The sequence below is a fragment of the Urocampus carinirostris genome, chromosome 6 (assembly GCF_059441175.1).
Source record: "Urocampus carinirostris isolate Australia breed hairy pipefish chromosome 6, RoL_Ucar_1.0, whole genome shotgun sequence".
In the NCBI taxonomy this organism is placed as follows: Eukaryota; Metazoa; Chordata; class Actinopteri; order Syngnathiformes; family Syngnathidae; genus Urocampus; species Urocampus carinirostris.
This window is the reverse complement of record NC_142354.1, coordinates 38,303,438-38,375,526: the sequence shown is the minus strand read 5'-3', so window position 1 is coordinate 38,375,526 and position 72,089 is coordinate 38,303,438. Positions and strand designations below refer to the sequence as shown.

Here is a 72,089-nt window from a genome sequence, read left to right as displayed (position 1 = left end):
TGATTGAAAATGCCCAATTAACTGGTTATGGCCAAACTATAGAAATTATGAAAAATGAAATGAAATGAAATGATCTGCATTTTTTACAGCGCTTTTCAAGTCAATGACTTCCCAAAGCGTTTTACAATGTGCTCCACATTTCCCAATAGCAGCCTTGCAGCCATGTAAGGCGCTAACCTGCTTATTAGGGGTTCAGTGTCTTACCCAAGGACACTTCGACATGTAACACGGACGAGCCGGGATTCGAACTGGGATCCCTTGATCCCAAGACGAGCGCTGTACCTCCTGAGCTACTGCCGCCCCCTGAAATGTTTAGTTGTTCTACTGTGAGAGATATTCAAGATATAAACTCTCTGTTGGCTTATTGACTTGACACATAAACAGGAAATGAAGTCACACATAAGTGCGACTTCACAATAAAATGAAATAAAATTGATAAAAACGTATTTACAATTAATGGAATTAGACTGATCTTTGAAACGTGACCATGTGTATGTGTGTGATGATTGTTTTTATATTCCTAAATATAAAAACAGGTTAATTTCATAGCATGGAAGTCTGAGAAATACACAAACCAAAAACAGCCAACTTTACATCTACCAAAATGGTCATTTATAACCTTTTCTGGTTTTATACCAGCCCATTAAATTATCAATTTAGCCTAGCTTGAATTACACGTGCACCCTGTTTATTCTTGAAAACTGATGTGACAACTTGATGTGAAACCTCAACTCAGTGAACACACAGATTTTAAATCACGGTTTTCTTTTCTTCGACTTGTTTTGTGACGGCACTACAGAACCAAACAAGAATCAACAAGTGATCATTAAAATGGTTCCTAATCTGATTTGTTTCTTAACGCTGACTTGACTGAATGAAATCTCTTCTGATGACCCGAAATTTTGTACAGTCCAAAACTCTTCTGGAGGCCTGAAAACGAGTTTTTTTCAAATCATTGTCGTTATACATACCGTATTTTCCGCACTATAAGGCGCACCTAAAGGTCTTAATTTTTTTTCAAAAGCTGACCGTGCGCCTTATAATACAGTGCGCCTTATATATGGCTCAATATTAAGTCACAACGGAGAGAAAAAGAGCAGAAAAAAATCCCCCAAAAAAAGCCAGAAGAAAAGAAAAGGAAAAAAGATAATAGAGAACAAAAAACAAGAAAAAAGTAACGGTTAGAAAAAAATAAACTTATTACTGACACTGAAGTATCTTGGGGTCTTGTTCACGAGTGAGGGTAGGATGGAACGGGAGATCGACAGACGGGTCGGTGCAGCGTCTGCCGTCATTCGGACACTGTACCGGTCCGTCGTGGTGAAGAGGGAGCTGAGTCGAAAGGCAAAGCTCTCGATCTACCGGTGGATCTACGTTCCTACCCTCACCTATGGTCATGAACTTTGGGTTATGACCGAAAGAACACGATCCCCCTGTCTGGGTTTTCCCTTAGAGATAAGGTGAGAAGCTCAGTCATCCGAGAGGGACTCTGTGTGGAGCCACTGCTCCTCCGCATTGAAAGGAGCCATTCGAGGTGGCTCGGGCATCTGATAAGGATGCCTCCTGGACGCCTCCCTTAGGAGGTGTTCCGGGAATGTCCCACCGGCAGGAGGCCCCGGGGGCGACCCAGGACACGCTGGAGAGACAATGTCTCTCGGCTGGCTTGGGAACGCCTGGGGATCCCGTCTGATGAGCTGGAGGAGGTGGCTGGGGATAGGGACGTCTGCGCTTACCTTATAAGGCTGCTGCCCCCGGATAAGCAGAAGATAATGGATGGATGGATGGTAAACTTGGTATTTCTGTACGACATGACCTTCTGAACAACAATTGCAGTTACGGTATATCAGGGTCTCAAATTTACTTGGGGGCTGCCGGAGCTAAGTCCTGGGTGAGGTTGGACCAAAAATTCTGATAACAAATTCTGTTTTTTTTTAAATTTCTCACACAAAATAACATCTAAAAATGAAAAAAAAAACCATTAAGGATAATATGAAAATAAAGCAATTAATCATTATTAAAGTAATCCATAATTAGATAGGGCTACGATTAATGGGACAGTGTGTATTATTCAGCGTCTCCTTGTGGTAAGAAAAATAACGTTTCATTAAAAACAAAAAAGCATTGATTTAAAGGTGCTGTCTATAATTTTAAACTTTGTTAATTACTGCCAACATCTCCTTCATTAAAATCATGATTGTAGCCTCAGTCAGCTCATTCCTCAAGAATCTTAGACATGCTTAAATAAAATATATATATTTGGGGGGTTTGGGTTGGCGTTTGGACTGTATTCAAGGAGACTTTTCCTATTTTTACTATTTTCATGCTACACTCACAAAATCCTGTTATTAAGGGCATAAATTCACTCTCCACCCAACACCCCACCCTTTTTGCCTACCAGCATGAACAGCTTTACTAAAAGTTAGATAAAAGCACATACTGTAGGTGAAAAAAAATAAAAGGGCTCTTTGAACTAAGTTGGGCATTGTTGATATATTCCATTTTTCAAGGAAACCTCAAATGACGCACCCCACTTTTAGATAAATAGCAAGAGTACATTAATCATCGTATAAATTTGCATTTTAAAAATTGTCGTTAGTAGAAATATTTCTTTTCATTTTCTATTGCAAGAGTCTCTCCTAGAGCGAAATGACATAATTGTCCACCATTTCGCTGCTACAGGTATCCGAAAAATCAAAAGCTTCATGAAAGGCTGGGCAAAAAAATATAGAAAAAAAAATTGTGCTCTATGGTCATTTTGATCTCTGTAGTTTTTATTCTTAATTGTAATTTTACCGTTCGTTTCCAATGAGAAGCAGGATGTAGAACAAGATCTATTGGTCAAATAATACCCCTGTTTTTACTGGTATTTTCAATTGGTCTTTGAGTTCAGCTCCTGTACCCCCGTGTTGGAAGCGTGCTACAATTGTACCGGTCCTGAAGAAGTATCGTGCTAATAGAAGTGTAGATGATGCCATTTCAATTTGTATTCACGAGATTCGAAGTCATCTTGAGCGTAGGAATTCATACGTTAGGGTTTTATTCATAGATTTTAGTTCAGCTTTTAACACTGTCGTTCCTTCTAAATTGCATTTTCAACTTTTTCATGACCTCAATTTTCCCGTTTTATTATCAGATTGGATTTTAGATTTCCTTCTCAATAGAGAACAGTCCGTTTGCATTGGTGAGAAATATTCATGTTCTATTGTCCTCAACACTGGTACGCCTCAGGGCTGTCCATTGTCTCCAACTTTGTTTTCCCTATTCACTCATGATAGTCAACCCAATTCTGACCATTCACGATTCGCTAAATATGCAGACGACACCACGGTTACTGGCTTTATTTCTAATGGAGACGAAACTGAATACGAGCAGAGATTGATTCACTTTCCACCTGGTGTCATGAGAGTAATCTGTTATTGAATGTAGGTAAAACTAAGGAGATGATAAAAGATGTCCGTACTAAGCCTCCGCATGTGCTACTGTCAATTAATGGTAGCGAGGTCGAACTAATCAATTCATTCAAGTTTCTGGGTACTTACTTGTCAGCTGACATCACATGGACTGTCAATGCTATTAATATTCTAAAGTCAGCCAGACAAAGGCTCTACTTCCTTCGTCAACTCAAATCATTTAGAGTCCGTCGATCCATTCTGGTCAATTTTTATCGTGCTATCATTGAATCCGTTTTAACTAAGTCAATCAGTTTGGTTTGGTCGCGTCAATCAGAAAGAATTGTCAAAGATGGAATCAGTAGTAAGGACGGCAGAGGAAATAATAGGTACTGGCCTCCCGTCCCTGCCAAGTATCTACATCCATCGAACTAGAAAACGGACACTAAAAATTATAGACGATCCCAGTCACCTTCCTCGCAGGTACTTTGATTACCCGCAGTCAGGTTGCCGTCTTCGCTCCATTGTGAGCAAGACTTCACGTCTTAAAGAGAGTTTTTACCCTTCCGCTATTTGTATGTTCAACGGGAATTGATTTAGGTTATTATGTATAGTATTATTATGCCAACGGCCTTCCTCCTACCTATTCTACTCGAGTCTTGTTATTTACATAAATTATTCTATATAATTACCTTGTATTATACACTACAATATCTTTTTTACTCTATTATTTTTATTCTTTTAAATCTATTATATTATCATTATTGAGAGTTCGAGTGTCAAATGATTTCTTGTATATATCATGTTTATGGTTTATACTGGCTGAACAATTAAATACAATGCAATACAAAACTGTTCCTTTAAGTTTAAGGCGGGGAGCTCCAAACTATCACCCTGAGGGCCGTAATTGGCCCCTGGAACACGGGTTTTGAAACCTCCGAGTTATATGAAGAAAATTGTGTGGGTGAGACGCAGGTGACACACGATGCATGTGGGGTTGTTTTTGGAGAGTAACATTTGCTGTTTTCTTTATGTAGCTGGCCCCGACATTCAAGTTCCCGGACACCAAGCTGTGAGTTGGTGAACGAGTGGGCCTGTTTCAGTTAAAGCGAAGGGAGAGGTAGAACGCGCAAACTGACTCTTGACATTTAGATATTGCTGCGCACGCCTACCGCAGCCCCCTTACCCCTTTGCCGAAGCTACCTATACACGCAGACGAAAGGTAAACCTGTCCGACATGGGCGGATAAACAGGACTTTGAGCGCTACTCTCGTCTTGATAAAAGGTCAGCTACAAAGGTTGCGTTTGTTTCCTGGCCAGTCTTCTACTCCCCTTGTTATGTACGTATCACGATGGATTCGGAGCGCTGTGTAGACGGGTATGTCTATCGGCAATCGATAGGGTTCTGTCAGAGATGCTTAGGAAATGTCGAGAAAACATTGAAAAGGAAAAAGAAACTGTACCACCAATCCAAGCTTTGCCCATATTTATGGCCGAGTTTAGGTTTGACACTGAAAATGTGATGCTGTTTGAAAAGCAATGTAACATTCACGATAATAAATGATGCAATGAAACATCTTCCACTACTCATCTCTGCCCTGAACTTTCACTGCTCATTGAATAAAGGCACAGTCATTAAAAAACTACAGCATTAAACTCAATGAATGTAACTTGTATTCAATCATATGAAATCCTTTATAGTCAAATGTATAAAATCCTTCAATGTATGTGATGCCTTTTTTGTTTTATGAAAATGCATCAGCGAAGATTGTCAATCGTTTTCGGCTAAATTATTTGAAATCCGTTTGAGTTGCTTTGAAGGGAATACAGCTGTTGTTGGGAATTAAGTATCAAAATGTACCGTTTACCAAATTGTTCGAATAAGTTATCTGACTCCATCAACAAAACACAACCTACATTCACCCAAACAATTTATGCGCGCTCGTTTCTTGATGAAAAAGATGAACTGGAAAGCCGGCTTAGCCACACAGGGGCAGGTTTAATTTCATTAACAATTTAACTAAGTGTACTCCATCGAAAACGGCAGAATTAGTGTCGTTGGAGTCTCTGGGAAGCCCTCTTCTGAAATTCTCCAGCTCTCTCCCATTCACCATCTTTTCCCCGCACAATGGCGCGCCGACTCCTTCCATGGGCCTGCCAAGGAAGCCCCACCCCCTGGGCGCCGCGACGTCCAGAACAGTCAAAACAACACCGAGTGCCTCCACATCATCAGGGCCTTGTTCTCAAAACAACGTCTGCCATCCTCCGTCTAGTTGTGCTAATTATCTTATCAGCAGGACGTCCCAATCTGTAAACAACATCTTCCACTACTCATCTCTGCCCTGAACTTTCACTGCTCATTGAATAAAGGCACAGTCATTAAAAAACTACAGCATTAAACTCAATGAATGCAACTTGTATTCAATCATATAAAATCCTTTATAGTCAAATGTATAAAATCCTTTAATGTATATGCAGGTAATAATCCAATTGGAAACAAAAAATTGGATTTCTGGAGCAATTCGAACGATTCGTTAACATGTCTGGAAATAAACAGATCAGTATCCATGCATTTGGGCACAATCTAATTGGAATGGAGCATAGCAACAGCAACATCATTAAGCAAATTTATGTAATTTTTGCATTCAGCTATTGACATTAAATACAGGGGTTTCATGTCACTCACTCCGTTTTTGATACATTTGTCGCGTTTTAACATAAAATGGAAAGATTCCGGAGAAATACAAATAAGGGTTTTTTTTAGCAGGTGAACCAGAGTTAGCATGTATCATTCAGTCCCGCAGTTCTATGTGGGCACAGAAATATCCTGGGTGAGGGAAACTGCACATGTGCACAAGGAACCTGGTAACTCAAATTTGTATACAAAAACATCCACAGGCAGTCAGGGAATTACTAATTGACTAAATAACCCAACCATTGCAATCGAAAAGCTCGTTGTCGGAGTAAAACCATATTTGGATTATTGTGCTTATTCACGCGGCTTTAAATACCGTAAATTCCGGACAATAAGCCGCTACTTTTTTCCCAAACCTTCAACCCTGTGGCTTATTCAGTGATGCGGCCAATTTATGTCATTTTTCTAACGGCCGCCAGTGGCGCTCGAGTACAAAAGGCCGGTGGAATATATGCGCCGAGGAAGACTGCAACTTCTTGGTTTGTGCATAAATGAAATTAGCGTAAACATACCCTCATCGTGCAAAATGCAAAAAGAAAGGCAAATGATGCAGCTTTCAAGCTAAAAGCAATCGAGCAGTCCGATAAAGAAGGAAACAAAGCACAGAATCAGGAGTGGATGAGAGTTCCAGCGACAGTGACAGAGCGAGTGAGGCTGCGGGAGCGTGGGACGACGTCTATATGACAAAGTTTCTTTCCGACACTGAGGAAGACAACTTTGATGGCTTCAGTTCTAAGGAGGAAGGTAAGGACGGTTTACCGTGATTTTTACAAGTACGGTATGTTTTCTTAACACACCCGTTTACTGTGTTGCGAGTGTGTTGCTAGCGTGTTGCTACCATTAACTGCCCTGTCACAGGCACCGTTTGGGATGAAAGTTATATTATTATTATTAAAGCTTTGAAAACTCTCTCGGTGTACCGTCTTTCTTTGTAAATATGTGTAACCATGTATAATATGTATTTGCAACTGTATATTTTTGTTTTGTATTTATTTTAGACACTTATTCTGATATGTTTTGCACGGGCGAATAAAAAAGAAGGGGCGTAACAAACGCGGGATGACGGGAAGTAGGGTAAAGGTAAGACTTGTTTGTTGACGTGGCGGATAGTAGTGGATATATATTTTTCCCACCCTTACCTTTTGGAAATATACACTTTTTCCTTGGATTACTTTCAACGAGACCTGGACTCTGCAGGTCTGCATCAAACCTTAAGTACGGGTATCATTTTCTGTTCATTTTGCTGGCTGTGATTTTTGGACTGTGTACTTTAATGAAGGAGTTTCAATTGCGGGACTTAAAGTCGGGTTTGGGTTAATTTTGCGTTTGTGATACATTCTATTAATGTGGGCGCATGCGGCTTATATACAGGTGCGGCTTGTGTAAGTACAAAATCGGTTTTCCTCTTAAAATGTGGTGGGTGCGGCTTATAATTAGGTGTGCTCTATAGTCCAAAATTGACGGTAATAGGAATACAGACAATATACCATTTCCAATAGGATTATAGCCTGCATTTAAAAACAGGATGGGGTTTGTTTGTTTTTTTATTATTTTTTTGGAGAATTTGCACAGCATGCACGCTGTTCGGCGCTTATCTGTGCCAAAGTGTGTGCTTCATCACCGAAGTGCAGCTTCGGGTTTACTTCGGCCTCAGTTCCCCAAATCATTTCAGCCGGTCGGGCTCGGGCTGGTTCGTGCTTTATATTCGCGGGTTGGGTCGGTTTGGTGTTGGATTTATTTTTAGGCCCGACCCTACACCTAGATGGCGTGGATGTTTCCCCACCAATATTGGGCAATCATTGTTTTGTCCTCACCAATATTTTGTTATCATTCCAAAAAATGTGCTATGTCCCAAACAATGGCCAGACCAGACTTTTACCCTTGATATAAACATATGCACAGAAACAGGACAGGCCACTTTATCAATGTTTTGTCCAGCTTTGCTTTATATCTTCTTACTTTATAGATCCTAACCCCTCTTTATACGTCAACAAGTAAAACGACTGGATTACGGACAGGGTTGGGTAGGGTTACTTTAACTGGATTACTTTCAATTACTTTTGGATTACTCCAATACCAAATATGCTAATACAAGACAAAAGAAACTAACTATGAATAAAAGGACTAAATTTTGTGCAGGTTTGGGGAGTAACGGAATACATGGAACGGCAAAAATGATGTTGGCAAGCTGTTTGGATTTATTTTCATTTTGTTTCTGTCGCATTTTATGTTAGTTTTGCCGGAGATGAAAGAGATCAAAGCCAGGAGAGAAAGCTTACCACGTGTTGTGAGTCATCATTTTATTCATATTTAGTTTCTTTTGTCTTTTATTAGCATATTTGGTATTGGAGTAATCCAAAAGTAATTGAAAGTAATCCAGTTAAAGTAACCCTACCCAACCCAGGACTTAAATCATAAAAAGTAAATGACCCCAGCCTCCTGATCGCAGTCCAGTCCACGCGATACAACAGCGCCCTCGTGAGGTTTGTTCTGGCCCATGTAACACCTTTTATGTTAGGAGAGGGAAGAAAAGCTACGGGACTATTTTCATGTGTTGGCTTGGTAAAATATTGTTTTAACATGAGTTGTAGAAGATTTGTGTTAATAATTTAGTGCTGTTAAAATATTTTACATATGTAACAGGTGTAATAATAACTTTTGTTTCGTTGAAATTCCTGCTGAAATATGTTGTATAGTTTTTGTGTAAGTGTCCTGCAATGATGAGTCCCACAGTGCCACCTGCTGGTATGGGGTAAGGTTTGGTTTGGCTTTAGACATGTGACCGGAAGGCGGGTTTGTTGGCAGTCTAACAGCGTGTTGTCAACGGTAAGACACGATCTTTTGGTGCTCCGCAAAAAAGTTAATTTTAAACATTAAAACCACAGCTCACAAATCTCTCAACATGCACAGGAATGTGATTGATGTTGTCAAGCTGTTTGGATTCATTTTCGTTTTGTTTCTGTCGCCTTTTATGTTAGTTTTGCCGGACGTTGCATGTTGTGCTAAAAGGCTAATTCCCCTTATAGTGTTGAAAGCCAGCAGAGGAGCTAACCACGTGTTGTGTGTGACTGATTCATTTGCGGGTAAATTGTACCCGTTTTTATACTCATTATTGTTATTATTTCTATTTTCTCATGTATATAAAAAGGATGATGTTGGTTAAAATTCAGTTTAAAGAAAAATATGTTGAATTCATTGTAGACGTTAAAAAAACACTATACGATCTCTTGTTAAAAATATCTTGTTAAAATGGATGTAAAAATGTATTGTGATGGTTGATATTCTAAAATGTATTTTATGTCAACTGAAAAGAAAGCCTTTTGATATGTTGTTGGCAGTCTAACAGCGTGCTGCCAACGAGATCAAAGCCAGCAGAGAAGCTTACCACGTGTTGTGATTCATTCATTTGCAGCAACTGTAATAAAAAAACCTCATCATCCAGCCCAGCGTGAATGTGGATCTTTGGTGGGACAGGTACGCCGCGGTTACACATAGACAACAAATAAATTCATACTAACCTTATCAATCTAAAACTTTCACTCACAGTCTGACACTGACAGTGAAAGCACACCTCCCAGTGACACTTGTCACTATCTGCCCAACACTATCATCCACTATCTGATTTTGCAGGCTCTGCTTAAAAAAATGTGATTACCAAACCGGTCTTTTTTTTTTTTTTTTTACAATTTTGTTGGATTCCGGTGTTTTACTTCGTGATTAATAATTGATTAAACCACAATCAAACTTGAAAGATTTTATACATTGGACTATAAAGGATCTTATACAATTGAATAAAAATTACATTTAATGCAAAAGATATTCACTGACGGGCAGCACGGCAGCGCAGTGATTAGCGCGTGTGCAGGCACAGTTTTAAGGTCTTGGGAACCTCCTGTGCGGAGTTTGTATGTTCTCCCCGTGCTTGCGTGGGTTTCCTGCGGGCACTCCGGTTTCCTCCCACATTCCAAAGACATGCATTTCAGGTGGATTGGCCGGTCCAAATTGTCCCTAGGTGTGAATGGGCGAAATGAGTTGTCTGTCCCTGTGTGCCCTGCGATTGGCTGGCAACCAGTTCAGGGTGTCCCCTGCCCACTGCCTGATGATTGCTGGGATGGGCTCCAGCACCCCTGCGACCCTACTGAGGAGAAGCGGTGCAGCTAATGAGATGAGATGAGATATTCACTGACTGGGCTGTGGTGCGAGGTCAGGGCACTCTGGTAGAAAATGTTGTTTACAGGAACGGCGGGAACGGGACGTAACGCTGATAAGATAATCAGCACATCCAGATGCAGAAAGGCCCTGATGACGTAGAAAACGCTCGGTGTTGCTCTTCGACGAGATGGTGAAGCCCAGGGGGGGCTTCCTTGGTACACCCATGGGAGGAGTCGGCACTCCATTATGCAGGGAGTAGATGGCCAATGGGAGAGAGCTAAGAGGACTTCAAAAGAAGGCTTCACACAGACTCCAACGTCACTAATCCGTCCGTTTTCGATGGAGTACACTTAGTTAGATTGTTAATGAAATTAAATCTGCCCCCGTGTGGAAATGTCGGCTTTCCTGTTCATCTTTTCCCTCAAGAAACGAGCGTGCATAAATTGCTGGGTGTATGTAGGAAGTGTTTGGTTAATGGAGTCAGATAACTAATCCGAACAATTTGGTAAACGGTACATTTTGATATTTAATTCCCAACAAATTCAAAACTTTTTTTAATACGCCAACTTGTTTTTGTATTAAAAGCGGTCGAGTGAGACTCGTATCTGAATAGGCCAGTGTGCCGGAGCAGTCGCATCCAATAGGCCAGTGCGCCGTATAGCTGACAAAAAAATATTTTTTAACCAAGCGATGCATGAGCTTCATCTCGTTTCTTCTTTTTCTTTTTCTTTTCTCCGCTACAGACTCTAGTTGCCATTTCGAGGACATGTTCGCACAGGTGTTCACCAAATCGCGAATGAGGCGTAATCGAACATACCACTAAGTTGCGTGTATGCGCAATTGCGCACTGCCCAGAGCTTTTCCACGCGCAAGAAAATCTAGCCAGCTCACAGAAATCAGGGCTCGAAATTGCTAATTAAGAAGCAAATTAGGTCAAAGTTACTGTGCATGAAGGTAAAAATACACGGGTTCCCCTGACGCTGTGCTCTAAATGCGGTATTTGGAACTCAATGTGGAAGTAGAACGAAGTTGAGTAAAGTCAGTAGAGTTTTTCGAGAATCGGCTTCTTTGGCTTGGCTCACTAAAAAGAACCGTCTCTTTCGGGTCCCAAACGGCTCTTCAGGTTGTTTTTGCTTCTTTAATCCCAACGTGACCAAATATTATGTAAAATTATGCACAAAATTACTTAAAAGAGGGGGGAAAATAGAGCAAAAAAGAAAAAAAAATACCAAAATGAAAAAGTAGTGAAAAGCTGAGAAAAAAAGGAGGGAAAAAGAGAAAAAAAGAGCAGGAAAATTTTAGGAAAAAAGCCAGAGGAAAGAAACAAATAAAAAGGAAAAAAGAAAATAAAGAACAAAAAAGCGATAAAAGAAAGTAACAGCTAGGAAAAAAATAAACACAATGAGATTTTTTTTTTTTTTTAAATCTAAAAAAAGGACAAAAAAACAGGGAAAAAGAAGAAAAAGTTGCAATCAAATAATTTTCCAATCATAATTTTTGCTTCTTTCATCCCTATATGACCAAATATTATGTAAAATTATGCACAAAATGACTTAAAGGAAGGGGGAATAGAACAAAAAAGAAAAAAATACCAAAATGAAAAAGCAGTGAAAAGCTCAGAAAAAAAGAAACAAAAGGAAGAGAAAAAAGAAGGAAAAATTCGGAAAAAAAGCCAGAAAAAACATAAAAAAAGAAACAAAGGAAAAAAAGTAAATAGATAACAAAAAAAGTAACAGCTCGGAAAAAATAAACACAATGAGATTTTTTTTAAAGGAATAAAAAAATTGAAAAAAACAGGGAAAAAGAAGAAAAAGTTTGTATTGCGTTCAAATAATTTCCAATTATACCAAGTCAATCTTGTTGCCAACATTGTACTTCCACTAAAAAATGTGATTAAATACAGTTGTGTATCGTGCAACCGACTCAATAAGCCCCCAAAATTATTGATATGACAAAATATATCAGGAAATAAAAAGAAATGGAAATCTTCTGAAAGAATTGTTGCAAAAACAAACGACGTTTGTAGGTTGTACAACCTTTGCAATAGTACATGAGTCAATTCATTCAAAAGTGAAAAATAATTTTGCATTGCCGGAAACTCAGCAAAATGTAACTTGATGTCAAGTTTTGGACATGTTTGATAATGACTTAGTTGCCACACTTGGGATTGCTGTTGCTCACTGTTGTTTCAAGTTTCACCGACTTTGTGTGAACGCTCAGACCCGTGGAAAATTACAGGGAACATTGCCCGCACCCCTACTGAGGATAAGCGGTGCAGATAATGGATGGATGGATGGACACACCATCAACAGGTGGTCAAAACATAGAAAAGGAGATTTGTTTTCCAGTTACAAGCAATGTCTTGCTAAGAATTGCTATTGCTAATCTCAGGTCATGTCTGTCGGCTGACATGCGTGTTCTGCCTGCAGCAGGCAATAACAAAAGATGTGCTATCGGCTGGACAGCACGGCGGCACAGTGGTTAGTGCGTGTGCGGCACAGTTCTGAGGTCATGGGTTCAAATCCAGCTACCGGACTTCCTGTGCGGAGTTTGTATGTTCTCCCCGTGCTTGCGTGGGTTTCCTCCGGGCACTGAAAACATGTATTTCAGGTGAATTGGCCCTAGTTGTGAATGAGCGAGTGAGTTGTCTGTCCCCTGTGATTGACTGGCAACCAGTTCAGGGTGTCCCCCTGCCCACTGCCCAAAGATGGCTGGGATGGGCTCCAGCATACCCGCGACCCTACCGAGGATAAGCGGTACAGATAATGGATGGTGCTATCGGCTCTTGATATGTCTTTTTTCCTCTTTTTTTTCCCACATACCTTTATTGAAATGTAATAAAACGTTATCGTTCATTTATTAAAACAAATTTATTTCATTTGATAATTTAGCTATTTGTAACTTGCTTTTTTGTTACACCTATTTTCACTTAGACCGGAAAGTCTGCTGCTAAGGAATGTGTCGCCCGACGTCGAAACAACAAAAAAGGGCTCGATTGAAGTTCAAATTGTTTATACCTCAAAAAGACTTTGTACCAAACGGTGCCATAAAACACAAGCAATAACAAAACCATGGCCCAAAAATCGTCCTCAAACAAAATTTAAAAAAAGACATCAACAAAAATTACATAATTTACAAAAACACAATCAAAAACAACAAGTTTTATATACATTTGCATATGCCAAAAAATAGTTAACATTTTTTTTGTATTCAAAGAGCAAAAAGATAAGTGAACTGTATTGTTTCAGTCAGTCAGGCTGTTATATACTCTAAACTCCAATTTGTTGGATAAAATACACATACAAAGACATTAAGTGCCATGTTAGTAAAGCAAATGGTCATTACCGTATAAAAACACTTGGCAGCAACATTCCTGATGATCATCAATACGACGTTTTGATCCCCCAAAGCTGCTTGTTTTGTCATTTCCTAACATAACAAAACTTCAAAAAAACACACATCAAGACAAAAAAAAGAAAAAAAAATCTACTTACTGATGGTTGTAAATTTACTTTCTCAACCCTCAGTGTTACTCGGTCGTAAACTAAATCTTCAAGGGGCAATTCAATAAATATTTATTACGGAGAAACTTGTTGTTCAGTAGTTAAAGATAAAAAAATACGGACTGAAAAGTTCAATGACTTAAAGGTTTTGCAATTTTTCAAATCATTAAAAATGTAACCATAACTTCCAAATAAAGTAGGAATTGGCAAATCTGAAAATGTTTTTAATCAAACATCTCTTCAGAGTTGGGTAGGGTTACTTTAACTGGATTACCGTATTTTCTGCACTATAAGGCGCACCTAAAAGCCTTTATTTTTTTCAAAAGCTGACCATGCGCCTTATAATACAGTGCGCCTTATTTATGGATCAACATTAAGTTTTCCAACTAACTTGCAGCCGCCGACTAGATTTTCCCCCAAACGCCAAGTAGTACGCGGTGTATGCTGGGATTTATTTACCGGCGTTTCATTGGCTAACCAATGTGTCAATCCTCATTTGAATCGATCACTACTGGCCAAAGTTATTCGGAGGTCAAGGGGCGGATCCTTTTTATCATTTATAGGCTGGCATTGGCTTAAACGGCAAAACAAAGCCTGCAATTGGCCGAAAAAGATGAATGCGTATAGCACGTGGCTGACGGCATAGAGAAAGCATTTTTTTCTATTCTGTATTCGTAAATATTTTATTCTCCTGTATTTACTGCACTCACGGATATAAGAGGACATTGGCTGCACATTATTATGAACACAACGACTTCGGTGAGCTACTCCGGGTTTTATATTGTCCCTGTTTCTTGTTTCAGACTGAACTCGATGTTTCTGTGATAAGCGGTGCAGATAATGGATGGAATGGAGTGTCTATTTTTAAATTCAACTCAATTCCAAGTGTTTATTGTCATATGCACGGTAAAGTTGCGAGCGAAAAAGAAAATAGAAACTAAGGAATGTGTGGCATTTCTTGAATCCCAAGACTTTAACCTTCCGAATGATGGAACGAAGCATTTGAGTGACATCGTACGGACACCGCATCCGCACGTGTTCTCGACACGTATTTGCGTCTTTGCAAGCTTTGGGAATGTTAAGGGGGTAATAAGTTGGACTGAACTATCTGACTGTTTTGTCGACGTTCCCATTGTAGCGCCTTATAATCCGGTGCGTCTTATGTATGTCAAAAATAGGACCAAAAACGATTTTTTCGGGGTGCGCCCTATAACCCGGTGCGCCTTATAGTGCGGAAAATACGATACTTTCAATTATTTTTGGATAACTCCAATATTAAATATGCTAATAAAAGACAAAAGAAACTAAATATGAATAAATTGATGACTCACAACACGTGGTAAGCTTTCTCTCCTGGCTTTGATCTCCGGCAAAACTAACATCAAATGCGACAGAAACAAAATGAAAAGAAATCCAAACAGCTTGCCAACATCATTTTTGCCGTTCCATGTATTCCGTTACTCCGCAAGCCTGCACAAAATTGAGTCATTTTATTTATATTTAGTTTCTTTTGTCTTTGATTAGCATATTTGGTATTGGAGTAATCCAAAAGTAATTGAAAGTAATCCAGTTAAAGTAACCCTACCCAACCCTGCATCTCTTGCAAATCATTCGAATCAATGGAGGTCAACTTGTATACTAGAACCATAATATTTTAATCTTGGAACACTACTAATCTCAGTGGCTTCTCCCTACAACTACGGTCACTATGCCAACAAAATGGTAAGTTCGGCAGTGTGTAAAAATGAGATGGTGAGGTCCGAGTATGATCAAAAACACGCACCCATGCTAGGAGTCTTTGAGCATGTTGATGCGTGCAAAAATCTTCAGCGCCGGCCCAAGTTTAATGTTCATGGTGCTCATTAGGTGATCCTCCTTCAGCAGAAGCAAAGCTTGGCCGTCAATCTCTTGGGACCGGAACTCATCGGCGATTTCCTGACAGCCTGAGTGGGAAAAAATTAAATAGAAATACATTAAAAAAACGTCTTCTATGTATCACAGTCAAAAGACGCTCAACCACAGCACACCTAGGGTACACTCAAAAAGCCCAGTTATAAAATTCTATCTATCTATCTACCTACCTTGGTCATATCCCTCAAGAGGGGTGACTGACAGCAAGACAAACACATACAATAACAAAGAAAATAAAAGGGAAAAAATAGCAAAAAAAAAACTTTTACTGGTTTACCCCTGCTGCATCAAACGGGTGCCCAGCCCATCCTTAAGAACGCGTCCACAATCCCACTATCCTTTCACAACACCTCTCCACTCCTTTCTATCACCAAAAAGGGCTCTAGATAGATAGATAGATAGATAGATAGATAGATAGATAGATAGATAGATAGATAGATAGATACTTTATTCATCCCCGAAGGGAAATTCACTTTTCCAGCAGCATCCCTGAGCTGAGAACAATCAAAAATAACACGGGAGCTGCTGGAGTGGCTGCCATTCGTGACGGCGCCGGAGAAACGATTCAATTTGAATCATGTACAAACAAACAAACAATTGAATCATATACAAGAAACGATTCAATTTGAATCATGTACAAACAAACAAACAATTGAATCATGTACAAACAAACAAACAAAATAGCTTCCAGTTATAAAATACAGAGAGATACAGAGAGAAAAAAAATGTAGTAAAGCCAGTAAAAAGAAACCCTTTTCCAAGTGAAATTGACTTATTCCACAAGCAGATTATTTCTTATTTTGAAATGACCCTACTACCCTATGGGCCTTACCATAGGAAAAAATAGAAATGCCAATTGGTATATTATCATCTTTGTGCAATTATTGATCAGTCGATATTATGCAACTTTGGGTAAACGATACATAACGGTAGTGACGGGAATCAAACTTGGATGGCGATGGTAAGAGCACCAACCCGAACCACTGGGCCGCAAGGGGTATAGATGACCAATTAAAGGCATAAAGTCGTATCTCATTATCACACTATTTTTTGTCACGGTACTCGTTACAAATGTTAGGGAAATGAAAAACAGAAAGAGGTTCAAATCGGTATGAAATTTTGTATCACTTTATCTTAGCTCGAAATAAGCATTGTAAGTGCTGAATACATGTGGCCATATCTTTTAGGACGAACAATTACTTCCCACAATGCCTTTCTCTTCATTCAGTTTAGAATTTCATGCGCTACTTTAATAGTTTACGTGTTGGCAATACAATTCAGTGTTTCAGTGATTCCCAACCTTTTCTGTACCACAGACTGTTGAATGTCTGACAGTATTTTTAATAATTTCATCAACAACTTCGTACTGCGACTGTGATGATTCAAAAACCTAATGCATTTTATTGTGTTATTTGTCTCCTTAGTGATCTAGTGGATGGAATCTGGGGCTCTCTCCACCACACTCAGCGTTCAGTTCCCCTGGTAACCAATAAATGCATTTGTGATCGGCGCAATATTTCGACCAATCAATCAATGCAAGAATACGGTACCAATTTATATAAGGTGCAACTTACTGTAGACTTTAATATATTACCCTCATAATCCGGTGGACCATACATTTATATATATATATGAGCAAAATACAGTGGAACCTCGGTTTTCGAACGCCTCTCAGTTCGAACAAATCAGAGTCCCACCCAAAATTTCGAAAAATTCTTGCTTCGCTGTTCGGTCAAAAAAAATCGGAGTTTGAACGCCGGTAATGCGCGAGTGCGTACGCTAGGGTGCCATGCTGAGCGGCGTACGGGTGTAGATGGCTCTTTTCGTGACCAACTGTTGTCGCGTGCGGACGTGCTTCGTTTTGCTTTCGCTTTTAATATAGGTGTACGAAGTTTTTTAGCCCCTAATTATGCCTCCGAAGAAAGTCAGTGCAAGCAGAAAAGTTGCTACAGGTGAAAAAAAGAAAAGTAGTGCGTGCAACTATTGCATTTAAGAAAGAAATAATAGCAAAATATGAAGGAGGTGTGCGAGTGTCTGATCTTGCTAGGGAATACAGCATGGCTAAATCTACGATCAGGTAAGAAATCCTATTCACAATTCTTTTCTTTATCCTTTTTATTTTTATTTTTACACGTTCATGTTAGCGTAATCTTTCGTACGGAAGATTAGGATAACGCGAACGTACGATTAGCCTGGGTTAGCTTCGTGTTTACGTTAAACATTCTTGGTAAACAGTCAGGGTGTTGGAACGGACACCAACATTCAGGGTGTTGGAACGCAGCCCCCTTTCCAATGAACCGCTCACCACTTGTTGTGGAGACCCGGGTGCTATATGACTTGTAAACGACCTGATTTTTTTATTTTTACACGTTCATGTTAGCGTAATCTTTCGTATGGAAGATTACGATATCGCTGACGTACGATTAGCCTGGGTTAGCTTTATGTTACATTAAACATTCAAGGTAAACATTCAGGGTGTTGGAACGGATTAAAACGATTTACATTATTTTTAATGATAAAAATGATTTCGGTGATCGAACAAATCGGTTTTCGAACAGGGTTCTGGAACGGATTATGGTCAAGAACCGAGGTTCCACTGTATAACAAATTACTATTGTTTGGGTGGTGCGCCTTACTGTGCTTTAAGTACGGTGATCTTAAGAATTCTAAAGTTTGATTGATAAATTACAACCTAATTGAAAATATCTACAATTTGTTTAAATGCTAAAAGACATTTTTTTCATCACTATGTTGAGAGAGTATATTTAGCAGAGCTTGGGACAATATTGAAGAATTTATTTTTAGCCCTCCTCCATAATTTGCCATAGTTGTTTTTAAATGGACCAATTCCAAGCCAGAAGTCTTGACCAATATAGTTTTTACAGTGCCGATAGCAATCATTGGTCAACGGGGCAAGCAAATAATATTTTAAGCCAGTATTCAAGTGCAGTAAAGTTTAGAAAAAAAAGGTTTGGTCTATTATACCGATAAGAGAATATATTTCTGCTTATTTTTATGAACATTCCATTTTAAGATAAATTTAAACCAGCAGTAGCAATGGCAGCCTGTGACTCTCATCTAATATTTCCTAATTTCACCGCTAGCTACAGAAGAAAATTAAATTAAATTAAACACACCAAAAATACAAGTCAATCCCTTGGTCTTTGTTTGCGATTTATCTCTGTTGCACTCGATTAAAAAGTTTATCCTTACCTGGTAATGAACAGATAAACTCATACACTTCCTCTACATTCCACTTGGTGGGGTCGTTTGCAGAAAGAGACTGACACAAAGCGGCCGTGCCGCTGGGTGCCTCCTGTTCAGAGGATGCCCTGCTTGGTTGCCGCGGGGCTGGGGTTGGAGGCGCTAGGGGTCCCGAACTGGCCGCTGACAGGGGCGAAGGCGGTTCTTCGAAGCTGGACATCTCTGAACATGGGCTGGACTCCTCCTGGCTGAGCTGGGAGGGATGCGGCGAGGACACGGAGCCGCCTTGATTCTGCTGTGGTGACGGCGACATCTTCTGAAAGGGTTGAACAATAAACAAATAAATTGAACGAATGGAATTAACATTATTCAGCTCCACCTAATATAGGGAACCCCTTACCATGAAGAGTAAGTAATGGACAAAAAACAAATAGAGGCAACCATAAATACAAGCAACTCTAGTTATTAGTTAACTTGAAACAAGATGTCTTTCTAGCAAAAATATTGCCTGAGGTAGGAAATTATCTGCATTTTATATAGCGCTTTTCAAGTCAATGACTTCCCAAAGCGCTTTACAATGTGCTCCACATTTCCCAATAGCAGCCTTGCAGCCATGTAAGGCGCTAACCTGCTTATTGGAGGTTCAGTGTCTTACCCAAGGACACTTCGACATGTAACACGGACGAGCCAGGATTTGAACTGGGATCCCTTGATCCCAAGACGAGCGCTCTACCTCCTGAGCTACTGCCGCCCCAGGAGGAGAGAAAATCCAAGCTACAAATTTTACTAGACCCTTCCATTAGAGACCCAGCCAGAGGCAAGATCTGGCCTAAAAAATACAGCTCGACCTGACCCAGGCTCACGAGTATTAAAGCCGAAATAACCCAAGCCCGACCAATATCTTGATTTGCAGGACAAAGCGAAATTTCATATCATATTTGTGAGCACCTGAAGGAGGAGAAGTGATTTGTAATAAAGAAATATAGCCTGTTTTTTGTAAAAAAATAAAAATAAAGACACGTGCAACTTTGGCACCGCATGTATCAATGCAAAAAAGTAAATGCGAATGTTCCATTTTATCTGCGAGCCAGATGTACGTATGAAAAGAACCATGGGTTCCCGGCGTAGATAAAAATGAAATTAAATGAAATGATCTGCATTTATATAGCGCTTTTCAAGTCAATGACTTCCCAAAGTGCTTTACAATGTGCTCCACATTTCCCAATAGCGGCCTTGCAGCCATGTAAGGCGCTAACCTGCTTATTGAGGGTATTAGGGGTTCAGTGTCTTACCTAAAGACACTTCGACATGTAACACGGACAAGCGGGGATTCGAACTGGGATCCCTTGATCCCAAGACGAGCGCTCTACTTCCTGAGCTACTGCCGCCCCATGAAAAAACGGATCCATCAATGGAAATAGAACCTGACGCCAAAAGTGAGAACAGGAGATCAAAACATTGCCCAGACCCAAAAATGATGAAGGAAATATTTCAGTAATTTGAAGCCCGGAGAGGAAACAGATATGTAGTGCCCCGGCTAAAGGTCCGTTTGCAAGCTGTAAAGATTGCACAAGCCAAGAAATATGAAACGTTAACTGGTTCCTGTAAGGTATATTAAATCTAGTTATTTGTAATTTTCTCTATTATCTCTATTATTCACGTCACAAATGGCTCTGATGGAATATACTTGAGTTCATACTATTTTTATTACTTATTCTCTATTTTTCTACTCTTTTATATGATTCTGTTTAAAATATATGCACACTTTCAGTCTTTATTTTGAAGGATACAGGAAAGTCATCTTGGTATGTTTTTACAACTGCTTGACTTCTTCCAAATAAAAACATTCAGGTCACTGGGCCACGGTGAGAGAAAGGGAGTCATTCAATGGAGTGGGTCCGTTTTTCTCCCCGCGGTTACTGGAGGCCTCCTGTTGATATCAAACCTGCATCTTCCTTGACTCTCATATCAGCCAAAGATTAATATCCCAAATTAATCTGTCATTTTGGTGCCGATACGACCCGGAACGTGCCCCAGCAGTCGTCTGACTGAGGAGAAAGAACTTTTCAACATTTTTTTTTTTCAAACAAAGGACCACCTGACTGGTTCTTCTTTTTCTCTCTCCCATCGAGTTTCAGTCAACGACCTGGGAAAACCGTTCTTCGAACAAGGGGAGGCTGATCTGATCAATCAGGTGGGATGCATTTTTGATATTAAGATTAAAAATAATTAAGGAAAGCCATAAAATGAAATAAGAGGTTGACAATTGGGGATTCATTAGCGAATTATTAAATTGGTTCGAGGGTTGTGCCTCACCGAGTCAAATATGATTGTGTATGTCCATATATATGTATGATATATATATATATATATATGTGTGTGTGTGTGATTCATATATTGACGAGCCGATTACCGTGATTCGAGGATTCGCCTCATCGCTAACGGTGTCGATAGCCTGTACGATTGATTACTAGTCTCAATCGAATGAAACTAGAGGAATAGGCCTCGTTTCAGTTGCTGTTAACGGAAAGTTAGACGGCACTTTTATGATATTACTAGAGGAATTTGCCTCGTAAATCAGAGAGAGAAGACAGGCATAAAGTGGTTCGCTTTTGAGATTATATAATCTCTGCAGTCGGCAGAGTCCTCGGTTTGAAATCGTTTTAAAATGAGCAGGCCAAAATAAAATAACCCAGAATAAATACGTGGCTTAAAGAGGGAATTCGGGGAGTATTGTAGGAGTCTGTCTGTGGGCCCCATGTCTGTCTGTGTACGTGATTTATGTATCTGAGCTGTTAGTTACTTTTTGCATGTCCCTAACCCCTCCCGCATTCCTCTGGTGTCCTTTGTCTTATGTGTTGTGTACTGCGCATGCGCTCGCCGGCCCACGGAATTATTCCTGCGTTTTGGAGGGGGGGAGAAAGAGAGGCAGAACAAAGGATTCCTTTACACTCTCCTCTCCTTTTTAAATTGGAAATTGATAATTTAAGAAAGAAGAAGTTAGGTAAAATACAATTTGGTAATTTTACACGGATAAATTAAAAGCAATACCAGGAAATAAAATTAATTAATAGAAAAAAAAAAAAAAAAGGCCATTTTTTTGTTTAAAATTAGCAAGTCAAAGTTTAATAAGATCAGGAATAAGCTATTGAGAGATACTTTTCTTTGTGGTTGACATTTGTTAAAAAAAAAATGGGTCAGGCCCAAAGAAAGATGCTAGCAGAGGACCCAGATGTGAAATTTATGAATAGAATACACCCTGATAGTTCAAAATATTTGGAGAAATGGCTAAAGAAAGGTTTTAATCAAAAACTGAAGGAAATAGAGACAAAGCTCGAATTGAAAACTGAGTTAATTCACAGGAGAAAGGAAAGGGCTAGGAAGGGAAGAGACACAAGTGAGATAGACTCACAGATAGGAATATTACATCTGTGGATTGATCAGAGTAAGAAAAGAAGGATGGATATTGCTAGCAAGGAAGAGAGAAAAATGTTACGCATGAAGATTGAAGCAGAAGAAGAAACTGGGGTGAATGGAGAGATAGTCAGGAACAGAGTGAGGAGAGAACAGGAGCAGAACGAAGCGAGGGTTAGAGAAGAGGAGTATCAACATACTGCTGTCAGCGACAGGCATAAGAGGGATGAGCGAGCAAAAGAAGGAAAAGTTGGGGGTGAAGAAAGAGAAATTGAAAAGCACCACTCTCCAATGGGAGGCCGCACCAGAGGCAAGACTTTTCAAGCAAAGAATGAAGAGATGAGTACATCCGCTCCAAAACAAACGGCGAGGATCAACATAACCACCACAAAACCAGCCAACTTGTACCCCCAACTGCCTGATTCGTCCATACCAACAAATCCTATATATCCAATGATAGCTGTTGCAAATCCAGCTTTTGGAGTTTTGGGCCAAGAAAGACAAATTCACGTTTATCGCCCTTGGACCCAAACTGAGATGAAGGAAGCCTGTGCCTCCATCCCTCCTTTAGAGCAGAACGTGGGAAGATGGACTGAAGCAGTCAGGGAGCTTGTCAACAGCTACAGATTAAATGGCCCAGAAATTTTGACGGTCCTCAGATACCTTTTAGGATACAGGGTAGGACGGGTTATGGGGAACTTCAACCCCCTCGATGCCAACCAAGTCGCACGTCCATATGGAGATGATTTGACTGCGGATTTCACCCAAATTATGGACCGAACAAGAGAAGCTTTCACCAAGCCACCTGATTTTAGCGCTGTCACCCAATGCCGCCAGGAAGCAGGAGAATCAGTCAGGCAATATGTCGAAAGGCTGACAGAGAAAATGAGAAACTGCAGTGGAGTCCAAGAAGCTGAAGCCCCGGATACACCTTTCCAAATCATGCTAAGGTCGGCTTTCCTAGATGGTCTGGAAGACAGCATCGTCAATAATATAAGAAAACATCTGATCACCTGGAGAACAGCCACAATGAGTGATCTAGTGACACACGCCATCCACGCTGAAGATCTGAAGAGGAAGAAGCAAAGCCAGACAGCTGTTTTCACCATAACAACACTACTTGAAGGTCTTTCCGCCGCTGGAAACACCCCATCTGCGCCGATGTATTATGAAGAAGGAAGAAGAGGTCGTGGAAGAGAGAACGGCCGTTTGACCGGAAGATGGAAAAGACGTCCAAAGAAAAACGACAACTGCTACAATTGTGGAAAATATGGACACTTCGCAGATGAGTGCAATTCCAAGCTGAAACCAAGGCATTATCATAAAAATAATAATCCTCAATCATCCGAAGATTGACTAACCGACAGAGAGATAGACAAGGAGGAAGATGAGGAGAACTTTGGTGAGACTAAAGATCTGCTACCAACTCCCATTCTGGATCTCAGTGTATTATTTGGAAATATCTCATCGGTCAATCCTCCTAAAAGACAAGTACAGGTAGGACCAAGAGAAGAACCAGTTGATTTTATAGTAGATTCGGGAGCCCAATCATCTGTGGTTAGAAACCTTCCACCAGGAGTATTATTGGCCAAGTCATCAGTGTTAGTAATTGGAGTAGGAGGAAGACCCGCCAAGAGATATTTCACTAAACCAACGACAGTTGTTGATGAAGATGGAACTGAACACAGAGAAATTCGTTTCGTCTATGTTCCTGAATGTCCAGAAAATCTGTTGGGAAGAGACTTGATAAAAACGCTAGGTTTGACACTAACGGTTAAAGGGGATCACATGGTGGTAAAAAAAGAAGACGAATTCCAGATGCTGATCCTGGAAGGAAGTGGAGCCCCAACAATATTTTACAACCTCAATCCGGTAGTTGCAGGTCCAGCTTCAATTACAACAGATTTAAGATCGCTTCCACTACAGCTGTTTAAGAAAACTACATCGTGGAAACCCCAAACAAAATACCCTTTGCATTGTACAATCAAATGTGCTATAGAGCAACCAAAGCAAGACTTCTTGGAACGTTGGAATAAACTTCAACCAAAAAAGATGACTACAGACAAAGTCTATTGGAGTGACGAATCTGGGTGGATGTTTATCACAGTTCAGCATCCAAGAAACATTGAGCCTCTGAAAAACCACGACTTTCCAGGAGAATTACTTCACATACTGCTGGCAAAACCACATGACATGGAATGGAACCAGCTGAAAAGGATAATCCTCCGAATTCTCATCCTAAGAAACGAACCATGGCAACCACAAGCGGACGGCTCATTTACATGTGACATTCCTGATTTAGGACCAGTCTCTTATACATCACTTAGGTGGACAACAATTTTCATTCCAGACATCCATTTAAGTGAATGACTACAAGAAGTTTTGGAAGGCTACTATCAATCTAGTGACTTCCCGGACATTCCAGAAGCATTGTGGTCAAATTCAAAGACTGATGTGGGGCTGATGACCACAGCAACCGAGGTCACCATTGAGCCAAAAGGAAATCACCGCCCACAAATTAGACAGTATCCTTTGAAACCTGACGCCAAAGAAGGCATACGGCCAGTTATTCAAGACATGATAACAGCAGGCATCCTAATTGAAGCACCTGCTGCCAGTTGCAACACACCAATCTTTCCAGTTAGGAAAGCAGATTCTAAATCGTGGAGAATGGTGCATGATCTCAGGGCGGTTAACTCAGCAGTAAAACAAAGATCGCCGTGCGTCCCCGACCCGCACTCAATTTTGAACGAATTACAAAATTCACACAAATTCTTCACAGTAATTGATTTAAGCAATGCATTTTTCTCAATACCACTGCATCCCTCAGCCAGGCATTGGTTTGGTTTCACTTTTAACAACAAAAAATATACCTATACGAGATTACCTCAGGGGTATGCAGAAAGCCCAACTATCTTTTCACAAGAAATTAACAATTGTATCAGTCAACACCAACACAAGGAGTCCACTCAAATTCTGATCTATGTGGATGACATTTTGATAGCCAGTCCCACAAAAGAAGAAAACACTTCAGAATCGATTGAATTATGCAAACACCTAGCAAGAACTGGAAACAAAGCTTCATTGGAGAAACTTCAATGGGTTCAAAAGGAAGTAGTTTTCTTGGGACATCTGGTCTCAGCTGAAGGCCGAAAACTAACGTCTGACAGGAAGATGGCTGTCCTCCAAGCCCCAAAACCATGTACCAAAAGACAAATGATGGCATTTTTGGGCCTGGTGAATTTCTGCAGACAATGGATCATAGATTATGCGGAAACCACCCAACCACTTCTGGATTTAATCTACACCGAAGATCTACCACTAAATGCCCCTATAAAATGGACAGGGGAAGCCGAAGAAGCTTTTATCCAAACAAAACAGAAGATAACTTCATCAGCAGCCATCGGTTTCCCTAATTATGAGAAACCTTTTACTCAAACAGTGGATTGCAAAAATGGATTCATGACATCTGTGTTGTTACAGCAATATGGCGGACAACTCCGCCCGGTAGCCTACTACTCAAAGAGATTGGACACAGTAGCCCAAGCCTTGCCACATTGTGTCCAATCAGTTTGTGCAGCAGCAATGGCTATACGTTTATCAGCAGAAATAGTACTATTTCATCCACTAACTTTATGGGTTAGCCATTCGGTGGACATACTACTCACGCAAACAAAGATGTCATTCTTGTCCCCAGCAAGACACATAGCAATGACGGCTGTCTTATTATCCCAACCTCACCTAACCATCAAAAGGTGTAACACCCTCAACCCAGCAACCCTCTTACCTACAGAAGAAGATGGACAACCGCATAACTGTACAGAAAAGACTGAAGAGGTTTACAAACCTCGCCCAGATCTCAAAGACTCACCACTCGACGAAGGAGACACCATTTTTGTGGATGGATCATCAGGCAAAGACCAGTTTGGACAGAACAACCCAGGCTATGCAGTGGTCAGCCAGACGAAGACTTTAAAATCTGAACCACTGCCCAGCAACTACTCAGCTCAAGCTGCAGAGATAATTGCCCTGACAGAAGCCTGTAAACTGTTCAAAGACAAACCTGTCACTATCTATACAGATAGCCAGTATGCCTTTTCAACCATCCACACCTTTGCTACCATATGGGCAAGACGAGGAATGAAGACCTCATCCGGCAAACCAGTCCAACATGCAAAACTGCTAACAGAACTGTTGAGAGCAGTACTACTGCCCTCTAAATTAGCAGTGTGCAAATGCAAAGCACATACAACAAACAAAGACCCTGTTTCACTTGGAAATGCAAAAGCTGATGCAGCTGCGAAAAAAGCTGCACTTCGACAATCAGATACTTTCACCCAAACGAATCAAGAAAATTCGTCTCATATTCCAACAGAAATTTTAATAGACATGCAAGACAATGCACCTGACAAAGAAAAGCAACAATGGATGGACATGGGAGTCACAAGAACTCTTGAAGGACTTTTTCAAAAAGACAACAAACCCGTCATTCCCCGCAGTCTGTATCACGCGGTCGCTATTTTGAGTCATGGTAAAAGCCACGTCTCAACACCGGGGATGTGTTCCGTGGTACGACAAGCATTTATAGTACCGTTAGGATTACAGACCTATTTTAAAAATTTTTGTAGATCTTGTTTGGTTTGTTGCCGACACAACATCCAAGGTAACATTAGGCCAAAACGAGGGAAGACCCCAGCTGGGACTTACCCTTTTGAAATCGTACATATGGATTACATTGAACTGTCTAAAAGTGGTCCATATAAATACTGTCTTGTGCTTGTTGATTCGTTTTCAAAGTGGGTAGAAATTGTACCGTCAAAATATAACAATGCACTTTCAGTTGCCAAAGCCATTTGTAAACACATCATCCCAGAGCATGGCATTCCAAGAGTGCTCTGGAGTGATAATGGCAGCCATTTTGTCAATGACATTATTGACAACATGGCTACCCATCTGGGTATAACACTCAGATACCACTGTTCCTATCATCCACAGAGTGCAGGGCTTGTTGAAAGAACTAACGGGACAGTTAAACTAAGACTCAAAAAGACAATGGAAGAAACAGGCAAACCATGGCCTGAATGTCTAAGTCTAGTTAAAACATATATGAGAATTACACCAATAAACACAGGCATCACACCATTTGAGGCTGTGCATGGCAGACCTTTCCACCTTCCAATGTGGGAAGGTCAGCCATTCTCAGAAGAAAAAAACCAAGCAGATCCAATGACAGAGTGGTTATGTAAACTATTTAGAGAGAAACAAGTTGTGTCTGCAAATGATCTGCCGCCTGGTTCTATTCCTTTGTTTCAGGAGACAGTGACTCCTGGTGACCTGGTGCTCGTAAAAGTGGTGAAAAGAAAGAGCTGGTCCAGTCCACGTTGGGACGGGCCATATACAGTCCTGCTCACCACGCCGACAGCTATAAAGATAGCTGAAAGAGACACCTGGATTCACCAGAGTCACTGCAAAAAAATCACCGAACTCAAATAAACATGCTTGTCACCATCCTAGGGTGGGGATTCATCCTCACCCTGCTCCTCTTGCCAGCCCAATCGATGCAAGCCAACATCCGCACGAAAATTTGGGGTCCAGAAAGCCAACAAACGACATGTCCTGTCATAAAGCCAATAGAAGTGGAATACACCTGGTCAAGGTGGTGTATGTGCACTGATAGGAGAACACTTCTGCACCTACATCCCGGATGAAAACACATTGACTCAGGAGAAGGACGTTCAGCCGAGATGGCTCGATTGGCTGTACTCTGGCAGCTGGTCCCAGATTCTGGTGAAGATCCTGGTACCATTTGTCGGAATCCTAGTGATCTTTATTCTCCTGTGTGGCGTATGTTCTTGCTGCATCGTGCCCATGACAAAGAAGATGGTGTCAAGAATGTTTATTGCTCATATGTACCATTACAAATTGATTTCTGTCCCACAATACTCTGATGATGATGATACTGACCCAGACAGCGTTGTCTAATGGACTTATCCCTACCAACTAAAAGGGAAAACCCCCTCACTGTATACACCACTGACACACGAAGATCCGAGTGGGTAAGGCCGGTCGGGCCCCTGCTTACACCGTCGTCGGCAGGCGACCTACGATGTCACACAGGCTCGGGTTAGGCCCTGTGGGGACCAACGCGCAGGCAGGATTTCGTTTTTTTTTTGTTTTTTGTGTGTTTTGGTTTTTGTTTGTTTTAGCTATGATTCTTATAGTTAACCATCACTTATTACTACTATGTTTTCTATGTTTTATAAGAAACACTCTCGACCTCATAAAAACGAGGTGGGAGGAGGGGAATTTTTTCCTTTACGAAGGTTTTTCGCCCCTCCACAAAGCTACCTACCTGTTGGATTTCTTAATGATGTGTAAACTTGAAACCTCTGGTATTGTTTTCACGGATGTTCTTCGAAATTTACAACAGGGGGGAAATGTAAGGTATATTAAATCTAGTTATTTGTAATTTTCTCTATTATCTCTATTATTCACGTCACAAATGGCTCTGATGGAATATACTTGAGTTCATACTATTTTTATTACTTATTCTCTATTTTTCTACTCTTTTATATGATTCTGTTTAAAATATATGCACACTTTCAGTCTTTATTTTGAAGGATACAGGAAAGTCATCTTGGTATGTTTTTACAACTGCTTGACTTCTTCCAAATAAAAACATTCAGGTCACTGGGCCACGGTGAGAGAAAGGGAGTCATTCAATGGAGTGGGTCCGTTTTTCTCCCCGCGGTTACTGGAGGCCTCCTGTTGATATCAAACCTGCATCTTCCTTGACTCTCATATCAGCCAAAGATTAATATCCCAAATTAATCTGTCAGTTCCACAGGTAGGTATACTCGTTTATTTCCATTTATTTTACTATGTGGCTATTTTGAAGCAGTTTTAAGGGGTCAGCTTATACCCAAGTTAAGTTCATATGAAGTATATATGGTGATATTTTTTCCAGAGGATAAAGAATAATGCTCGTTACAGTTGTTTGTTGCTTCAGTGTTTTGGCATACTGGTCAAATACCACATTCCCAAAGGAAAGTCCTCCAACAAAGTAAAAAAGTAGCGTGTTCTGCATTGTTAACATGTTGCATACCCGTTTTTTTGCGTCGATGCTTGGCCGGCCTATACTTCTCCGCTGCCAGCGACTCGCCGGTTTGTTCTTCTCGTTTCGGAACATTCGCATGCGCTTTGAGCAGCCCACATTGTACCTGCAAGTTTGGGGGGAAACAAATTTCGATTATTCTAAGAGAAGAAAACAGAGCTGCATAAAATACTTTTAGAAGGATCTCTGAGGAGCATTTCTGAAATGGAAAATAGGATTGAGTCCAGTGTTGCCTCTAAGCTGCGCGCGTGCGCAATTGCGCACTGCTCACACATTCACAGCGCACAAGAAAATCTAGCCAGCGCACAAAAATGAGGGCACAAAATTACTAATTAAGAAGCGACTTAAGTCAAAATTTCAGTGCATGAAGGTAAAAATACACGGGTTCCCCTAATGTTGTGTCCTAAATGCGGTATTTTGAAGTCGAGTCGAAGTAGGAAGAAGTTGAGTAAAGTTAGTAGAGAACCGGCTTCTTCGGCTCGGCTTACTAAAAAGAACCGGCTCTTTTGGGTCCTAAACGGCTCTTCAGGTTGTTTTTGCTTTTTTAATCCCAACATGACCAAATATTATTACATTATATTATTAATATTATTATCAAAATGATAAAGTAGTGAAAAGCTGAGAAAAAAAGAAACAAAATGAAGAGAAAAAAAGAAGGAAACATTTAGAAAAAAAGCCAGAAAAAAAATGAAAAGAAGGAAATGTAGGAAAAAAGTAAATAGAGAACAAAAAGAAAAAAGTAACAAAAAAGTAGAAAACACAGAAAAAAGAAGAAAATGTTTGTGTTGCATTGAAATAATTTCCAATTATATCAAGTGAATCTTGTTGCCAACATTGTACTTCTACTAAAAAATGTGATTAAGTACAGGTCTTACTTACACCCGACTAAATAAGCCCCCCAAAAATGTTAATATTATGCGACAAAATATATCAGGAAATAAAAAGAAATGAATATCTTGTGAAAGAATTGTAAGAACAAACGACGTTTGTAGGCCGTACAACCTTTGCAATAGTAGATGAGTCAATTCATTCAAAAGAGAAAAATAATTTTGCATTGCCGGAAACTCAGCAAATTGTCAAGTTTTGGACATGTTTGATAATGACATAGTTGCCACACTTGGGATTGCTCTTGCTCACTGTTGTTTCAAGCGTTGCTCACCGACTTTGTGTGAACGCTCTGACCCGTGGAAAATTAGAGGGAACATTGCTTGTGTCTAAAATTTTGTTTTGCGAATGTGATTAAAAACTTAAAGGTTGACTTGCCTCTTAGCACAAACCATGGAGCAGAAGCGCTTAGAACCCTTAAACGTGTAGGCAAAGTCCACCCAGCCGCAATATTCACAGGTCAGTTTGGGTTCTTGATCCTTGTCTGTTGAGACGCATGAAAAATCATTATTCAGGTTCTTTGTGGTAATCAAACGTTGGTCAACATGAAACGTGCGAAACACTGATGAGAGGCATTCCATGTACCATGTACAACATACAGTATATTATTGTATTGCATAGCGTTTTTCAGCAAAAAGTTTGTTGTTAATTAGTGGTTGATGTTGGTTATTTTGTGCTGTAATAAAAAGCCATAAAGCAAAAATGAATAGTGTGTCCATTGGGAATACACACAATTTTTGTTTGAGATAACAAATTGAAATTCCTTGTTGAGACAGGGGTTTTTGGGGTGGGCGCGGTCATCAGATATAACCTTTTATCCGGACTGTAAGTCTCACTTTTTTTCATAGTTTGGCTGAGGGTATGATTTATACTCGTATATGTTTTTTTCCTTGACTATTTTTTTGCACTATGATGACCATTTTTGCACCAAATGCATATTGCACAAACCCTTACGATACCAAACTGTATGTAACATCCTACATGCCGACATTTCTTGTGTAAATTTTGTGTAAATTATAACTATAACCTTATCTTCTTTGTTTTATAACCTTATCTTCTCTGTTCCTTTATCTTCTTGGGTTTTTTACCTCACTGTGAATGTGTGAAACTGGAGTGTCATGCCCAATTTCGTTGTCACAATGTTAACCCATTTTGTAACAATGACAATAAAGGTATATTCTATTCTATTTTGTTCTTAATTATGCATTTTTTGGCTTGTGCGAATTATAGTCCGAAAAATACGGTATTAAAACTGTCAGAGTTAAATTCTCTTTCAAGGAGAGTATATGTACACAGTCCCGGTAAAAAAACGGTTCGATTGAGGGAAAAAAAGTGCGCTTCACCTGTCTGATTTAAGTCTTCGGGCTCGGAATCAGAGTTTGCCGCATTGCTGACAGGAGTTTTGTCGGGGTCAGAGGAGAGCTGACTGTCCGTTTTTTTGGGGCTATTGATGAGAATGGGGAGACGCTCAACCTGTTGATGCAAAAGTATTCGAATTATTACAACAAGAATAAATTACAATAACTTCTTAAGATGAGCACAATTTTTGATGAATGTGATATATAAAAGAATACTTCATTAAATTGAACTGCATTGAATACCCAGTCACACCCTTTCTACACATTTTCAGCCAAGCCACCAGTAGTACTTGTTTGGTTTTACAAAAATGCAAATCAACCTTTGGATGCTCACACAGCTTAAGACATGTTGTCGAAACATGTCCAATGGACAGATCATATTTTGCATTCTCGAAATACTGACAAGACTTTGACACAACAGATGTTTCATTCCACAAGAAAATTATATTTGCTTAATAAAATACTCTATGCGCATCACAAATAATTTTCTTTTCAGAAGTGAAACAAAACAGGAGGAATGCCTGTTTCCTGTTTGCTGGTTGTAAGCTTACCTTAAAGGGACAGTGTGTGTAATTTGGCCACGAGATGTTCCTGTTTCGTGTAGTGCTACTAAAAATTAGTGTTAAAAAACACAAGGAAGACAAAGAGTCGGAGACTCAGAGTGACTAGACCACACCATTTTTTCCCACACTATTTTGCGCAGCCCTGCTTGAAGTTTTTGGAGTACACGTAGCAGCAAGATGGTAGACAATGACATCAGCTCCCCCTAGGCAAGGCTCAATCTATATAAAATAAATGCAACTTCTTGACCTATGGGTATTTAAAAAAAATGCATGTATATATATTATTTGCTCATTGCTTAAATCTATATTGTTTTTTTAATTAATGACGGATTTTACCAGTAGGAGACGCAAACGGATCATACTGTCCCTTTAAGGCACGAGTGTCCAACTCATTTTCACTAGGGCCACATATGTAAATAAGTGGTAACTACTCTTGTAAAATAACTCTGAATGTATTACTTATTGAACATTACAGTAGCAATAGAAAAATATCCCTAAGATGTCATCGGAGGAACACCAATATAATTATATGTTATAAATTAAATATAAGAAAATAAGAAAATCTTATTGAACATTTTGGGGATAATTTATGCCTCAACTTTACTCATCGGAATTGATAAGGAAACACTGCCGTATACTGGCGCTGAGCAGTCACTTCATGGTGGTCATAGTGGCACACATTGTGGGAAATGTAGTCCTTTTACATATATATTTTTTAGGCGCTCAGAACTTTTAAGCTCTCACGTGCCACATAAAATGATACGTAAGGCCATGAGATTGACAAAAGAACAAGAACAATCTCAACAACTCTGGGCTGGTCTACTCCAATCTGGCTGGACATGTTTGATAATGACGTAGTTGCCACACTTGGGATTGGGATTGGGATTGGGATTGGGATTGAGTTTCCACTTACACACACTGGGAAAGGCTCAGCGCCTTCCTGGATGACAAATCCCTCGATAACATGCGTGAGGACCTGTGGCTTGACAATGGCCTGCGGTGGCTTGCTCTCCCCGTTAAGCGCTGTAACCGCAGTCACATGGGGCGTCTGGTTTTCGTTCCCTGAAGTAACAGGTGAAGGTAGGCCCTCAGTTGCAGGTGCAGGCCTCTTGGCTGCTGTGATGGAAAATAAATCCAAAGTCATGTGTGAATGGATAATATATTTCTTTTACGGGAGCTCCTTGGAGCACTCCTAAAGGTATTCCCTAATTCTTAAACATGCAAAAAGTGAGGAAATCCAAAATACCTTTATATATTTAATTAGTATGTTCCAATTATTTCCTGAGATGATGCAGTTTGAAGACAACATGTCTTGTTTTTCTTATCCTGATCTGTGACGTCATTGGAGGAACACCAGCACCCTTGCAAATCACTCACCATATTGTTTTACGAGTTATTTAGTCAAAAAGGTTATGAGTATTTTAAGAGTTTTTGGTAGTTTTTGTGGAGATACAGAGGTTTTCTTGCAATGGATACAATAATGGTTCAACAAAGAGCAAGCTGCCAAAAGGAGCAGCCTCGGCGGAAGAACAAGAGGCTGGCCGAAAAATAAACACCCAGAGAGCAGCCAGGCGAAGCGGCAATAGCTACGGCGATAAACGCAAAGCCGGCCGGGAATAAACCAAGGGACACGGTAAAACTGGCGCTAACGCCAGGCAAGTTTGCAAAACAACACACAGTGGGCAGCCAACGAGAGCCAACCAAGAGCGAACAAAAAAGGAAAGGTAACGGCAGCCCTGAGCCCAGCGGGGAGATAGCTGGACAAAAATTATCCCAACCGCATCACGGGGGAAAAAAAACACAAAAGAAAAGCCACAATCGCTTACCCCTAAGCCGAAATGAGTTGTATGCAATTGTTGTTTACGACATTTGCCGTTTCAGAGGCCGCCTCACATGTTGTGCTAATGAGATGTCCTTTAAAAATTCGTTTTGATCCTTCAAACACATCACAGGTCTTTAGAAAACAAGTCGAATGGGTGAACCGGAGCGTGGAATATTTTGCAACATTTTTGCATAATAGAGAGCAGGAACACTATAAATTCTGTGCCCAATTGAAACCAAAAACAGTTCTGTGCGAGAATACATTTCTAAATCCTGTGAATTGGTATCTTTCAATGAAGATGACAATTCATGTGGATAAAAAATAGCCAACAAAAATTAAAGTAAACGTTTCATCTCAGAGCGGGAGTTGGTTACTTTATCTGCTAAGATTTGAGGTATTCATTTTTTTCAATTCATTTCTTGGAAAAACATTGTCAGATTTATAAATTTCCTTTTACCGAGTAGTTGATTTTGGGGCACTGGGTCAGCTTTAGGTTGATCTGCAGGCTTTCTAGGCTGTGATGGTGTACTTTGCTGCTGTGGTGGTCGGGGAGTTGGTGCTGGCAGGGGCGGCGGCTTTTGTTGCTGGTGCTGTGGGGTAGAGGCTGCACTCGTCTCTCTCACCACTAGTGATGTTGGCTTGTCTTTACACTCCTGAACCAGTGTTCGGGCAGCCTGCAAAACCAAAAGAAACAACGGTCCTAGGTGATAGATTTTTTTTACTCAGTAGAAGGGCCTTTCTTGTTTCTCTATTTCGTTCTTTGTGGCTACACCAACCTAACTGATAAGGGAGCTATGGCAGTGTTCTCGTTTGCCCGCGTCCTAGACGCATCATTTTTGCTGGGGACGCATAGTCTCAAATCAACGTGCGTCCCCGGGACGCAACTTTTTTGACACAAAATTGTCATTATTACCCGATTACATTTTTTTTTAAAACAAAGATTTACCGCACTCCAAACTTTTTGTCAGGCAGATCCGGCAGATGTTGTTTTGGTCTCACGGTTCGAGTTTTCGTCTGCACGCCGATCTCGAGTTGTGTGGTGAAAAGTCCGTCTCTTTTTAGAGAACCGGCTTTTTCCGCTCATCTCATTTAAGAGAGCCTGCTCTCAAACGGCTCACTTGCTTTGATGCATTATATTCCGAATAATTATGTTGTATAAAGAAGTTAAGAAAAAAAGGAAGTATATTACCAACAATAATTTGATGCAGAAAATGAATGAATAATTTGATGATTAAAACTGAATGAATATATAGATTTTTATTATATATTTGTCACCAATTTACAATTTCAACCTCGATAACACAAAATTTTGGGGACCCATAGATCTCTGTTGGGACCCATAGATTTTTGATCATGCGAGCCCCCGGGACTCATCACTTTTCAAAGGTAAAATGAACACTGCTATGGTACCATGATTAGCTGATTTGCCAGATCAAACTGTTTTTCAACCAAAAGTTTGTAAGACTATGTCATTGTGCATCAATGTATTTTTTCAGTTACGTTTTCAATGTTTGGTCCTTCATTATAATTATGGTTTTCAAATAAGCCTTACTTACTAATCACTAAAGTACAGTGGAACCTCGGTTTTCGAACGCCTCTCAGTTCGAACAAATCGAAGTCCGACCAAAAATTTTGAGAAATTCTTGCTTCGCTGTTCGGTCAAAAAAATCGGAGTTCAAACGCCGGTAATGCGTGAGTGCGTACGCCAGGGTGCGATGCTGAGCGGCGTACGGGTGTTTTAGCCACCTATTATGCCTCCGAAGAAAGTCAGTGCAAGCCGCAAAGTTGCTACAGGTGAAAAATGAAAAGTAGTGCATACAACTATTGCATTTAAGAAAGAAATAATAGCAAAATATAAAGGAGGTGTGCGAGTGTCTGATCTTGCTAGGGAATACAGCATGGCTAAATCTACGATCAGTACGATACTAAAGAATAAGGAGGCTGTGAAATCTAGTGATGTGGCTAAGGGAGTGAGTGCTATAAGCAAGCAACGGCCGCAAGTTTTGGAAGAGGTTGAAAAACTTTGGATGATTTTCCTCTGCCCACCGTCCACCTGCGCCTTCTGCTGACCACCACAAAGGTAAGAAATCCTATTCATAATAATTTTCTTTATCCTCTTTTTATTTTTACACGTTCATGTTAGCTTAATCTTTTGTACGGAAGATTACGATAACACGAACGTACGATTAGCCTGGGTTAGCTTTACGTTAAACATTCAAGGTAAACATTCAGGGTGTTGGAACGGATTAAAACGATTTACATTATTTTTAATGGGAAAAATGATTTCGGTGATCGAACAAATCGGTTTTCGAACAGGGTTCTGTAACGGATTATGGTCGAGAACCGAGGTTCCACTGTATACCATTTTCACAATATTAGCTTTTTGTTGGGTTTCTGTGTGAAAAGGATATCTTAGTAAAGAGATGTGCACGTAGACATGCCTTTAGTTGACTCACTTGTTGGGCATCGGACAGTTCTTACCGTGGGATGAATTTGTAGGTTGATGGCTGTAAGCTGCACTGGCTGAGCTTTGGCCTGACTCGTCAATGCGGAAGATGAAGGTGCAGGTTGAAGCGTGTGAGGGCTTATGGTGGAGTGAAAGATGGTGGCATGCTGGCTGGGCGCGGCGGTCTGATGAAGTGCTGGTTTGGGTAGCACGGGAACGGGGTGTGGTGACGGCTGAACGGAGGCCGTCTGCAGCATTTGCCCAGAAGCCCGTTGGGAACTTTGGCTGTGATGGACCACAAACTGCTGCTGCTGCTTGTGTTGTTGAACCAGCGAGTGGGGTTGAATTTGTGTGAAAGCTGTAATCAAATAAGAGTTTTCTTTCTTTTTATTCATGACTAAACGGCACTGTGCAGTCAACATTTAAAATAAAGCCAAACTATGTTATTTTTACTCATCCTACACATTTCTATTGTTTTCCTTAGATATGGTGTATAAGACCCTCTAAATCTGGGGTGGCAACCAAAAATGTTAAAGAAGCCATATTAGACCAAACAAAAGACAAAAAAAATCCTATGTTTAGAAATGCTAATATTTAAAAGCTTTATATACAGTACACCTTATAAGGAAAGTAAACGCATACTGCATGTATACTGTAAATTACTATTATTTTTTTATAAAAAAGGTTAAATGTTTGTATCATAATTGTCCTTCTACAACAGGGGTCGGCAACCTGTGACACGCGTGCCACTGCTGGCACGCGAGCGCACGGCAAAATAATAATGATTTTTTTTTTTTTAAAGCGCATTAACTTGAAATTTAGACATTTTCAGTTGCACACCGTGTTGTTTAGAGGTTGTGCCCCTCCTCCTTTGCTCCTATGGTGAGCGTGTGTCTGCGTGGCGCCGAGGAGAGGAGCGATCCGTGTTAGAACCCAGCCAACGAAATACAGGCGCGCAATAAACAAATGAATTATGACGGCTCCTCCAGCAAAAAAATATCGTTCTTTTCAGCCAGCGTGGGCAAATGACTGGGGTTATGTGCAAAAAAAATGACAGTGCTGTTTGTGCATTATGCCTCGAGAGCGTTGTACCTCGCACATCAAGGGTTAAACGTCAATACGTAACAAATCATGAAAATGAATTCAAGGACGAGTCTGATGAGACAAAGACATTAAAACGCGCTCTGTCCAGTTTTGGCAAACAAACACAGACCCTGAAAACCATTGTCACTGCTAAAAACGCCATTGCTCACTGCATAGCAAAGCACGGAAAATCTTTTACTTAATGCAAATATATTAAAGAAGCATTCTTTTCGAGCTCGGATGTTTTGTTTGGTGGCTTGCCTAACAAATAGACAATCGAAAACAAGAATAGAACACATCCCCATGTCAGCCAGAAGTGTTGAACGTCAAGCGGAGGGGCTGGCAGAAAGCGTGTGTGTTTCAATTTGATATTTTCTGCTATAAGATTTCATTGGTGATTAGTATGGTAGCTGTCCATATCACTTGCTTTTTGATTGTAGTCCATTGTTGATAAGGAATGTTTGATTCTTGTGGTCAAAAGTTGAAGTAATGGATGTCTACAGGCCTTTCCACGTGTTGCTCACATTCATTTTTTAGTTTATTGATGAACAAGAATAGTGAATAGAATAGTGCTAGATAAATAGGTCAGTTATACGATTTCAATGTCTATCCATGTCGTATATTTGGTCCTAGGTCCGCCACAAACCACATCGTGAAGTATGCTGACGACACAACAGTGGTGGGCCTCATCAGGGATGACAACGACCTAGCCTACAGAGAGGAGGTGGAGCAGTTGGTGGGCTGGTGCAGGGACAACAGCCTGGTCCTGAATGTTGACAAAACTAAAGAGATCATTGTCGACTTTAGGAAAAACCAGCCCAACCATGCCCCACTTTGCATCAACAACAAGGCTGTGGAAGTTGTCAGCAGTATCAAGTTCCTAGGGGTGCACATTACAAACAAACTCACCTGGTCCGTGAACACTGCATCACTGGTTAAGAGGGCACAGCAGCGCCTGTACTTCCTGCGGAGGATGAGGAGAGCCCACCTGCCCCCACCCTCCCTCATCACATTCTACAGGGGCACCATAGAGAGTATCCTGACCAGCTGTATCTCTGTGTGGTGTGGAGGCTGCAGCGCTACCGACTGGGGTAGTGTGAGGAGGGTAACGAGGACAGCAGAGAAAATAATCGGGACTACACTTCCCTCCATTCAGGACATTGGCCAGAAGCGCTGCCTATCCCATGCTAAGATCATTACCGGGGACCCCTCTCACCCCCATCATGGACTGTTCACTCTGCTAGCCTCTGGGAAGAGGTTCTGCAGTGTGCGGTGCAGGACCACCAGGCTCCGCAATAGTCTAGTCCCCCTGGCCATTAGACTGTTAAATGGTCAATCTAACATATAGTTAACTTAAATCTAAACGGCTGCTAATCTGACTTTTTGCACTACTGGCAGTTTTTTATAGCTTGCCACTCATTGCACATTGCTCTCTGCACTATGGTAAATTACAGCGTTATTGTTACAGTGTTAATGTTACAGTGTACCTGACTTGTTAACCTGACTGCCCATTTTGCACATCTGGTTAGCTACTCTTCTTGCACTATCGGCACTATGGTAAAATACTATACGTAGCCAAAATACAATACAACTTTATTTATTTCTGTACATTCAAGGAAACTGTGGGGGTCAGATGCATCGACATTTCGTTCTGTATACACGTGTACTAGAATGACAATAAAGTAGATCTGAATCTGAATCTGAATCTGAATTTGGACTAGTGTAAAATGACAGCTCAGTTGGATATAAAAAAAATGTTCTTCGAGTCTAATCTTGGTGTGGCACACTGATAACAAGGAAATTTGAAAGTGGCACTCCACACCAAAAAGGTTGCTGACCCCTGTTCTACAAAAACTGTAGCATCTTTCATAAACATTTTTGAAAAAGCACCAGGGAGCCACTAGGGAGCACCAAAGATCCACATCCAACTTCAGAGGTGCTTGCTCTAATTCAACTCAAATACATTTAGTAATCACCACTTTATTAATCTGATCATTATCTGGGGTCAATAGTAATTAACAGGTATACTAACACAAAGTAGACCTGCATACATATATAGATATACATATACCGTAAAGTGCGTTTTTTTTCCCAAAGCTTTCAACCCAGCGGCTTATGCAACGATGCTGCCAATTTATGCGTTTTTTTCTAACCGCCAAAAGGGGCGCCCGAGCAGTAAAAGTAAGACACGTGAATTACATGTGTCAAGGAAGATCCGAATTAATGTAAATTCTTTGAATAAAACTAGCACGAACAAAACCCTCGTCATGGAAAAGGTGTCAATCGAAAGTGGAGTGCTAACTACCACACTGGGACTAATTTTACGAGTGTTTAATTGTAATGGGAAATAATGTGGCGAAACCAACGGATTACAAGAAGCAACGTCCAACGAAGCAGAAATGATTAAGGTGGATCCCTATTCATCTGTCGGTATAATTGTGTGTTTAAGAGTAAATATTTTACACGGTTGGATTCCATGGATTGTCTTTGATGTAACGAAGCAATTTTCGCGGACATTCAAAGGTGGAAATGGCCCACGGAACCAATTGTTGAGTTACCTCTGTTTCATAGTTTTATCTTGATTCAGACTGATCCTGACGTTTCTCTGATGAGCATATTTTGAAATGGTCATCAACATATCATATCTTGAATCCCAAGAGTTTAAGCATGATGTATTTCGGTGACTGGTGACATCGTACAGACACTTATTTGTTAATCAAAACTCCGGCAACCCACTGTTAAGGGGTTAAGGTACCTTATATTGTTAAAACTCTTTCTCTGTACCGTCTTTTTTCGTAAATATCAAATGGGCACCTGTGACTTATAGTCAGGTGCGGCTTATGTATGTAAAAAAAGTTGTTGTTTTTCTTATAAAATGTACTGGGTGCGGCTTATAATCAAGTGCGCCTATAGTCCGAAATTTACAGTACTTACATATATAAACATACACTCACATGCGCATATACAAATACACACATAAATATATATAAATATATACATTAATATATATATATATATATATATATATTTATATATATATATATATATATATATATATATATATATAGATTATAAATACATACATATTAATGGGGAAGGTAAGGCTTCAGCACGGTAAGACGAAATGGATCTTGTTTTGGCCTACAGAGTTTAAAAAAGGGTGAATTGTTATGTTTATGGTCCTGTTAATGTTAGTCTGGGCACAACTCCCTGCCAGATCAGTAAGTTTCCCTGAAGCCAGCGCCAACAAGAGCAAGAAGGGCCAGCAAGCCCAATGTGACACTTCATGAATGCAAAGTAGTGAATCAGTGAGTCATGAGCCTGCCGCGACTTTTGAACGAGAAGCATTTAAATTCATTGCCCACCCTACTGCGCACCCCCCAAAAAGCAATTATTTTAAGCACAAAAGGTTTAAATTCAAAATAGGGTCACTGCCTTCACATTATACACAACCTCTGTTAATATTAAACAGTATTAGATTAGTTTAAAAGGACTAAACTTGAGCATGAAAGGAAATTGGAAAACATGCACACAACAAAGAAGGTTTCCACATGCTCACCTGGACTCATAAGAGGCTGTGCACTGACTGCCGTGACATTGCGGCTCATGTTAATGGCTCGGGCCTCCGTGACTACCGCGGTATCCCCTTTTTTTCCTGACTCGCAGGGGCTCTCCGACCGGACAGACTTAAATCCCACAGAAGCTTGCACTGCCTGGCTGGCGTTCTTGACATGCGAGGCAGGCTGGATCGGCACAGGGCTCTGCTTAAGACTTAGAGCCTGCAGCGCCTGAGTCTGGGAGGAGGATGTAATGGATCCCGGTGCGCTGCGTATTGCCAAATTTTGAACCTGATTCTTAAAAGAAAACAAACATGTTTATATTTACTGGTTAATTATATTTTGATTTTCTATACAACTTGTTCTCACAGTGTTGACTAAAGAATATCTTTAATGCTTTTATGGATAAATGAACATTTGATGGAGGAAAAGTCCACTACACTGTGATATCTTGAAAACTAATCCTTAAATGAAGAATGGAAATGATAAAGTTTTACAGAAAACTCTGGGCAATGGACAAAAGAACAATCTTGTCATGCAAACTTTACACTCAAAGTATGGACTAATAATTTAAAGCCAAGACCTCTTCCCTGTAATGCATATGTGCTAAACAGTTGTCCGTTGTAGAGCCTTGAATTCAAAAACAGTACTTTTAATACATCAGCATGTTTTTAGGCCACAGATGGAATCCTCGAACGCATATTTAAAGTTCACATTTTTGCTGACTTAGCAGTTGTTGATTCTGTGCTCTTCTTTCTAAAATTCAATGCAGAAGGCAGATGCACTTGACACACTTTGTCAATTGACTAACTTCAATTTGTCAAATTGCTTGAGAGTTGTCTGATTTTTATTGTTTTTGCACACATGTACACACAATATTTGTTATTTTCTCCAAGAATACCATTAGGGACACCTCAAATCTTAAGACTTGTGTTTGATTTGAAAGCATGTTGCAGTGTGCGGTGCAGGACCACCAGGTTCCGCAGTAGTCTAGTCCCCCTGGCCATTAGACTGTTAAATGGTCAATCTAACATATAGTTAACCTAAATCTAAACGGCTGCTAATCTGACTTTTTGCACTACTGGCAGTTCTTTATAGCTTGCCACTCCTTGCACATTTGCTCTCTGCACTATTGTACTTACAGCGTTATTGTTACAGTGTTAATGTTACTGTTTACCTGACTTGTTAACCTGAATGCCCATTTTGCACATCTGGTTAGCTACTCCTCTTGCACTATCGGCACTATGGTAAAATACTATACGTAGCCATAATACAATACAACTTTTACTTATATCTGTACATTCGAGGAAACTGTGCGGGTCAGATGTATCGACATTTCGTTCTATATACACGTGTACTAGAATGACAATAAAGTAGATCTGAATCTGAATCTGAATGTTGCAAAGGTAGAGTATTTTGTTGTATTTATTCTGTTGGTTGTGTATTGTATACACAATAAGAATAATTTGACCACTGTGTGGTGGATAACATGTCTACCATCACAGTTCCCTTTTTAGGGGTCTTAACTTTGGGTCCAACTTTCTGAGTGATTTTACATTTTTCCTTTACTAAAAGGGATTGTTCAATTATAGTACATGACCCTAATTAAAGTAGGCTCTAAGGAAAATGTATTCCATTTTCAGGGTGACTACAAAAGTGTCCCAGATTGCTAAAAAAAAATATTATGCACAATACAATCATTACATTGTTTTTCCTTAACAGGTCATTTATGTTTTTACAATGAACACTGATTTTTGTTTTGTTTTTTTGCACAGAACACTTGGAGAAGTGGTTAAACGGTTAAAACAAGCATACCTGCGCAGGACTGTCGGACTGCATTGCTGTCACTGTAGCTGTCGGGGTAAAGATCAGCTGTGGCGACAGTGGGACAGCTCGGCCCAAACTCCTGGCCACTTGAACCAAGTTGCTCTGCTGCGCTTGGAAAACATTGTTCTGTTGGACCTGACATCATATTAACATTAAACGGCATTCAAGAACCCAAGCATTCAGTTTTACTAAAATGAAGGTGATGTCTTAAAAACTCAAGTTAGAAGGAATAATCTGGTGGACAACTAAAAAAGGCTTTGTAGTGTTTTCTACGTTCCCACCATTTGTGCACGGAGGTACATCTGTGCCTGGCTGGCAGTGAGGGTGGGGCTAGATTGACTGCCCAGCAGAACAGCCTGCTGGGAAACACTTGTAGGAGCAGACGTGATAGTCTGGGCACGGCTGATCATTTGTGCAGTCGCTGGTGAGGCGGTCAGGTTTATCTGGTGGGGGGTTGAAGTTTGGATGATTGTCAGAAGTCATAGGAAAAAAGGCAAATACATAACAGCTTTACAAATATGCATAATCTATTCAGGAGGTGGTTAGTACGCAGCCACATGGTGCTGAAATCGAGGGTTCAATTTCAGCTATCATGGTCTCCCCGTGAGGAGTTTGCATGTGCTTCCCGTGCCTGCATGGGTTTTTGCGTTTCCTACCCACGTTCCAAAAACATGGATGTCAGGTTGATTGGCCGGTCTAAATTGTCCCTAGGTATGAATGAGCGAGTGAATTGTATGTGTCTGTGTTAAGGGTGTCCCCCCTGCCCACAGCAGCACCACTGTGATTATATCGGGGTTATGCGGCGAAAATGGATGGATGGATCTATTCAAGATACATAATTTGGGCTCGTTGGTGTATATTTGTAGCTGACAAATGTTTGAGTGCTGAAATTACCCAAAATGGTGGCTTCGCATTAAACAAAGTGAAAGCCATGTACGTGGAGGTAAAATGTATCTTACTGTGGTTTGAGTTGACCCTGTTTGTTGAGATGTTGTGCCATTCTGGGAGGTGTTCTGGCGACCTGCTGCAATACTGGCCTGTTGCAAAGTGGGCATAGGGTCGAGATGTATTTAAGACAAACAGAAGTGTGTAAAAAGGGAATACAAAACATGTTTTTGGGGCATTATCACCTGCTGCACAGCAGCAAGACTCTGCAGCTGAGCAGTGCTGAGGTTGTGTTGCTGCTGGAGAGCTGCAGTCTGTAACATGAGATGCTGCTGCTGGGCTGCATACATCTGCTGTAAGTACTGGGCTGCCGTGTTGGGTTGCCTGTGGAGCGCTTGCTGAATCACCTGCGCGACAACAAAAGACGTGTAACGTTAACAAAGTATATACAACTCCTTGCAAAAAGTAGCAAGCCCACACTCAGACATTTTATTCTGCAGAAAAAAACTCACCAACATGAAACAATTATAAGGTCATTCCAAAATGCAACATATTGGCATTCAGGAACACTAAAATAAATCAATGAAAACCTTGCAATCACACAAATATAAAGAGGTGTAACGAGAGCAAGGTATATACGACCGCTAGCAACACAGAATAAAATGTCTGAGTGAGGGCTTGCCCAAGACTGGTGGTTCCATACTTTTTGCTAGGGGTTGTACTTGTACTCTAACTTTGGGGTTAAGAAATGCTATAGGTAAGGAAAGATTAAATTGACACTTTCGTGAGTTATAGGTGGATTATTTTTTTGCTTCAAAAATAGTAATGTGAGAAAATGCAGCTAACAATGTATTCAATGGATTAGTCCTTATAAACTATTTGAATGAAAACTGGAACCGTTTGAGGAAACGGGGCGTCAGATGTGTTCACCTTGACAACTTATCGCCATGAACAGAGAGCAGTAAACTTTAGACTGCAAAATCATAGTGGATACTGTACAGGTGTCAAACTCACGGCCTGCGGGCCACATCTGCGGGCCTGCGGGCCACATCTGGCCCGGCGTATAATTATATTCGGCCTGTCAAATCCTTTTTATGTACATCTACTATAATAGCCCGGGTCTATGAAACCCTGTTAACTTTCAAATTATACTCTGATACTAAAAACCACAATGGCCGAGAAAATGATGTTAACTGACATTGCCGGTAAACCCGTGTGTCTTATTTGTGGAGATTTTGTGGCCGTAATTAAGGAATTTTATGTAAAACGGCATTACAAGAAACTTCAGAGTAAGTTCAAAAACCTTGAATCCAGAGAAAAGATACAGAAAGTTGACGAGTTAAAGAAGAATATGAGGATGTTTTTCAGTAAAGCAAATTCCCAAAGTGAAAAGCACAATTTTTTTTTATATTATCTGTTTTTTTCATATTTTAATTTCTATAGTTTTGACAGGAGATATTTTTATGGAGAGCAAAGATTTTTAATTAATTTAATGTTTAAGTTTGTTTATTCTGGAGTAATATTCCTGACTGTTTTAAATTCATATTTATTCATTTTTTTTCTTTAAAAAGGAAAGTGTATTCAATAAATATTTATCCTGTTTGGCCCGCGACCAAAGGTGTGGTTTGAGTTCTGGCCCTCTGTATAATTGAGTTTGACACCCCTGCTGTATTATATTACAGTATTCAGATATGAAACTCAAATTTATACTAACTATATCATGGGGTTAAAAAAAAATCAATGGAAGGTTACAAATACTAATTGAAAAACCATTATTGTGTAACTACTCTATTTTTATTGACACACACTCAGCAAATGTGCTACTGTTATGGTATGGAAATACATTTTAACTTCAGGAAACTGAGGGAAAATTAAAAACAAAAACGGTAGGCTGCACCCAAAGCTAATGCAAAAACAACAATATCCGGTATTTGCTTCTGTAAATAGACAAGTTTGATCTGAGAGAATAAAGGCGTGAACCGCATCGGCAAAGTGGATACTCTTGAAATACCGAACAACAGCTGATTATTCAGGAGTGGTTTACGACAACAGTATTTTGAACTTGAGTTGTGGCATATACTACAAAATATTATCTGGTTTTCCTGTGGATTGCCAGTGGGTAAAGTTATTTCATTTTTTTATTATTTTAGGAAATACTTGTCTGCATTGAATATACAAAAACTTTTGAACCTCTTAAACTGAGTGGAATCAAATGCTGCTTCTCTTTGTGAATAAATAAGCAATTTACTTTTGTACTGGTCTGAACTGAGAAGAAACCCGCCAATAGGTCAAGCGGGGCCTCACTCAGCCTTTGTGTAGGCTAATCCTGGGGGTCAGGGTGTCAAGAGCACTAAAGTGCAAAGTGGAATTCCTCCATTTGATTGTTTTTAAAAGCCTTAAGGAATATAAACATATTTTTCAGTTACACCAGCACAGCGATGGAAGCAATCACCTGCACTGTTTGCCTGTCGGGGATCCCGCCATAAACCGAAATCTGGGGGACAGCCTGTCTTGCTGCAGTGGTAGTGTTACAACTACTACTCGTGCTGCTACCAGTACTACTACTACTGCTGCTGCTGCTAGTGGTATTAGTACTACTAGCAGAAACACTAGTAGTGGTGGTAGATGATGTAGCTGTGTTACTGCCGACTGTCGTGGTGGAGCAGGACAATGTTGCAGTGATGATTGCAGGGTTGCCAGTTGTGGTGGTGGAGGTGGTCATAGCGGGTGCAGTGGGTGGCCCCGGCTCGCTCATGGTGCCCTCTGCTCTTCTCACCTTTGACCCCCGGCTCTTTTGAATGGCCCGCCTGTGCCTGGAACACAGTTTAGAAAGTGGCATGTGAGCGAAAAATATTAGTTTATTTTTGTGGCAATTGTAAGGTGTGCAGGAGGACTGGTAGTTTGCAACCAAACTAAACCGTTGCGAACAATAAGACAAAATGCTTGTTGTGTGCAATGTCCAAATTGATAGCTAAATGAGGCTTTGACACGAGCAGTGGGGGTGTGGGATATTTACTGCTAGTGATTAACCCAAGAGGTATTATCAACACAGTGCAATATATGAAATACTGCCTTCTTAAATGCCTATTTCACCAGAGTCTCGGCTCTGCTCCCACAAGTAAAAGGTTTATTTCTTCTCAATAAATTCCAAACATGTTTACACTGAGATACCAAATAATCAAAATCAAGTTAATTGCGGGCAACAACTTTGAAATTTAAGAACTCTATCAATTGTTACAGCCCTTAAGAAAACAACAAAATTGTCTTTATTGTCATTGATATTAACGTGGTAAAACAGTGAATGCAACGAGAATAGACATGGAACATGTAAAAAAGATAAAAAAGATAAAAGACTGTCTGAATAAAGATGCAAAATATATTTACAACATAGTGCTTAGAGACTGGCCTAAGTTACAATAATAGAGCAATAAAATAAAAGAGCATTGTAACAATAGTGAAATGAAAAGTAGTTCATAACATTTAGCAGCAACAAAAATTCCCAAACAAGTAACAAAATATATATTTTCATACTGTAGCTTAAGGAGTAACGCCATTCGGGTGAAAAATTCAATAAACAAAAACAGTAGATTATTTATACATATATCATACCTTCATAGACTTATAAGTTTTGTATGAATTCAAAACCCCGCATCACTGCACTTGCCTCATTGCTATCTGTTTTTGTTGTATTTAAGAATGAGCAGAACTTTAACGAAGGTAATTGCAATCATATTTTGCGAGGCGCAATTCAATGCATTTAATCTTTACAGTTGATGACTTTTGATGCTTTTGTTTATGTTGTGTGGACACTTCTGATTCTGATCTAATTAGAATACTACGGACAATTTTGCTAGTTGAGTGTATACAACAAAAAAGAAACTAAGGAAAACAAGTCTTTAACACTAATTGATAGGAAGTAATGATGCTACAAAGGAAGAGAGGTCACTAGCCTATGGGGTGAAGTAACAGCTTAAAGTGGGGAGCATAGAATTTCTACCCTCGAGGTTAGAGGTATATGCATGTCATTAAATGAAAAATAAGGGGTGAAGGTTGAGAAAGGGATTTGAAACAGCGTGAGGAGGGTTCGATGGAAGTAATTAAATCAGGACCCACACTGCCACCCCATTGCCATTCGAAAGCCATTACCAACCCCTCCTCCTCCTCATTACTATTTAGAGAGGATTAGGAGCCTGAGCCCAGATGTAGAGCATGCTTATTTTGGCGACTTCCAACAATGAAAACCCCTTAAAAGCATGCCGTTCTTTTTAATTCACAAAGTAAAGAAAACCCCAAAAAGTACTCTGGATAGAAGTTTTCCTTTTTGCAATACAATTAATAACAAACACAAAAAACCCTAACTATTAAATTTGCCTAAAACATAATTAGCATGCGAATGTTGGCGTGAGTAATGGTTTTGACATCCAATTGGACAATGTCGGTGTGCATGGTTGTAAACAAAGCAGGGACCGCAATAACCTAACATTTATAGCAGGAGGGGAGGGGATTCCTCTGGTTGAAAATGATGCGTTTAGCCCCTGCAGTCTCTCTGCCAATCAGTGACAGGGTGATGGAGCCCATCCCAGCCATATCCGGGCAGTGGGCAGGGGACACCCTGAACTGGTTGCCAGCCAATCGCAGGGCACACGGGGACAGACAACTCACTCGCTCATTCAGACCTAGGTACAATTTGGACCGGCCAATTCACCTGAAATGCATGTTTTTGGAATGTGGGAGGAAACCGGAGTGCCCGGAGGAAACCCACGCAAGCACGGGGAACACATACAAACTCCACACAGGAAGTCTGGAGCTGGATTTGAACCCACGCAGGAGGTTCCCATGACATGAACTGTGCCGCACAAGTGCTAACCACTGCGCCGCTGTGCTGCCCAGTCCGGAAAATATGGTACATTAATTACAGCTGCCAGTAGTGTAGGACAAAATGATTGAGATGGATGGAAAAATAGGCTTATATGTAACAAAAGTATAGGACCGTGTTTGGCATTTCACAAATCCTTATCTTAAAGGTGAAGGTAACTGCATCCTTATCGCTGCTCAAAATAAAACACAGACAATGACTATGGTATATACATAAACATACATACATACATACATACATACATACATACATACATACATATATATATATATATATATATATATATATATATATATATATACATGTACATACATATATGTATATATCCATATGTATATATACATATACATACTTCTTTTAAGGCTAGGGTCAATTGAACTCATAAAACATGACATACACTGAAAAAAACAGTTTGTCCCTTGTGTGCTTAAGTGTGGAAGCACTCCACACTTCACAAAAATGAATGCATCACTTGCAAGCTTTGCAAAAGTCATATGCGGGAGCACCATGATGGTGAGGCAAAACCAAAACCATAGAGTCACCGACGAAGATGTAGGGAGCTCAGTCGAAAGGTAGGTAACTACATGATTTCTTTTCATCCGTTTGTTACTTGCATTTTTAAGAATGGAAACGTAACCTTTGTCTCTGGTATCTAGCATTTGCTTTTTAGATGATTAACGTCAGCCCGAATGTGTGTATTTTAGGCAGTGCTTAATTGTGCTTCATATAAAAACACAAAACTTTCACACAATGGTGGTAAGAGTAAGCATCAAGTTTTGATTTTCTGGCAAAGTCCGAGTGATTAAGTGAGGAAACGTAACGTTAGTCCACGGTCGCTTGCTTGACGTGATGGCGGTTGCTTGTTATTGACTGCGTTTGTGTGCATGTGAGCGAGATACTTTTTATTTCAGTTAAATGAAATTTTATTTGGGCACAGCACAAATAAACTGTACCAACCACTAATGAACAAAAGGGAACAAAAATGTTTTTGCACCAAACACACACAATAAAATATCAGCTGAACAATACAATATTACCATAAAGATGTGCCCAAAGGGAGTAGGCTTAAGCAGTGTTTGATTGTGCTTTAATAAAAAGCTAAACTTACACACAATGATGTATTAAGTTTTACTTTTCTGCCAAAGTCAGTGATTATTGTGTCCTTGTAAATTGGGCTAAATTAATACTCAAACTGTACGTTCTTATCTAAATAGAAAACAACAAACATCGACGAGCTTCATGATGAGAAAGAGACATCATGCACACCACAGCAAGCACTGAGATCCTTTATGACATGCGCACATTTTTGCATTGCAATACAAAGTTCTCAAGAAAGAGTGAGTGAGTTATCGAACAAAAGTGATAGTCGCTACTTTTTGCCTGTCAATATTGAAAGTCGTGTTACTGGGTTTTCACATTTGCATTTATTTATTGTTCCAAAAGCTCATGTCCCTTTAAACAAGAAAAAATACCATATTTTTACACTTTCTCAAAGACGTATCTTATACATTTGCAGGTGTATACCATTTATTTGTATCTATTTTGGTTTATTGTTAAGTTATTTGACAAACACTTGGAATGTCAATTTGATTCGCGTCACTGGGTTTTTGGATTTGTAATGATTTCTTGCTCCAAAAGCTCATGTCCCTTAAACAACATGCCTTTTTTGCACGTTAAAAAAAGTATATATTCGTAGGTGATTATATTTTTATGCATCTTGTTTGTCATTTGACAAACACTGATTTGTTGTGTGTGTGTGTATATATATATATATATATATATATATATATATATATATATAATGTGTGTGGATATATTTAAATATTAATATACTTAAATTGGTAATTTGCAATTACACTTAAAGTAAGCACCTGAAGCTATAATAAACAGGACCAATACATCGACAATGTTAAAATACAGTAAATAATCCCCTCAAAAGGTTTTACACAGTAAACAGGCGAAATCCTAAAAGTTTTTTCATTTGATTATCTAATTTTCAAATCTGAATTCTTCATCAATGTTCAGAAATAGCTCGGCACCGATATTTGGGAATTTGAAAGATATCGGTATCGTCATATTATTAGGCCTTTTACCAAATACATCAGCGAGTAACAGACGAGCCGAACTTTTGTCTTCCTCTCCTGTCTTCTGTCTTGGACAGCCACCCACCCAATAAGCGAGCTGGGGGAGAGCCGCTGAAAAAGGAATAAGGAAGCCCACTCCACACTTTTTTACAATATTTTTCACATTAGCATTGACTGTCCAAATGATGAGTATAAACATAGTCACTGTTGAGTAACTAAGAATATTTTTGGGGGAACAAATGTATTTTTTTGAATTTCTTCTAACGCATGCGGCTTAGAATGACCACTGCAAGTACAGGACAGCATCCCAATAAAACTCATTTACTCCCAATACAATATTAAAACTTACCAACACCAATATGAGTCGATCTGATATCAACAGAAATAATACATGCTGTTGTCTGTAATGTGAGATTTTTAAATCCAAACTGGGTGCAATGCAGTTTGAATATGGACTATTCTGTTTTTTTAAGTCAATTCAAGTTAGCATAACAATTGCTAAGTGGAGACTTAAAGTCATATGCATGCCAATATGGATATTTTGAACGAGATATGATCAAATCTAACGCTTTTTCTTATTTACTAGTATTGGATTGCGATACCCGTAATGCAACACTAAGGGAATAAGCAAAAAAAGCAGCATCAATGACAGAAATATCTAAGGCTAAGAAATTAAGTATTTTGTGGGTGTTACTAAACACTATCTCTGCTTTCTCTGTATTCGTAGATCACCATGGCAACGTTGTTTGGGGTGAAAACATGCTTATTTCTCATCAAATATTATTTAGGTCCATACGTCATAAATCCAATCCTATTCTTCTTAAGTGTGTCAGCTGAAACTTGGGGAGTAAATGCAACCCAAGCATGCCAACAACTACACCAAGTCAACAGCAACTCTTCGCAACCCTGGAGCGGATGTTATCGTTTCACGTGGACCAAAACACTTGCGTCTAGAGGATTAGTGAAGCCTATAGGAAGGGGTAAGAGTCTTTAAGAGGCTGTCAGACAGACGGACGGAAAGACTGGATGGCTCCAACACGAAACGGATGGCAACAAGCCTCCATCAATACCCAACATGCAAACACCACAAATTAAAACGTAATAGAGGCAAATGTTTCTCCCCGTATGAGGGAGGGTGCAGCTGTTGAGACAAAGCCCAATAACCCCGGCTCTCCTACCTCCTGTGGCCCCCCCAACGCGATGCAGGGGTATGGTGCCCCATCCCCCGGGAACGTGTTGTCCTACTTCAGGATGATGCTCTTCTTCTTTGTCTGCCTGCCCTCGAGCGCTTGCTTGGAGGACTGACTGACTGAGCGACTGAATGACGGAAAGCGTTTGTGCCAGTGTGCTATATCAGCTCGGTACCCTGCACCCCCAACCTCCTCAAACACCTCTACCTACCCCCTAATACACGGCAAGCTCATGGTCCCGGCATCGACACCCCACCAACCAGGTTGCAGCCTTCCTCCTGATTATGTGGTATCCTAGCGACAGCCAACGGGGCAACAGAGGAATCCCCGTGCAGAGCAGCATGCTGATTGGTGAGCAGGAAGCTCTCTAATGAAGATGATGGTATTGATGGTCCACCCCCTCCCCCTATAGCACCCCTGTTTTTGAATGTGGCTTTTTTTGGGACAAATACATGCACAGATATTCTGACAACAGTACTAATATCGCTTGTCCTGTTGAAAACAGGACGTTAAGATGCCTTTTTTCCTAGATAATTATATTTGCTTCAATATGGAACTAGAAACAAAATGACCATTCCTTTATTTTCAACCATTTTCATTAAATTAAACAATTGACCAGAGGATAAAAAATTGCAGTTTTATGTGAGTCAATCAGTTAGAGGAGGCTTTGTTATACTTGGTTCATATCAGTATGAATAAATTAGATATACTGTATTTTCCAGACCCCAATTTGGCCAGAATTCTGAATTATGTTTGCCTTACAACCCAGTGCGATGAATACAGTGGATAACATTGGTAATACATACAGTAATTATAAATTCTACCCTATTTAATCGATAAAGATTAGTGACCAAAATCGTAAAACATTGCAAACAACGAGAATCGAATTAGTGTATTGGCAGTGATAGCGCCAACACTTTTCCATTAGATAACCAGGGGTACAGGTGATAAGGCATAAGAGCTTATCTTTATCAAATTATTTTACTTAGGATGCCATAAACACTGTTTTGCATAGTGCATTCTGATAGGTTAAACAGTCTCTCCACTTCTTCACCATTGAATGTTAGAGAATGGACGAAACAAAGGGTTTCAAAATACTCTACAAGCTCTATTACGTACGTATACATATTAAACCGCAATGTTTTTGATACATAGGTGAAGAAGAGGAGAGACTGCATTACGAAATGCACTATGCAAATCTGTGCTTATAAAAAATGAGATAAAATTTTATGCCTTTTTTATGTCATCTGTGCCATTGGTGGAATAGTGGTAAAGTGTTGGTGCTCTCACCCCCGCTGCACTGATTCGATTTCCGTTGCATACAATGTTTTGAGATTTTGGCCAATGACACTTATAGACTGATCAGTCTTTGCGCATTAATTTATACCGTAGGTGTATAAAGAGTCAAAAGATTAAACATGGATACACATGGTAGCTCTTATTGTGGTCTCAATTTAATATGTCTCATAGAGTGAAAGTCCTTATAGATGAAAAATATGTAAGAAAAGACTATAGTATTTGAGGGGTGTGCCTTATAATCCCGTGCGACTTATAGTGTGGTAAATACGAACATAGGAATGCAGGAAAATAATTGCATTACAGCAAAACAACAAAAGCTGTGTCAAAGGCATTGCCTAATTGCCTATTTGAGCATAACACAACCTTAGTGAATAAAATATCTCCTAGTACTTTGCAACCCTGATCTTATAAAACCAAATGACCATATCATGTTTTATGACATAGAAAGTACTCAATGCTGTTCTCAATGTGCAGTAGAGGTGGAACGTATCATTACTGAACCGTGATCCATTTAAATCAATGTATCATCTGAATCGTAATGGAAGTGTGAGATATCCAAAGATTTCCACACCCGCTCATATTTGTGGTAGTAATGGGATTATTTGGATATCTCAGAACTCAAATACAAGTCAGTGGGTACGGTTTTGATTATAATTGATGCGTTTTTTATTTTCAATATCCCCCCCTCCCTTAAAGAACCCTTTATTGACCATGTATCATACAGGCCGCCTGGAACTACTCTGGTTGAAATCGATCTGCTCCTAACTTATTGCTTTATCTAACTCTTCACTCTCCTCCTCTATCAACTTTTCGGAAGGGTTTGTCACTCTCAGAATTTTTTTCAGACATGTTCTTACAGACTTATTTTTTTTTCTCTCATAAATTGATTGGTAAAAATATGGCGAACAGCTAACACATCTCTGCTTTACTCTCCCTCCATATGTGTTATTTCTTGCCTGTGATTTGGCGGTTGCCACACGTGGATGCCTGTGATACCTATGCCTGAGAAAAAATCCATTGTGGGAATCTGCTGCTACCTTGTTGGTGTTTCGGAGAACTACTGTGATTGAATTTCACTGAAAGCAATGGTTAAATCCAAAGCATCTCTTCTAATCTTCAAATAACCTTATGAAGTTTCTGTTTTTGCCCAATGTTCGCAAAGTTACGGTTATTTAAGTAGCCTTGTTAAACGTGGGCGGGGGCGCCGGCACCACAATGGTAATAAGAGGGTTAATGTTACACAGCTAGCATGTAATGTTGCTTTTGTCCAGTTGAGATTCATAGTTCACATTCTAAAAGTTGAACTACTTTGACAAATCTGTGTTTAAATGAGAGACTGTTTTTTTGTTTCGTTTTCTTTTAGCTTTACCCAGTGCAAATACTCGGTTCTACTGTTTTAGACGAAGACAAGACCAGTCAGCTTAGTTTTTTGACATTCTTTGCATTATCGCTTATCCATAGCAGGGTTGCTGAGCCAATCCCAGCTGTCTTCGGGCAGTGGGACAGAGGACACACTGAACTGGTTGCCAGCCAGTCCCAGGAAACACATACAACCATTCAAACCCTCATTCATACCTAGGGACCATTAGGAGTTACCAATCAACCTGCTTTGAATGTCTTTGGAACGTGGGAGGAAACCAAAGTTTACAGAGGAACCCACACAGGCACTGGGAGAATATACCAACTCCAAGCAGGAAAGACGGTAGTGGATTTAAACCTGCAGCCCAGTTCATTCACATATTTAATACATTGAAGTTTGGATGTTTATGATTTTACATATATTTTGATAAATATCTGATGATGTTTCTATCGTTGGCAAACATGAAACTGATCCATACATTTCCATTTCACTCACATATTCCCAGCTCAGTTGATCATTGAAAGTGTTTAATATTACAACCAGAACACATATGTTTATGTCTTTTTTTTCCCTCATCTGAAACATGATCTGATCTGTGAATCTGATACACGGACCAATGTGAACAATGCGTTTTCTGATCCATTGGACCTCCCTCAGATATTGACAACCTACCACCAATACCATGTTATGTATATTGTGAGGCGATGTCTTAACATGACAGTAATCAGACCATGACGTTTGGGTATCGTATCAGTGCATCACTACTTAGCAATATATTTCCTGTAATGCAGGCAATAATTTTCCCCAAAAGTTAAATACTTTATTTTATATCACGCACTATTCTGTTGAGCAATGTATTGTACAGGAAATAAAATACAATATTTTATTAGATGGACAAAAGATGCTCATTTTGATTACTGATGTTAAAATGCCTAACTTCAAAAAAGAAAACATAGAGAAACAAAATAAGTAAATTTGGAATAAGTTCAGTTACCTCACGATGACTCACCTGATATTATTCCATTAAGTTGAATTTTCATGCAATCACAATCTAGTTTTCAGTGTAAAAATATTGACTTCATCATAATTTATGTACTTGCTAGCCTAATTGCACACAGTGTACAGAGATCTGCAAATTGTATGCAGAGTAATGTTAGTTATGTCACCACAATCTAAAGTATGAACTGGGGACCTGATGAATTCTGCTAATGAGCATAAAAAAACTGAGTTTCCGGCTGCCGTTTATTAGCCTGGCAGGCTGCCAGGCTTTCATCCGACTCCCCCCAGACTTTACTAGCATGGGTCATCAGTGTTGACCTCCTTCACGAGGTTAATGCCACGTGGGCTCACCGTTTTAAAACAGGAATCGTGGGGTACCCCATTCACAGGATAATTCATTCACATGAGGCTCTTTGGTGCTCCCTGGTGCTTTTTTATAAATGTTTGATCATGGAAATCGGAGGACAAACATGCCCAAAATATTCTGAATGTTTTCCAATGAATATAAAATACACACACCGCGACCCTACTGAGGATAAGCGGTGCAGATAATGGATGGATGGATAAAATATACAGTAGATATGTACAGTATACCTAAATACAGTATGTGTTGCCTTAAAACAGGGATGTGATTTGACCAAAGTGAAATTATCTGAAAATTAGCGGGGGGGGGGGGGGGGGTGATTGCTAGCTGGGGGGGGGGGGGGAAACCAGGTAGGACCAGGGCAGTGCCGGAGCTCATGGGTTTTTTTAAGTACTTTCAATGCACTCAGATGACAAAGAAATAGACAAGACAACAGCATAAATTTTCAATGTATATTGAACTATCCCATATAAAATTACAGTTTAAGTCAACTCAAAATCAGTCACATTAAAAAACATTTCCCCAACGCCACTATCTTAATTGTAAAGAAGATGGTTCCAGTGGCAAGGGAGACCCTAGACGACCGGCATCTTTCTACAACTGCAGGCGGCTAACGGGATCCAGGTCTGTAGGAAACCGCCTCAAAGCGTGCCGCCACCAGCTTTTGGGATCACTCTTAGTCTGGACTCTACCCTTCGACCTGTTCGGCTTGGGTAACCCTACCAGGAGTACGAGACTCCCGCCGACATAGCTCTGGGGGTCATGGAGACGCGCAAAGTGCCCCACCACGATAAGGTGGTGATCCGTCGGGACACAGCTAAATCCATTCACATGACCCAAACACTACTTCCTCCTAGACTTCATTGCTTTGGAATGGGTCTTTCTAGCCTGCTTCTGTGCAGCTTTGATGGTTCTTCTTGAGGCAGCCTTGCTCATTTGGGTGTCCTGTTTCACAGCAAGTTCTGTTCGTTTTGCAGACAACATAGCTGCTTCTGCATCCTTCTCCTCCCTGTACCTTTTGGAGGATGTCCTCAGATTTAGGCACAGTATGGACTGCACAGGATCCATCAGAATGTCTTTCCTTCCAAAATGGCTGACAGAGGTGGTATTTCTTGCTCTTAGGGCATATTTTACAGTCTGGATAGAACTGTATGTGGCTATGTCCATTCTGCATGCTTTGGGGTTCAGGACATCACCCATGACACTAAAAGCCCCCTCTACTTGCGGCCCATGGAAGCAACTCATGAGAGCCTTCACCATCTTGGCCAGGGTTGGGTATCTTCCAACAGCAAAGACTTGGGCCCACCAACGATCCAGTGCAATTGCCTTCCCCTCTGAGTCCAAAGGTGTTGGCAACTCACTGTCCAACTGGTATTCTCTCACCTCGAGATCATAGTTCCCCAGCTCTGACTCATCAAGGACATTGGTGACCAACGACGACAGCTTCTTCAGTTGGTTTAAAGTTGAGCTGTGTCCTCTGGCAAGTGGGTCAATGGCAGAGGCTGCTCTCAGAAGCTTGCTGTTCATGGGCAACTTTTTCTGAAGGTACAGACCACATGCCAGATATGCTGCCTTGGCTTTGGCTTTGAACTTGAACACAACTGACGACTTGTTAGAAGAATCCATCAGTTTGCTGGTGACACCACCATAGAAAATATCATTTTCTCGGAGTTGGTTGGCTTTGTTGTTCAGTTCAATTTCTGTCAGTTTACAGCCTTGAAGGGACTCTGGCTTTAGGAAACAGGACAAGAACTTCTTGAAGAAGGACACTTGCTTGTCGTTCAGCTTGTGGATCATTGGCGTTTTCGTCTCAAAGGTGATCACATAGTTCTTCAGCAAGGGCAGAACTGCTGTGTACAGGTTGAGGGTGAGAAGCGTATCCAATCTTGTGAAGAATATCTTCTCATAGATCCTCTGCTTCCTCTTCCTTCCTTCCTCAGTCATGTTCTTTTGGCCTAAAGCTGATTGTATGTCTTTGAGTTTGGCTTTGACTTCTCTTGAAAGATCCTTCTTGTGGTAGATGGCCATGATGGTGGGAAGATAGAGTTCTTTATCTCCTCTGCCAAGAAATGCATAGTAGAAGATGGTAAAGACATCCATGAGGCGTAAGGTGGACATTGAAACATTATAGTTTGAAAGCCATCGATGGCTGACAAATCTCTCTGGCATGGTGAAGGTGATGCCTGTCAGAAAGCAAATTTCTTGAAGAGCTTCCTTCAGATCGGTTGACCACTTGAAATCGTTGAAGAGATCATTATGGAGTCCTTCAATCTTGTACTCAAATGGCTTGCAAAAATGCTTAGAGGCGTTGTGGATGTGGTGGCAGGTATCCCCATCTATGTCAAGGAGATGTGGTGCTGGTCCCTCTCGCAAACGCGTCTCAACTCCAGATTTGGAACCCCGCATCACTGCACATGAGTCCATCAACACAGACACCAAATTGCTCCAGGGAATATTGTTCTTGGTCATGAGGGCTGAGAGTTCATCAAAGAGAGATTTGCCGTCAACTTTAACAACACTCAAAGATGCTAAATGTTCCACCACAACAGACTTTGTCGACGGGGAGAAATAGCTGACGAGAACACACAGGACACGGTGTAGATTGTTGCTGGTGGACTCATCAATGTTCATTGAAAAGTGGGAGGATCTTAAGTTTGTTAAAGTCTCATCAAGCATAGTATGGGCAAGGCCATACTTTGTTTTGTAGGATGCACTGGTTCTATCCATGGACAGTCCATTCAGAGCTTTTGGATCCCTTGCCAGTTCCTTTGACAGTGTGATGAGCTTTGGGGCCATGGTGAACGGAAGAGAATTTTCGGCCAGCACTCCCAACAGCATTGCCTGAAGAATAAAAGAAATTTAACAATAATCAGTAAACAATTAAATAATTTAAATAATTATTTGAATTATAATCCAAAATGTCATGCGACCAAAGTAAATAAAAAAGGATTTAGTCTAAACTTTCATGCACATTCACATGTCAGAGTATTTATTATGGTGACAAAAAAATGTTGAAAATTAGCTACAAACCATTGGAAATAATATTTACCATGCAATAAATCATTTAATCAATCATTCTTAATACATAATGGATAACAAAAACATAAAATACCTCATGCAGCAAGCTCTGATAAAAACACAATCATGCATTCGACTAAGATCATCTCTGTAACTGCATACATCAAGACACTCAACATCTTGAAACCTAAAAAGTGCAAACATGCAGCATTCATTTGAGTTTGTGTCAATGATTAACCATGTTATTAATATTAAGTAAATTATGTACCATAATAATATCGTGGCCATTAAGAAAATCAATGGTAGAATATCATACAAGTACTTAATTTAAAAAATATAAATACTGACAATAGTTTTGATTACTATTAGGCTTAATAATATTTTTAAATTTCCTAAATCATATTTTAAATGTAATAATTTATTTCTTTAATAGCAGCGTATCCAAGTATTTGATAAATGAAAGTACAATAAGTATAGGCCCTACAGTAAAGTGTTGGTGTAATGTACACATGAAAATCTATTATTGTAATTGTTAAATATTTATGGCCATTTTTATTACGTTATAATATTTTCGAAAAAAATGGGAAAACTGTCAAATAAATTTGAAAAGTTTACCACCTACCTCAAAATTCACGACTCTATCAGCAACTGGTACAGGTTGTTGGGGTGGATCACGTCTCTTTATTACCGCTTCCGATTGTGATGTCAATAAGGGATGGAGGCCGTAAAGTTTTGGAGTTTTCGTTTGGGCACCGAAACTTCCAGCGATGGAATAATTTGTCGTTCTTGACTGGAGTTCTTTCACGTGTTTTTTGCTCTTTGCGTGACTTTCAAGAGCTTTGAAACCTCTCCCACCATAGTCGATGGTATCATGACACCAAATGCAAAGTGCTTTCCCGGCACGATCGATCTTCCGAATAAAGTCATTGAACAAATTCGTCACAGTCTTCTTTCCAACATTCGTAGATAATTCCTTCTCCAACCAGTCCCATCGAAACTTGTTTTTTACAATCTTATCAATTTCTTTAGCTCGCGGAGCATCTTTGCGTTCGATCACGGACATCTTTCTTTAAACACCCGGCAAAAACGTGTGAGAAATGAACAATGGCACACTCCTATAACAAGCGCGTTTATTGGTCAACACGAGACTTCAACCAATCGCAAGTACGTTTCATTTCAGTTACGGAAACACTCAAATGGCATGCTGTCGAGACGAAATCGTTTTTTTTTACCAATTAAAACACCGGAAATTTTAAAATTTTATTTTTGGAGATAAAAAAAGCGGAATTCCGCGAATTAGCGGAAAAATCACATCCCTGTTAAAAGTGTTGATAAAAATTGTTCAAACCTCATATTGTTAGATAATGATATAATGAAATTGCGAATGTGTTTGATAACTGTTAAAAGTGTCAATAAAAATTGTTCAAACCAAAAAAATGTGTCGCCTTACTGATAAGGCCTATATCAGGCTTTTCATTTTCTTGTAGTTCCAAGCATGTTCTTAATTTCATTTTGAATATCCAATGGATATTTTTCAAAATTGTGGGTTGCCAACGCCTGGGATAAGTGTAATGTAGCCATTCCACTGAAATTTTGTTGCGATTAAGGCCGACCATGCATAAAGCTTATTGATGATCAACTTCTCATTAGCATAAAGATTAGTTAAAGGTGAAACCATTGAAGTGGACCTCCATTTATGCACGTGTGAGACATCAACAAAACAAGAAAGGGGCACAGTACACATGAGTTTACAACGATCTGATCGGCTGTATTGTATAATTTTGATTTTATAGTTTCCTATCAAACTTCAGAAATAGGCATGGTTAAGTAAAGTACCGTATTTTCCGCACTATAAGGCGCACCTAAAAGTCTTAATTTTTTTCAAAAGCTGACCATGCGCCTTATAACACAGTGCGCCTTATATATGGCTCAATATTAAATTCGCAAGGTCTCGCAATTTACTCGACAGCCGCCGACTCGATTTTCCCCCGAACGTGGAGTAGTCCGCAATGTATGCTGGGATTTATATACCGGCGTTTCATTGGCTAACCAATGTGTCAATCATCATTTGAATCGATCACTATAGGCTGAAGTTATTCGGAGCCTCGGATTGGCTAGATGGCCAAAACAAACCCTGCAATCGGCCGAGTTTAGCAATGGCGTAGCATGTCCGCGGTGTATGCTGGGATTCATATACCGGCGTTTCATTGGCTAACCAATGTGTCAATCATCATTTGAATCGATCACTATTGGCTGAAGTTATTCGGAGCCTCGGATTGGCTAGATGGCCAGAACAAACCCTGCAATCGGCCGAGTTTAGCAATGGCGTAGCAAGCTTGTTAAAGTACGCTATAAAGAAACATGTTTCATTAGTCTGTATTTGTAAATATTCTACTCTCCTGGATTTACTTCACTCACGGTTGTAAGAAGACCATGATTGCGTATTATTATTGAACGTGAGAACTTAGGTGAGTTATGCGGCTTTATATTTTCCCGGTATCTTGATGTTGCTGTGATGAGTTGAGTGAATTAAACTCAATTCCAAGTGTTTATTGTCATATGCACAGTAAAGTTGTGAGCGAAAAAGAAAATAGAAACATAGAAATGTTTGGCATTTCTTGAATCCCAAGACTTCAACCTTCCGAATGATATTTGAAATGACGCATTTAAGTGACATTGTACGGACACCGCATCCGCACGTGTCTACGACACGTATTTGCTTCTTTGCAAGCTTTGGGAATGTTAAGGGGGTAATCAGTTTGACTGAATCATCTGACTGCTTTGTCAACGTTCCCATTGCAGCGCCTTATAATCCGGTGCGCCTTATCTATGGAAAATATAGGACCAAAAACTATTTTTGGGGGGTGCGCCCTATAACCCGGTGCGCCCTATAGTGCGGAAAATACGGTACATACAATAACCCATATCTATGCTTGTCAGTGCAGTTGGCTCCAATGCTTCATTAACCCAGCAGCCTGCAGGCCTTTCTCCTCCCCCTACCACCATATGATGGAGAATTTTGTGAACAATAGGAGCGTTGCCTTGTGCTGTTTTGAGGCCAGGTAATTGGGTAAACATCTCTGTGGGTAGGTCAGGTATTTTCCAAATACATGGGAAAACAACTAAAAGTCAAACAATTTGCTCCTGTATCAAGGCAACAAATATCAATAGCCTCCTTTCAGAGAGATGAGTTAAGAAATATTTGATAAATTCAATGTATTGAATCATATTGACTCATGGTGTTAAAAGGAAAATATATTTGACAGAGCAAGAAAATACAATCCAAATGTGATTAAGTTACAGATGGTTGTATCAAACGAAGCCTAAAAGAATGCCCAGGACTATTTTACACCAGACAAGGGCCGTTGAAGTACTTCCATTAAAATATAGATGCTAAGAGAGCACTATAAATCTGAAAATGAAGAAGATCACGATCTATAAATAAATTCCGTTAAATAGTTCGTCTAGGGCACTCCAATTACAGAATCACTGAAGGCAAGTCCCTTATTAAATCAATCTCAGGGGTGAGAGGCTCCAGTGAAACACAGGCAGAGAGAAAGATAAAAGAGTACTGTACGTTGGGTATTGGTACAACACTGCTACCAAATGTATTATTGGATGCATTTCTTTAAGGTAAAAAGGCGAATCTAAGTGATATGAGACACCAGGTGATCAATTGAAGGGAAATAGAATTTTCAACAAAATATTTAGCAAATTTCATGAATTCTGTAATAAGAGGGTTAATGTTACACAGATAGTATGTAACGTTGCTTTTGTCCAGTTGTGATTTGTAGTTCACATTCTAAAAGTTGAACTACTTTGACAAATCTGTGTTTAAGTGAGAGGCTGTTTTTTTGTTTGTTTTTTTTAGCTTTGCCCAGTGCAAATACTCGGTTCTAGTGTTTTAGACGAAGACAAGACCAGTCAGTTTAGTTCTTTGACATTCTTTGCATTTTCTGCATCGCTTATCCGTAGCAGGGTTGCTGAGCCTATCCCAGCTATCTTCGGGCAGTGGGACAGAGGACACACTGAACTGATTGCCACCCAGTCCCAGGAAACACAGAGACATACAACCATTCGCACGCTCATTAGGAGTCACCAATCAACCTGTATTGAATGTCTTTGGAACGTGGGAGAAAACAAGAGTTTCCAGAGGAACCCACACAGGCACTGGGAGAACATGCCAACTCCAAGCAAGAAAGACGGTAGTGGATTTGAACCTGCAGCCCAGTTCATTTACATATTTAATACATTGAGGTTTGGATGTTTATGATTTTACATATATTTTAATAAATATCTGATGATGTTTCTATCGTTGGCAAACATGAAATATTTAGCAAATTTCATGAATTCTGACTTTGGGGCTCAAAACCTGCATGACTGACATTTTTCTTATGGTGTGTGAATTCAACGCATAAATAAACAATTCAAATATGCACTTACATATTCATATGGGTTTGAGTTACACATTTTAAGATGAACAAAGTTATAAAATGTACAATTCAGGTTTACAACACATCATAAAGTATGAATTAAAATGAGTGTTTAGCAATGAATAAAATGTAGGTTTGTTTGTCACTCTAAAAAAACTAAAAGACTGGATGGTGCTATTTTAAACATCAGCTCATTAATGCTCATTATACTTGTTTTTCTGTGGACAAAACGTGTAAATCAGCAAAATAAAGTTAAAAACACTGTAAATCATGTTTTCCTCACTGTTTAATGCAGTAATTATAATAAGTGATGGGCGAGTACTGATTGAATTGATGGAGACAACATCCCTTTTTAACATATCAGTAGTCTAAACGATAGCAGATGCGAGTATTGGCTGCCTTCTAGTGGCTGTTTAACAGTCAGGGACCTAAAAATAAAATTGTAAATAGTTTTTTCCTCTGTGATTTAGGATCGATTAGCAGTATTGTCACACGCCGCTACCTGTCAATGCAGAAGACCAGCTAATCTCTGAAGAGCAGGATGCCGCTTTGCACCGAAAAACAACGGCGACCAGATGAGGAAGGGGGCTATACCTGAGTCAGATCAACAGGCTTCTCCTGCATCTGATAATTCGCGTTTTTAATAGAAAAACAGACCCAAACAGTGTTGTTTTGCTCTAAACAAAAATAGAGTTTACCTAATTTTGAATTTTTGACCGATATGTGGTTATTTTTAACACAGCAATGTGAAATACGGATATATTGTCAAGCGAATGTTCTGGGAAAAAAAACAAATCTGATAACCATGGAAACCATTAGTATCTATTTCATGTGGGGAGCAAACCCCTGCTCAATTTACCAGCATGGAGATGGATGGGCGCTGCAAGGCTGTACTTGCCTAAGACACATTACAGAAAGTATTGTGAAATGAAATGAAATCATCTGCATTTATATAGCACTTTTCAAGTCAATGACTTCCCAAAGCGCTTTACAATGTGCTCCACATTTCCCAATAGCGGACTTGTATTGCAGCCATGTTAGACGCTAACCTGCTTATTGGGGGTATTAGGGGTTCAGTGTCTTACCCAAGGACACTTCGACATGTAACACGGACAAGCCAGGATTCGAACTGGGATCCCTTGATCCCACGACGAGCGCTCTACCTCCTGAGCTACTGCCGCCCCTGCCCCTAAGACTCTGGTTATCAGTGAACTTTAAATATGCATTTAATAAATACAATATGAAATACAGTTATCATGCTTGGAAATTGATTTAATGCTTTAAAGTTGGTTCATTGCAAAGGAAGTTTAAGCTTGTATTATACTGTCTATTCTAATGGGGTATCTTTATCGGTATCGATCAGGAACAATATGTAGTATTAAACAACCTAATTTATAGTCATGAAAATAACTTTTCAAACAAACCTTTAAAAAGGACTCTTAGGATGTTATAGGGGCAAGAGCTCAAGCACCACCTCGTATGTATCTACACACACCCAAGCACTTGACCAAGGCAACAAAAAATTTTGTTGCGTTTGTGCTGTACTTGCTCAAGAAACACCACAGGAAATGGTGCCCCTATGATCCTTGTGGTTAAGGAATCCATACAAAAATGTAATTATGAAATGGAGGAGGTGGATATCCTGGTCTGTTCTTAAAAAGGTGGAATAGAAAGCCATTTGTAATTTCCACATGCATCCCGAAGCTCATTAGGTCCCGTGTATAGAGCCTTTCCTAGCCGAAGTCATCACTAGATCACTACAGGATGTGTGCGCATTGTTGACCCAAAACAACAGGAGTAGCAGTATGAATTTGAGTGGCGCAAGAGACGATTTGTATTTTGAATTGCATTTTTAAAGTTACTATTTACAAAAAAACAATGGCAATTTTAAGGAACAACATCTTGTTTTGAAATTTCCAAAGGAAATGGTGTTTTTAAAAGCGCTGTAGGCTGCAAGCCATTAAAAGAACTGAATGGACGGAGAACATCATTAGACACGTCTGCGTTTGCGGTGCCTGTTTTATATCTGGTAAGTAAATGTGTATACTTACAGTAAATGCAGAATGTCTTAGTAAATGTAGGTAGAAAAGTGTCTGGAATGCTGTTTGCTACCAATGCCAACTATAGACTGTAAGTTTGCTACTACTGGGGCAAGCAGATAGATCTGTTATTATAATGTTAATAGTAATTATAACAATAACAACTTCTATCATTATCTGCACCGCTTATCCTCTGTAGGGTCGCGGGGATGCTGGAGCCAGTCGCAGCTGACTTCAGGCAGTGGGCAGGGGACACCCTGAACTGGTTGCCAGCCAGCCGCAGGGCACACAGAGACAGACAATTCACTCGCTCATTCACACCTAGGGACTATTTGGACCGGCCAATTAACATGAAAATTATGTTTTAGAAATGTGGGAGAAAAACGGAGTGCCTGGAGGAAACCCACGCGAGCACGGGGAGAACATGCAAACTCTGCACAGGAAGGCTGGTAGATGGATTTGAACCCATGACCTCAGAACTGTGCCTCGGATGCGCGAACCACTCAGCTGCCATGCCGCCCATAATAATGTTGCTAACAAAAATAGTCATGTATACTTTTAAAAATACATATATCTACTAAAAATACATTTTTATATCGTTCAAAATTATTATTGATTGTCGTTATCCAAATTATTAGTGATACCAACAACACTAATGATGTATTTAAGGTTGGTGGAAGACAAGGAAAGTCCATTTTTCTGAAGTTAAACTTATATGATGACCCTTTTCTATTGTCAATAGAAAATGCTCATCTGAGGCACTATCTTTGTTCATTAAACTTGTCATTAGGGCTGCAACTAACGATTATTTTAATAATCAATTAATCTGGCGATTTTATTTTTTGATGAATCGGATTTAAAAAAACATTCATTTCCTCTTCTTTATTCAATTATTGATATTTTGTGGACAAGGAAGTAGCGCACAAAACAGAATATTCTACAATATTAAACAATAAAGAAATTTGTGTTTTGTCAAATAAACATACAAATGTATGTTATAACCCTGCAAATATATCATTTTTTTATAAAGTGCAAAAAGACATCTTTAATGTTTAAGGGACATGAGAAATCATTGCAAAACTAAAAACCCAGTGAACAGTGTTCGTCAAATAGCTAAACAAACACAAATGCCTAAAAATCAATGATATAGACCTGCAAATGTATAACATAGTATTTTAAAAAGTGTAAAAATAGCTATTTTCGTTATTTAAAGGGACATGAGCTTTTTGGAACAAGAAATAAATGCCAATGTAAAACCTCACTCACTTTTCCTTCTTTGAGAACTTTCCATTGCAATGCAAAAATGTGAGCATGTCAATGTTAAGGATGCTCTCAGTGATGACAGCTGCTCGCTGTGGCGTTCATGTCTCTTTTGCCTCATGAAGCCTGTCTTTGTTTGGATGTTTTCTATTGAGATAAGAACGTATGAGTATTATTATGGCACAATTTACAAGGACACAATAATCACTCATTTGCCAAAAAAGTCAAACTTGATGCTTAATCTTAAACTTATTAACACCATCGTGTGAAAGTTAATCTTTTTGTTAAAGCACAATTAAACACTGCTTAAGCCTACTATTGTATTGTTCAACAGATTTTTTTTTTTCGTGTGTTTTGTGCAATTAATTTGTTACTCCTTTTTGTTAGTTATTGGTTGGTACTATTTTTGTGCTGTGCCCAAATAGATCATTTTTTCATTTAATTGAAATAAAAAGTATCTCGCTCACACACACATACACACACACACTATTAAGCGATCATGCAAATGCTTGCATATCAAGCTAGCAACCAGAGACTAACGTTACATTTCCTTCACTTAATCACTCTGACTTTGGCAAAAATTAAAACCTAATTCTTAATCTTACCACCATTGTGTGTAAATTGAGTGTCTTACATAAAGCCCAATTAAACACTGCCAAAGATGATTTAACTGAAATAAAAAGTATCACACGCACGTGCACAGTCATTAATCAGCTAAAAAGCAAATGCTAACATCAGCTAGCTACCAGAGACGTTTCCACTCTTAAAAACACAAATAACATAAGGATAAAAACAAGTAATGGAGTGACTTGCCCTTCTACTGAACTCCTTTCATCCTCGTCAGTGACTCCATGTTTTGGTTTTGATTGCCGCCTTACCATCGTGGTGCTCCCGTGCCATATCACTTTTACAAAGCTTGCAAGTGACACACCCGTTTTGAAAAGTGTTGAGTCCTCCCACACTTTTGCACACTTAGGTCGGATTGTATTCTCCATGTCTGTCACGTTTCACGAGTGGAATTGACCGTAGCCTTTGAAAATAGAGCCTTAGTTCGCACTCCACCATGCTCTGTTATGCGTGCCAACTCGATCTGCGTGTCACGTCATTGGCTCCGTGACATGCTGAGTGATGCAGAAATCGCATGACACGACAAATCAATGAACTAATTCATACCCAATGCATTTAATCATTGATTTTAATCAGTTGTACCGATTGATTGTTGCAGCCCTTCTTGACATAAAATTTTTACTTGCTACTTAACCGGTATGGACGGCGTTATATGTAAGGCGAGAAAGTCAATCACAAAAGCTCACCAAAGTACCTCGCAAATTCTAAGAGTAGTGACCATCAAGGTGACTCACTGTCTTGCTGCTCATTTGAGATGTTACCATTGACGATCCACAATCCTTTTTTGTAAATGACCGGGTACAAACTGACATGAATTCTACCATTTTATACCTCAACATTGCACACACACTTGGCAACGTCTTATTTGTTTAAAAACACGGAAAGGGTTTTACACAGCAACAGTATACACATTTTTAATTCCAATTTCATGTTGAGGTTTTTGAGTTTTTCCTTGCCCTTGTGTAGGTTTTAGATCAGGGGATGGTATCATAATAGTCTATAGTTTGCAATAATCTGTGGTCTGTCGAGCCCTTTGAGAATCCTTGTTATTAAGGCAGTGTTCTCGTTTGCCCGCGTCCCTGCGTCCTAGACGCATCATTTTTGCTGGGGACGCATTGGGTCAAATCAACGTGCGTCCCCGGGACGCAACGTTTTTGACACCAAATTGTCATTATTACCAGATTACTTTTTTTTTTTTTTTAAGATTTACCGCACTACAAACTTTTCGTCATGCAGATCCGCCATTGTTGTTTTGGTCTCGGGTCGATCTCGGCAAACGAGATCTCGTTGCTTCGAGATGACGTCATTGTTGTGGCGGTTGTCGAGTGAAAGAGAAGTATGCCTCCGAAAAAACAGTTGGTATTAGGTGCAAATCAACCAAAAATTGGTAATTTCTTTAGTGTCGGTAATAAGTCGAAACATAACACAGAAAGTGGTAACAACGGCAATAATTCTGGCACGAAAAAACGGGAGAGAAATTCTTCAGAAGACCGCGAAGGCAAGGAAAACATGTGTACTTTCTTTGAGCTAACGATTCAACGAAAGAAAATAAACAAAAGAATACTCCGAGCAAGAAAAGGACTTTTCTGCCAAAATGGACTAAATTTTTTTGGTTTGAACAAATTTATTGACACTAAAAACAGAAAACAATCATGACAATCTCAACAGCAATTAAGCACATTCACAATATTATATTCCAATATTACGTTTTTAACAGCAAACACAAAGTGAGGTTTGAACAAACCTTCTCGAAAATCAAACATATTCACAATTTCATTATATAACATCTTTGTTAGTGTCAATAGATCCGTCCAGGCCAAAGTCGATTGTCCTCGGTCTGAACAAATCCACCGACACCAACAGCAAAATGGACTAAATTATATTCCTGGTTACGCTATGAGGAGGATGATAATGGATTGGACCACAAAGAATATATTATATATATATACCACAGCCATATCCCCCTAATGGGAGGTGGCTAGAGTCATTTCTGACTCTTTTTGGGAGATTGATTCAGAGGAGGGGATTCCAAGCCCCCTCGCTCAACCCAACTGAGGTGTTGGGATTCATTAGGTGACCAAACCCCCCAATTCCAACCCCTAATGCTTAACGCCAAGCAGGGAGGCAACGGGTACCAATGTTTAAGTCTTAGGTATGACTCGGCCGAGGCTTGAACCACAACCTCCCAGACTCAGGGCGGGCGCCATACCCACAAGGCCTTTTGCGGGTTCAGAGCTTTGCGGGTCTAAAAAAGATACCTTACCTTCTCAATAATAGCATTTATGGACTTGAGCAAGCGCAAGCTTATGTCAACTGAGGACACAGTGTGGACACTCTTATTGTGAAGGGGAGGGGGAGGCCCTGGCACAATGCTTAGTCATGGTGAAATACCGCTTCGGCTTGAACCACAACCTCCCAGTCTCGGAGGGGGCGCGATAACCCCAAAGCCACCGAGCGTATTCCTGGTTACGCTATGAGGAGGATGATAATGAATTGGACCTTGAGAAGGCATTACAACTATGGCGGGACAGCAAACCACAAAGTATATATGAACTGAAAAATTTGAAGTGATAACTGCTTTGTATTACCAATTAACTGTGATGATTAAAACTGCAAGAATATATAAATATTAAGCAATATTATTTTGTATAGTGTACAATATTGTGAACTGAAAAATCTTGAAGTGATTACGGATTTGTATTACCAATAAACTGTGATGATTAAAACTGAATGTATATATAGTTTTAGATGATATATTTGTCGCCGATTTACAATTTCAACCGCAATGACACTAAATTATGGGGACCCATAGATCTCTGTTGGGACCCATAGATTTTTGAGCATGCGAGTCCCCGGGATCCATCACTTTTCACAGGTAAAATGAACACTGTTAACATGACTCGACTTGAAGTCCCTTTCCATTTTCCACTCGAAATAATACCCCACTCGAGTCACGTGCTTGACCTACACGTGGCTCGCAAATGTAAACCAAGGTTAGCGGTTCAATGGGAGGTTAGAGGAAGCTCGCACGCTGCTCGCTTGTCAAAAAATAGCTCGAGTGACGTCACGCATGCCCGTATTTTACCCCGCGCGTCAGCTCTGTTGACAGCCCCTTTTTAATGTTGCCCCCTCATGCGTTTGTTTTCATTAGAAACCTAAGTGAATTCCATTTACAGAACGTAAGTTCACAAGTAAAAATGTAGACGCACGAAATGTATTTAAAAAGTACAAGACGGAAATATTTATAAGCAGGCGCATGGTTTAGCTAGCGACCCTCCCGCGTTCCAGGATACGAGCGAGAAGGCATGCTAGTAGCAGGGAGCGAATATTGTGGGGTTTTTAATTCCTAAAATAAGACTTCTTATTACCGTAATTGTGAGCTTCGACGGGTCTCCCGTCCTCCCGTTGAGTGTCCACAATCTCAGCAAAGAATATAATCCATACCTTGGCCAGCAAAGTTCCGCTAAAGGCCAGTAGGAACACAGCAATGGCAGGAGAACTTTTTTTCACATTTGCATTCTTTGGGGATCACGTGACACCCGAGCGACCAATAGCTGGGGACGAGGTGTTCGTGAAGTCCCGCCCACCTCTGACTCGCCACTTGTCTCCTGTTACAAGTAGGGATGGGCGCCTGTCAACGGGCGCCTTTTTGTCTCCATGGCAACAGTGATCCATTAACGCTTAACAACCCCCCCAAAGCAGATATTACTGAAACATGAGAAGTCGACTTTTTGAGTGCTGCTTAAAGAGTTAACTTTTTCCCTCTATTAGAGTGGATGGAAATGCTATTCAGATTCAGATTCAGATACAGTGGAACCTCGGTTCTCGACCATAATCCGTTCCAGAACCCTGTTCGAAAACCGATTTGTTCGATCATCGTTTTTCCCATTAAAAATAATGTAAATCGTTTTAATCCGTTCCAACACCCTGAATGTTTACCTTGAATGTTTGACGTAAACATGAAGCTAACCCAGGCTAATCGTACGTTCGCGTTGTCGTAATCTTCCGTACGAAAGATTACGCTAACATGAACGTGTAAAAATAAAAAAAGGATAAAGAAAAGAATTATGCATAGGATTTCTTACCTTTGTGGAGGTCAGCAGGAGGTGCAAGTGGACAGTGGGGTATTCCCTAGCAAGATCAGACACCCGCACACCTTCATTTTTTGCTATTATTTCTTTCTTAAATGCAATTGTTGTACGCATTACTTTTCTTTTTTCACCTGTAGCAACTTTGCTGTTTGCACTGACTTTCTTTGGAGGCATAATTAGGGGCTAAAACACGTGGTACACCTATAATAAAAGCGAAAGCAAAACAAAGCACGTCCGCACGGGATAACAGTTGGTCAGGAAAAGAGCGATCTACACCCGTACGCCGCTCAGCATCGCATCCTAGCGTACGCACTCACGCATTACCGGCGTTTGAACTCCGATTTTTTGACCGAACAGCGAAGCAAGAATTTCTCGAAATTTTTAGTCGAACTCTGATTTGTTCGAACTGAGAGGCGAGAACGAAATATCGATACATCTGACCCGCACAGTTTCCTTGAATGTACAGATATAAATAAAATGTTGTATTGAGTTGGAGTATTGAAATACTAATAATATACTAAATAATTTATAGCTATGAGTATTATACAGTAGTGCAAAGAGTGCAAGAGGAGCAGCTAACCAGATGTGCAAAATGGGCAATCAGGTAAACAAGTCACTATACAATAACAATAACAATGGAG

General features: G+C 39.9%; 3 protein-coding genes across 7 annotated transcripts in view; 1 reads left to right on the top strand and 2 right to left on the bottom strand.

Annotated features, from left to right (window-relative positions):
* anks1ab (ankyrin repeat and sterile alpha motif domain containing 1Ab) overlaps nt 1-4,914 on the top strand; it is a 119,571-nt gene extending 114,657 nt beyond the window's left edge. For all 3 annotated transcript variants that reach the window (XM_088338958.1, XM_088338960.1, XM_088338956.1), the window contains one exon: nt 4,427-4,914. In XM_088338958.1, coding sequence (XP_088195084.1) covers nt 4,427-4,496 — 70 coding nt within the window. In that variant the 3' untranslated portion in view covers nt 4,497-4,914. The remainder of the gene's footprint in view (nt 1-4,426) is intronic.
* Nucleotides 4,915-13,231: 8,317 nt separating this feature from the next.
* Nucleotides 13,232-70,862, bottom strand: phc2b (polyhomeotic homolog 2b (Drosophila)). 3 transcript variants are annotated; one of them, XM_088338955.1, is made up of 15 exons: nt 70,726-70,862; nt 46,261-46,621; nt 44,054-44,215; nt 43,883-43,960; nt 43,205-43,366; nt 42,912-43,058; nt 41,099-41,393; nt 36,492-36,814; nt 34,468-34,684; nt 33,102-33,304; nt 31,611-31,740; nt 30,646-30,751; nt 29,374-29,488; nt 18,864-19,170; nt 13,232-15,682 (listed from the first exon to the last, which is right to left on the bottom strand). In XM_088338955.1, the coding sequence occupies exons 2-15, from the start codon at nt 46,561-46,563 to the stop codon at nt 15,528-15,530; spliced, it is 2,703 nt and encodes a 900-aa protein (XP_088195081.1). In that variant the 5' UTR covers nt 46,564-46,621; nt 70,726-70,862; the 3' UTR covers nt 13,232-15,527. The 3 variants fall into 3 exon arrangements, with proteins under 3 accessions (XP_088195081.1, XP_088195080.1, XP_088195079.1); XM_088338954.1 differs by lacking the exon at nt 70,726-70,862 and adding an exon at nt 51,947-52,319 and having other exon boundaries at nt 42,912-43,049; XM_088338953.1 differs by lacking the exon at nt 70,726-70,862 and adding an exon at nt 51,947-52,318.
* On the bottom strand, nt 56,360-60,305 carry LOC148364754 (uncharacterized). Its single transcript, XM_088338952.1, has 2 exons — nt 59,621-60,305; nt 56,360-58,821 (listed from the first exon to the last, which is right to left on the bottom strand). Exons 1-2 carry the CDS (start codon nt 60,059-60,061, stop codon nt 56,824-56,826), a joined length of 2,439 nt encoding a protein of 812 aa, XP_088195078.1. The 5' UTR covers nt 60,062-60,305; the 3' UTR covers nt 56,360-56,823.
* Nucleotides 70,863-72,089: the final 1,227 nt, after the last annotated feature.

What these genes read in the sequence shown, in the direction of transcription:
- phc2b (XM_088338953.1), bottom strand. Translation starts at nt 51,990, where the DNA reads ATGGGGCACCATACCCCTGCATCGCGTTGGGGGGGCCACAGGAG. An exon ending in AGTCCGACAGTCCTGCGCAG is followed by an intron (nt 41,394 to 42,911) that starts GTATGCTTGTTT and finishes TTTTCTTTTAAG; the next exon opens with AATCAGGTTCAAAATTTGGC. An exon ending in ACCTACAAATTCATCCCACG is followed by an intron (nt 34,685 to 36,491) that starts GTAAGAACTGTC and finishes TTGGTTTTGCAG; the next exon opens with GCTGCCCGAACACTGGTTCA.
- LOC148364754 (XM_088338952.1), bottom strand. Translation starts at nt 60,061, where the DNA reads ATGTCCGTGATCGAACGCAAAGATGCTCCGCGAGCTAAAGAAATTGAT. An exon ending in ATAGAGTCGTGAATTTTGAG is followed by an intron (nt 58,822 to 59,620) that starts GTAGGTGGTAAA and finishes TTTATTCTTCAG; the next exon opens with GCAATGCTGTTGGGAGTGCT.